This window comes from Amblyomma mixtum, chromosome 6 (assembly GCF_055824585.1).
Source record: "Amblyomma mixtum isolate Tamu chromosome 6, ASM5582458v1, whole genome shotgun sequence".
In the NCBI taxonomy this organism is placed as follows: Eukaryota; Metazoa; Arthropoda; class Arachnida; order Ixodida; family Ixodidae; genus Amblyomma; species Amblyomma mixtum.
In genome coordinates this window covers 128,865,063-128,937,151 of record NC_143017.1, presented here as the reverse complement: position 1 = coordinate 128,937,151, position 72,089 = coordinate 128,865,063, and the positions used below count along the sequence as shown (strand labels likewise).

The 72,089-nt window shown below is 46.6% G+C and overlaps 2 protein-coding genes across 2 annotated transcripts; both read left to right on the top strand.

Annotated features, from left to right (window-relative positions):
* Nucleotides 1–14,478: 14,478 nt before the first annotated feature.
* LOC149340384 (uncharacterized) lies at nt 14,479–23,379 on the top strand. Its single transcript, XM_089549147.1, has 2 exons — nt 14,479–17,098; nt 17,547–23,379. Exon 1 carries the CDS (start codon nt 14,479–14,481, stop codon nt 16,777–16,779), a length of 2,301 nt encoding a protein of 766 aa, XP_089405273.1. The 3' UTR covers nt 16,780–17,098; nt 17,547–23,379.
* A 16,828-nt stretch (nt 23,380–40,207) lies between these two features.
* Nucleotides 40,208–46,291, top strand: LOC149340383 (uncharacterized). Its single transcript, XM_089551230.1, has 2 exons — nt 40,208–40,285; nt 41,906–46,291. The coding sequence occupies exon 2, from the start codon at nt 41,912–41,914 to the stop codon at nt 44,207–44,209; it is 2,298 nt and encodes a 765-aa protein (XP_089407356.1). The 5' UTR covers nt 40,208–40,285; nt 41,906–41,911; the 3' UTR covers nt 44,210–46,291.
* Nucleotides 46,292–72,089: the final 25,798 nt, after the last annotated feature.

Sequence of the window (72,089 nt, the reverse complement as noted above, 5' to 3'; positions counted from 1 at the left end):
AATGCGAACCCAGCTCACAGCCATCCTCCCCGAGCCAAAGGCAGAGACGTTCCGGGAAGAAAAAGCAATTCCGCGCTGCGGCACGCTTAATGAGGGGCAGCGCGTCCTCGCCCGACAGTTTCTGAAAAAGCCACGCTGGGAGGAAGCTACAATTGTCAGACGCCTAGGCCTGCGCTCTTGGCTCGTCAACATACATGGCACAGTAGCACGCCGACATCTCAACCAGCTGCGTAGATTTACGACGCCGTCTGAGAGCTGTCCGCCAGCGGAAAGAACACGTGCACCATCTTCCCACATAGCCTGGCACCTCTTCCCGGAAGAAGAGACTTCGCCCAGGACAGACCTAGGAGACACAGCGAACAACAGCCAGCCTACAAGTGTTTCTCCCCCGAGCGCACAAAGCCAGCGCGCCTCCACGCGTGAGCGCCGACCCCCTGCACGATACCAGGCAACTTTCTAAGGGGGAAGGAAGTGTTGTGTCCCCTTATTGCTTTTGTGTGTGTGCGCCCCCGCATCCTCCTCCTAACGACCACTCGCATCCTCCTCCTAACGACCACTTGCCCCTCGTCGCACGCTGTCGCCAGATGCCCCCCCATGGTGCGCCCCCGCATCCTCCTCCTGTTTTGGGAAGCCACTCCCTCCCGTGGACGCTTCTCCGCTCCCTCCTTTCTTCGGGCGGCCAGTTCGGCTCCTGCCTTGGTCGACGCTGGTCGCACCCTCATCGGCTTTAAATAAACGAAGTCTTAAAGTACCGTGTGCGTCTTTCGCTGCATTCAACACAGCGACCGGACACGACATAATCAGAGTTTGATAAAGAGTTATGTTAAGTTGTAGGCAAAGCTTATCACTTCCAGCAAATTGCTATGTGGAATTTTTATGGTCTTAGAGCATATACATTCTCCTAAATTTTATTTTTTCTTGATGGAATAATACCTTTTTTATTTTTGAATCAAATGTCTGTTAGACGCATAGATAAACCCTGTGAAGACGCATCACCTAAAAACACATATACGCAGTGTTATTTTTTGCGCTGCCAAGTAATTTGTGGCCCTGAAGGAATCAGTGATGGCAATTATCACAAGGTACGGTATTATAACCCAACAGCAGTGATGATTAGAAATGAAGATGCATCAAGTACCATACATATTCCCTCACCGCTTTGTGCTCAAGCTACACTGACTCACCTTGCCTGCTCCTGTTTCCGTGGCTCGACTGCGGAGTCACCATGAGTTCAGCGCGTAGCCACAAGTTTCGTTAGGAGGGATTCGGTAACCGTGTTTTGCTACGGTGCGAAATGCGAAATGCTTGACGGGTCGCCCTCATTCAGTGGATGTTGGGGAGGAGGGATAACCGCAAACTTGACAGGACTGAAGATCGAGAAGAGGACAGGACGAGCGGTAACTAGCAACTGAAGTATATTGAAAAAAGACATGTTGCAAACTTCAGTTGCTAGTTACCGCTCGTCCTGTCCTCTTCTCGATCTTCAGTCCTGTCAAGTTTGCGGTTATCCCTCCTCCCCAACATGTCTGACCAACTGGCCCAAAGTTTCCCCTTGTTGAACATCATTCTGTGGAGTTCCAGTTAGCATTTGACAGTTAGTAAAGTGGACAGAAAGGTGTTTGTGCTACGGTTGTCCACTAACACTGGAGGCCAATTTCTGGGGATGACGACGACACAAGGTTATTTGTGAGCGGCGATAACATTCACGAATTAATTATCCGAGCCAATGAGATTCTGAAAAATCTCCAATGCTGGTGCACCTGCAACGGACTGGTTATCAACCATAGCATGACCAAAGCTGTTATTTTCCGAGCAAAAGGCCGAGAGCTCAAAGAGAATATCGCTCTCTATTTAAATGGCAATCGCATCAAAGTAGTTCGTAACTTGAAAACTTTAGACGTAATATTCAATGAACATATGGTATGTGATTGTCCCCTAACTTCGCGCACTTTTGCATCGGGTTCCCAGACATCCTTAGAGCGTGGGGGGTAGCGGTCTCGGACTCAAAGGAGATGCCTTCGACTCAGCGTGGCAAGCTCAGCGGAGACCAGCTACCAAGTGACAAGAGGTTTTTGGCCGTTTAGTGCCCAGCTTTCGCCGGCCGCAAGCCAGAGAATGGGTCGGAGGCAAACGTTCGTAAACAAAACAATTTATACAGAAATGAGAATACACAGAGGATTTCAGAACCACTAGTACAAGCCGATACAAGTGATTAACAAACCAATGCAACGCGTGCAAAGTTACACTCGAGAGAGATTAGAATACAAAAGATTTATTGCACCTACAGTACACTAGCACTAGAGAGAGGCAAACAAACAAAACACAATTTGTTCACCGGGCACTGGGACAAATCGACGACCAGAGGTCCCCGACGCGGCGCGGGGCTGCCTCGTTGGTCCGTGGCTGGGGCGAGTGGTGTTGTCCCGGGAGTCGAGCCGGCGCGCTTCGATGAAGTTTAAACGGCGGCTCGAGCTAGTCGACAGCGGTCAACTCCCTTCTCATATAGGCTTGGTCCTCGTCTGTTCTACGCGCCAAAGTAGGCGCACACACACGCACAGTATCGGCCGTGCAGTCCACTTCTCGTTCTCACGCGGCCGCGCGTCCTCATTGGTCAAAAGCCGGGAGTCGCTTCGAGGAGCTTCCAGAAAGATCTGTCGTGGCGCCGCCGCCGACGCGCGACTGAAGATGGGGGGGGAGCTACTCTTACCGCACGCAAAGCTACGCCCTTTCCGTCGACATCGCGTAGAAACGACTCCGACATTCTAGAAAAATCGACGTCATGGCTGACTCATTCCCTCCCGGCGCGCCGTGTCGGCCAGAGGTGGTGGAGGGGGCAACCACGCACACAAGGCTAGCTCTCCGGGGTTTCCTTCTCTCCCGTTTTACGACCCGTGCTGGCGAGACGCGTCTGCGCGGCGCTGTTTTGCTTCCTTGTTTCAAAATTTGCGCCGAATTTTGTGACAGTGATGCACACATAGATCTGGTACTATCCAAATTAGCACGAACGAATGGTACGCTGTATCCACATAGATAGGTTCTTGCCACCGGTTCAAGGCTTCTAACCTACCATTCACTGCTATGATCGCGTATTTAGTTCTGTTTTCTTTAACATACTGTTTTCTAATATAATAGCTAGCACGACTCCAAAATAAAATGGTACGAGTAATATCAGATGCTGCTAAAGATCATCCGGCAGCTTCTTTACCACAAATGTTTGGTTGAATTAAAATCAGCAATTTTTACATTTGTCCCCTGTGCAACGCACTGAAAACTGAAACTAAAAGTAATAATAATATTCTAGCCCGACAAGCTCACATCCGCCTCAATTCACACACATATCCGACATGACATCCAGAATATCGGAAGGCTAGCTTAAATAGAAGCAATTACGGCGGCGCCATGTTGCGTTATTTAGTTCCGAGAACTTTTTACACAATTCAAGAGAGCTCGTTGTTGGGCGAGTCGGTCGTACATACTTAAAGAAGGGAATTGCGCTAAAAAGGCACGGACGAGAAAGGAGATTTGCGCCCGTCCATGCCCTTTCCCGTCCGTGTCTTTTCAGCGCAATTCCCTTTTTTAAACTCTTTATACCTTCCATCAATTGTGCTCTTATACAGTAACTCTTTTTGCTCGTGAGTTCCATAAAGTGTTCCTGTATCTCGAAAATGGTTGGCGTAAATATTGTTATTTGATGTTCGTTGTTTTGTGTAGAGTATTTTTCTTTGCTCTGCCTGTGTATCCTTTTGTTAATGCAATTCTGGCTTGCGACTCATAAGTGTTTCGTAGTTCGCTTCAGGACGGTGGAAGTATACGTGTCATTTTATAATTCAACGAATGTTTTTGTATCTAGTTATTTCCATTGTGTACGCCGCTCCTGTTCTTGTACTCAACAAGGAATGGGAACTCGTCAAGCTGCTTAAAACAGCAGTTTTTTTCCCATTCCCCATGTTCATGTAGAGCATAAATAAAGATTTTATTTGACTTGATTAGATCTAAGGTCGTTTTCCTCTTTCAAAGTCCTGGTGGTCTGGTGGCGTGCCCTGCAACAGCTGGTCTGCTAGCTGCCAGCCCTCAAGGGAACGTCAGATCCCTTCAATATTCACTGAAGCACGCAGTGGGACATGTAACGCTGCTGAGGAGAGCATAAGCAAGAACACCGAGACGTTTAATTTTACACCCGGCCTCGGTGTGTGGCTTTCATGAGCTGTTGATACGGATGCTTTAGTGATAGGGCATTGCCAGTATGGCCACAAATGCCCGAAGAATACAATAAATTGCCGTAAATGTGGCATCCATAAACAAAAAAGTTGTCGGGGACGTTTATAGGGATCATGACACCATTTTCCAGACGCCAAGCTGTTTATTGCATGTAGCTCGATAAGGATCTTGGAGCGTTTGGACAAAATGGGAGCTCATTTGGTGCAGCGTATAATTTGTAATTGAATTTTTGTAAGTGCTCCTGAACCGTGGGGTAGTCAGACAACACTGGCGCGCTCGCGGTTTGTGATGACCTAGACTGACAGTGACGTGCTTGCTCGCGACTAAACAGCGCGAATGAGAATACTGGAGTGAGGTGTTCGTTGTTCAGGCTAGGGTTGCGGGGGATTGAAGGGGGGGGGGGGGGGGAAGTTGGAAGGAGATGAAGGCAACAAAGGTCTTTGTCCATCCCTGTTCTATCTATCTTCTGCCCGTTCTCGGTGACATCATCACAATGTGCCGCAGACGCGTTCTGCTCTGCACTGACCGTCCACGCGGCAGTTTTGCAGCCGACGAAGTCGCTGCCAGTTTATGACTTCACTCAGGCCGCTTCAATGTGGCCGTCGCTGCCAGGGGGAGAGCCTTGGGGCCGATAACTTGAAACTGAAATTTCTAGCTGAAATGCGCGTATAGAGCCTGATTTGTTTTTTAAGAACGCATAATAACGTCGTTGCTACTCGCTGGAACCTGAAAGTACGACTTGATCGTAGACCATGTGATGACTTTTTTAAGCTCCAACTTCAGTGCATGACGCAGTAGGCCATGTGCGATCCAGATTGCTCTTTCCGAGCGACCAATCATTAATCCAAGTGCCACCCGCTTAGGGTGGCCAGTTTTCTTACTATCCAGTGTACAGGTTGTGATGACGCCACAAGATCACGTGACCTAGGTGGGCCATTAGACTCCTATAGGTTACTCTCTGGGGATCATCTGGCAGAACCACGCTCGCGATTTTTCGCTCACAGTGGCGGCAGCATCGGATTTTCAAGACGACGGTGCCTTTAACGCTATCGCGTTAAAATGATGGCCTTTTCTTATTGATGCTTAATCTGGAAAAAAGATTTCATTTTTTACTTGGTCTCACCGTGTGCTTTGCAAAGCAAACTCGCACACAAAATCAAAGTGGATAAACATTTCCGTGCATAATTTTCTGTTCACGGGGTCAGAGCGAACTTTTCATTATCGGGATCGGATGCAACGGCCTTTCAAGCAGCCACAGAGTTCCCGCTTGCGCTTTTGGCACCAGGCAAAAAGATTCATGTTCCGTCTGCACATCCTGAACTGAAGATAGCACTGGCGGTGTGGCGACCTCGTCACGCCCATATCCACCCTCGCTGTCTTTTCGCAATAAGGCTGCCTGATATTCGGGGCGTTCAGAGCCACTTCCAACGCCGCTTCCTTTTCCTGCGTAGGCGCAGGCAGTGATAAACGACGCCCTTCGCTAATGGCATTCTCCTAAGTGCACAGTCTGCGCAGTGACTTTGTCGCACCGCGTTTCGTAAGCAAATCTGCTGCAGCATATGCATCAACACGCGGCGTCGTGCGGGCTGCTAGAGCAAGGTGCGTATTTTTCACGTAACGAAGATAGCTTCAATTGCCGCTTTCATGGCGCTTTAAAAGCTCGTGTACAACTGTGAAGTTGCTGCAGTTTATCATAAATGTTGGCGTTTGAGCACATGTGTAAGGGAACCAGAGCAGTGAAGTATCAGAATTATTACACGTAAAATTCTTCTAACACTGGCCACCGCTCAAAATCATAGCCATGGTTTTTCGGCAGTCAGCCATGGTAATGAAAATCATGCTTACCCCATGCCAAATATTGCAGAGCGCATGATATTGTGATTGCAGTTTAAACAGTTGCTGTTATAATAGAAGCCCGCCGCCACTAAGTTTTAAATATGGGCTTTTTGAGGTAAAAAGATTGTTTCAATGGTATTGAAATACCAACACTGGTCGACGTTAGAAAACAGGTTACTGGCTAGCTAGCAAGCTGATTGATTAATTTCGAATAGATAACTGCTTAACTGCTACTGTTAGGGGTGCGGTCGCAATAACGAATTTCCAGGAGGCCGTAAGTAATATGCGCATAATTTTTTTATAATTTCGGAAATGCGGTTACCCTTAACGCTCTGGGTTAGCAAAATTGGGCCATATCACGCCAAAAGTTGCGCGCCACCGAAACGAAAAATGCGCCTCTTCGGCGCGTGCAAAGCAAAGGCCGTGCCGCTGTCACGTCACTCTGTGTGGTATGTCCCACGCGACGTTCTCTGCCCACACAGGAGCAATAACTTGCTGATAGTTTAGATTGGTTAAACCTGCTGTGTACGCGAAGCATTCTCACACGCTGCGGAACATGTTATGAGTGAATTTCTGATAGAACTGCCCCGTTGCAGTCCCAAACTCAATTGACGAATCACGTGGTTAGTTCGTGTCTCTGACTCGATTTCCGTCGGCTGTTGTTGAGCAGATGTCGAGTCGACGGCTTCGTTCGCGGCTCGTTGTCGCCGCTCGTCCTCTTCTTCTCGTCGTCGTTTATCTAGCCGTTCTTCCTGTTCTTCGGGTGTCGCAGCCGCACGCTTGGCCTTCATCGCTTCCTTCCCGCGTTGTCGACCGGTCTCATACCATGCTGCGGCTTCGGGATTCGTCGACGTAGCTTCTCGTATCCTTTGCCGATGCCGTACTCTGTACAGCCTAGCGCGATTAGAAGGTTATCGCGCGAGCGTCGACCAGCCTAGCGTTCCATGCGCCTAGCGGCCGCTCTTGGCACAACGAAACTCATGATTTCGCATTCTTCTTTCGTCCGCTGTTCCATTCTACGGCGATCACCCCCGCGGCGAAATCACAGCCATTTCTCGTTATTCGATGCTTTCCATTCTATGGAATAAAATGTGGACTTGGTTACCTCTTATCTTTTTCTTACCTCAGTATCTTGGTCACAGCCAAAAGAGTGAGGGAAGCTGGCCTGACACCTCCCTCGCCACGGCACAGGATCCTGGGACATGGCGCTGCTCCTGTTCTCAGTCGAAGCTCGCGCGATACCCTTTAAATCACGCTAAACAGTACGTCCGCTTGTAATCCGCCTCTTCATCCTTTGCGCATCTGGCAAACCAACGCAGGCTCACGATCACGCTGACAAGCGAGCACCGCTGCGTGCGCCGCCGCGAAAAGAGCACGGCGCATGCGCAGTAAGGCGCATAGCTGAGTCGATGGAACAGCCGATGGAAACCGAGTCAGGGATACGGACTAACCACGTGATTCGTCTCAGTTGATTTGGGACTACAGCGAGGCAGTTTCACTAGAAATTCACGGAAAACTCCTGTGAGAAGCTTTCGCGTACGCAGTTGGTTTAACCAAGCGAAACTATCAGCAGTTTAGGGTAACGGAGTGGATTCCAAGAGAAAGCAAACGTAGCAGAGGACGGCAGAAAGTTAGGTGGGCGGATGAGATTAAGAAGTTTGCGGGGATACAATGGCGGCAACTGACAAAGGATAGGGTTAGTTTATTTATTTATTTATTTTTGATACCCTCAGGGCCAAAGGCATTTCAGAGGGGAGTGGTTACAAATTATAGAAAGAGAACAAAAACAAAAGTTCAACATACAAGCGTCATGTTCCTGGTTATACAATTCAGTAAAAGAAGTAAACATAATATGTAAGTGCAAGGTAAGAGAACAAACAAAGGAAACTAAAGTAAACAAAGGAAATGGAGAATGATAAGTACATTTGTTTTGAGCCTTAGTATACAATGTTAGCTAAATTGTTACGGAAGTGCAGGATGTCTTGAATGCAGGCTGTCGATCCGGGAAGGTGGTTTCAATCTGCTGATGTACGGGGAATGAACGACTGAGAACAAGCTTTTGTTTCGTGCGACGTTATGCCGACCTTGTGAACGTGATCTAGCCGTGGAGAGATGAAATACGGAGGAGATATCAATTCATCGCGTAGATTGGGACAGTTGTAAAAAATTTTATGAAATAAACATAACCGTGAAAATTTTCGACGGGAGGCTAACGGTGGGAGGTTGAGCGTATTTTCCATGCAGGGGACATTTGCAGTACGATTGAAGTTAAGTAGGATGAAACGGGCGGCGTTATTTTGTACAAGCTCGAGTGCATTAATTGAATTTGTGTAGCTGGGGTCCCAAATTGCAGATGCGTATTCTAGTTTACTACGGACAAGGGTTTTATATAACATGAGTTTTAGGGAGGTAGGGGAACTGGAGATATTCCGGCGTAGGTAGCCTAGCATGCTGTTAGCGGTGTTAATTATGACGTTAATATGGAGGGACCAATTTAGAGAGGAAGATATATGAACTCCGAGGTAGCGATATGACGTGACGGCCTCCAGTATGTTATTATTTAGACAATATGCACCTGCAGTAGATGCTGTGCGGGAGACACGTAAAACTTTGCATTTAGAAGAATTAAGTTGCATTAACCATAAGTTGCACCATGCAGATATAGAAGATAGATCATTCTGTAGAGCGCACACGTCGTTAGTGTCGTTAATTTCGCGAAAAATTACGCAGTCATCAGCGAATAAGTGTATGTTCGAGGTTACGCAAGAAGGTAGGTCATTAATATAAATAAGAAATAAAAGGGGGCCTAAGACGGATCCCTGTGGCACTCCAGGATGGACAGGGATTGATGGAGAGGTGGCATTGTTAGCAGTTACGAACCGAGTGCGGTTGCAAAGGAAATATTCGAGCCAGGAAAAAAGCCTCGGATCAAGGTTTAGTTTGCTTAGATTAAAAAGTAGTAATTTGTGGCGTACCTTTTCGAAGGCTTTTGCGAAGTCCAGGAAGACGCAGTCAGCTATTGAGCGGCGATCAAGGATGAGATTAAGTTTATGCGTAAATGATGCTAACTGAGTTTCGCAAGACAGTCACTTACGAAAGCCGTGCTGCATGTCTGTAAAAAATGAATTTGATTCCAGGAAGTTCGCGATACCTGTGGATAATATGTGCTCCAATACTTTACATGGAATACTTGTCAAAGATATGGGACGGTGGTTAAGGGGTGAATTCTTGTTACCTGATTTATGGATTGGGACCACCTTCCCGACCGTCCAGTCAGCAGGCAGAGCACCGGTGTCGAGGGACTGTTGAAATATCTTACAAAGCAGCAATGAAGAGTAAGTTTGAGAACCCTTAAGAAATTTCGCGTTGATTAAGTCAGTACCTGGACTGGAGCATGGTTTAAGGGATTCAATAATCTTCTCAATACCACAAGCTTCGATGCAAATGGGATCCATAGTTATGTAGTTGTAAGTCTGCGCTTGTGGAAAAATGGTGTTAGTACAATGAACAAAGTTATTACAGAATGTGGTGTTCAATACCGCTGGGCATTCTGCATCTGGGATGGCAAGGCAATTCTCGTCTAATAAGTTAATGGTATCGCTGTGGCTGGGGTTGACAATGCGCCAGAACTTTTTAGGATCAGCGGAAAGAATGCTAGGAAGTGTGTTGTGAAGAAATTATTTTTTGCGCTTTTAAGTGCAGTTACGTAAATGTCGTTAGCTTCGCGGTACGCCTCCCATTTTGCGCTACTACCAGACCTTTTCGCAACTCGGTAAAAACATTTTTTTCGATTGGATAATCGTTTAAGATAGGAGTTGTACCACGGGGCTCTCGAGTGGGAACAGATTGTCCGTAATGGTATGTATGTATCTGTTAGTTCTTTAACCTTGGTAACGAATAGATTCCAGTTAGTATCGACAGAGCGGTCATCAAACCCGTTGCAATAATAATCTAGAAAGTCGGCGAGTTCCCTGTTAATGGCCTGAAAATCAGCTTTTTTATAGTCGCGGATGTGTTTAGAAATCTTCTCAGCTGGGGGAGTAACGACGCAAATGTCAAATGAGAGCGATAGATGGTCGCTGAGGCCAAGTAAGTAAGTGATTTCTGAGGCCATATCGGGATGGGTAGTAAGTATTAAGTCCAGCGTGTTTGCAGTGGTATTAGTAATTCTTGTCGGTTGAGAGACTAGTTGGGAAAAGGAAAAAGTAGAACACAGGTTTAAGAAATCGGTGCTTAAGTTAGAAGAAGGGTTCTGAACTGGGGTATCAAAAGACCAAGATATGTTAGGAAGATTGAAGTCGTCAAGTAAGAAAACAGGCGCCAGGGGGTGTCGTGTGCAAACAGCATTTATGGCATCGTGCAGATCATCGAGGAAGTTAGCAGAGTGACTGGGAGGACGGTAGCATACCCCGAAAACAATTTTTGAGTGTCCAAGTTCCACGCATGCCCAGACAATCTCGAGATCTGTTCTGATGTTAATAGCGTACGACCGGAGTGTTTTACAAATGGCAAGTAATACGCCACCACCCTGACGTGACGTGCAGTCGCAGCGATAAAAAGTGTATCGGGATGAGTTGTGCAAAATTTCGGTGCTACGAATGTTAGAATGAAGCCATGTTTCAGTAAGTGCAATAATACAGGCGTTACACGTGTCAGCTACGGAATGAAATGCATCACGTTTGTTTACGATACTTCTTACGTTAGCGAAAAGAACAGATGTGCGTGGTGAAGGCGACGACTACCCACGTCCCCTCTCATGATGCTACAGGGCGTTTTCGGTGTTTTGAGCATTTGATGAAGGCGACCGCGGTGTGTCCTCTTCGGGTACTTCGGTGGGAAATTCATTTATCAGTTCGACGTTGTTTGTCACGCTGTCGTACATGTAGCACTTATTGTTAACGTAGAGTTTGTTGTGACGAAGCTGGAACTTTGGTGACTGAGGCAGGCTTTTAGCGAAATTAGTAAGTTGCTGGCGCGCGTTACGGGTTGCTGGCGAAAAATCCTCTGAAATGTTGTTAGTTTTAAGTTTAGCTCGACATGCTAGTATTCTGCCACGGTCTTTAAATGAGCCGAACCGGATAACTACAGGCCGACATTTCTCAAGTGAAAACGTACCTATCCTGTGGGCGCACTCAATGACCGGTTGATCAAAATCAATGCCTAAGGAAGTTGAAAATGCAGTGATAACTTTTTGTTCAGTCTGTTCCCAGGTTTCACGTGCGTCTGGTATACCGCGTAAGATTAAATTGTTCCGTCGTGAACGGTCTTCAAGGTCATCTATACGAGCTTGTAATTCACACTGTCGCGAAATCAGCTGCTCGACAGTATCTTGAGTTGCGGCGCGTCGAGTTCTAGGGTTTCCAGAGTTTTGCATCTGCTTTCAAATCAGTTCCAAACAGTTGAACACATCAAGCAACTTAGTTTCGAGGACTACCTGGCTTGATTTGATTGTGTTAACGTCTGCACTCAGTTTAGTTTGGCCAGTTGTGAGTTCAGACGTTTTTTTGACAATGTCTTTGAGTAATTTAATTATCTCATTCATTTGCTGAGAATCGCGTTCCGGATCAGTAGAGGCAGAGGCGCCACGTGTGTTGTGACCGGGACCAGGGTTGGACTCGACGTCGCCGCAGCATAGCAACAGATATGCAGAGTCAAAGCAATCGCGGGCAACCGCACAAATCACCCTTGGGCAAGGGAGCGAAATAAGGAATCTGTTATCGTCTTTCTTAGCGAAAAGAGAGTGCCGGTTACACACCTGGGGTGCGAAGAACAGATGCGTGTTAGCCATGCTTGCGCAATGGCTGCTCCCTTGCCCACTGAAGATGGTGACGGGCTGGAGGGCCTTTAAGTGCTCAGGCTGCTGCGGTGTCGCTGTGGTAGCGAAGAGCCTGATATCTGGTACGATGACAGGAGATTGTTCCGCGATGTAGGCGCATGCGTGGCAACAGAGATCGGTCGTATCGGCATCGGGTAGACAGCCAGCTTCATGAAGTGTGACTGGCTGCGAAGCAAGAAGGCAACACGTCGCCAGGGACAGGAACGCCTGGGGAGCGAAGAACAGATGCGTGTTAGCCATGCTGGCGCAATAGCTGCTCCCTTGCCCACTGAAGATGGTGACGGGCTGGAGGGCCTTTAAGTGCTCAGGCTGCTGCGGTGTCGCTGTGGTAGCAAAGAGCCTGATATCTGGTACGATGACAGGAGATTGTTCCGCGATGTAGGCGCATGCGTGGCAACAGAGATCGGTCGTATCGGCATCGGGTAGACAGCCAGCTTCATGAAGTGTGACTGGCTGCGAAGCAAGCAGGCAACACGTCGCCAGGGACAGGAACGCCTGGGGAGCGAAGAACAGATGCGTGTTAGCCATGCTGGCGCAATAGCTGCTCCCTTGCCCACTGAAGATGGTGACGGGCTGGAGGGCCTTTAAGTGCTCAGGCTGCTGCGGTGTCACTGTGGTAGCAAAGAGCCTGATATCTGGTACGATGACAGGAGATTGTTCCACGATGTAGGCGCATGCGTGGCAACAGAGATCGGTCATATCGGCATCGGGTAGACAGCCAGCTTCATGAAGCGTGACTGGCTGCGAAGCAAGCAGGCAACACGTCGCCAGGGACAGGAACGCCTGGGGAGCGAAGAACAGATGCGTGTTAGCCATGCTGGCACAATAGCTGCTCCCTTGCCCACTGAAGATGGTGACGGGCTGGAGGGCCTTTAAGTGCTCAGGCTGCTGCGGTGTCGCTGTGGTAGCAAAGAGCCTGATATCTGGTACGATGACAGGAGATTGTTCCACGATGTAGGCGCATGCGTGGCAACAGAGATCGGTCATATCGGCATCGGGTAGACAGCCAGCTTCATGAAGTGTCACTGGCTGCGAAGCAAGCAGGCAACACGTCGCCAGGGACGGGAACGCCTGGGGTGCGAAGAACAAATGCGTGTTAGCCATGCTGGCGCAATGGCTGCTGCCTTGCCCACTCAGGAGAGACATGGGAGAAGCCTTTGCCCTGCAGTGGGTGTAGTCAGGCTGATGATGATGATGATGATGATGATATCGCAAGGCAACCTACTTTCAGGCGTTATACGTACGCAACCATCTGTTTTGCCGGGTTGGCTCCTGGTGCCCATGGCAACACTGCGCATGCGCCGATGGGGCTTGCACACGACACGGTGAAATGCTCCGCAGCTAGCGTAGTGAAACTTTCTCTTCAAAACAGACCACGCGATAGGTTCCCAATCGAGGTAGGGGTGCAGGTGGAACAGCACTTGGGGTGCGCCAAAGGCACGCATTTTCCGAAAGCGGGAATCTTTTGGTGGGAGATCAATAAAATTAAAAAAATTGTTAAGCCATATCTCCTCAGGTAGCCACGTTTAAGAAATTGCACAAGCTGATATGGCTATTCAAAACAACCGGCTGCATGTATCCGCAGATCTGCAGGTGCTATGTTGAACAAAACCGTCAACAGGAATTCAGTGTTTAGACTACCTACTCATGTTCAGGGCACTAGTGACTGTAACCTTGACCAGCCGATGCACCGAAACTTTTTCCGTGTCAGTGGAAAACGGCTGCTCCTCTCACCATGTGGTGTATTTTTCCTGCAGCATTAAAATCTCTAAAACTCGTCACCTTTAAAATCTCTCTCTGCTAAACAGCAGGCAAGAAAGCACGCTAGATTATCTTGATCGATGCCTGAGTGGTTTCTAAGAAAATGATGTGTCTTCTATGGCATAAATTTAAAGGAAATCGTTACCAACTACATAGAAAAACGTATTCCCAAAAAAATAAAGAAAATTCGCAAAATAAATCTCTGGATTACGCGTGAAAGTCTTGCACTGGAAACTGCAACTAAAAAGAATGTAACGAGCACGTGTCTGCCGAAATGGAATGCAAGCTACCCTGCGCCAGGCTGTTGGCCTTTCAAAACGTCACTATACAGCGAGCACGCACTGATGAGCTTCATTAGGGAGTGGTCCGCAGATATTTTGAAGGCACTTCCCTCGCCTGCTTGGACATTTTCTAGGGCTGACAGTGCAATATAAATAATTCAAAGCAGGCGCCCTACTTTAATGTATAGTTACAAAGTTAAGTATCAAAAAATTTTGACCACCTTACCAATTAACCTGATACATCTGTTGTCTGCTGTCCGCCAAGATTTGTATTACTATGCCGCAGAAGTCAGCTATAGACTTCTAAAAGCCTGCTTTTAAAAATCTTTGGTGGGCTTTCTAGAAGCGCCAGCGGGGCTGCGTACGCCTAATGCTGTCCTAAAGCGCAAGATTTCCCATTGCGAGCTATAAGCGGGAACTGAGATAGTAATGCAAAGAGAATTCCGCGAGAGGTCGTTCTATTAGCAGTTAAACTGAGCCTAGGGAGAAAATGAGCTAACGTAGTGATTGGGTCATAACGCCCACATTCTTCTCTTTCAGACGGAGATGTGCCTGAAAACTGGTGCTTTACTCTTGTGGGCCGTGACAACAGCCTGTGGCCTCAGCACGTCAATGAAATGCACACACATCGCTCCTTACGCACCGCTGCTGCAGCCCCTAAAGCGCTGCAACGTGACCGTTGAAAACGGATACATCCACGCCATTTGTACCATTGTTCTTGGGTTGGGAACTGAGGGATATTACACTCTTGCCGACCCGGGGACGCTGACGATGGAACAGCTGCTCGTCTCCGACGAACCTGTGGACAACAGAGCTCCTCAGCATAGAATCGTTTGCATGTCGCTCCGATCCGTGAAGATTCAAAAATGGGATACATTTCCGCCAGGAATGGACCAGAAGCACGACCGATTCCTTAAGTTCGATAACCGCACTATTGAACTCGAAATCCTGTACGTCCTGTTGACATACATTCGCCAGATGACAGTTAAAAGCACGTTCGGCAAGCCTCCGCAAGCCGCTGTCGCCGTCTGCAACGGGACTCTAGCCGATGGAAGCTGTAACTTTGATGTCTACGGCTTCGTCGACCGTTATAGGTACAACGTTACCTCTCAAGACAAGATTGTAGATTCATTCATTAAGTTCTGGAATATTCACACCGTCACAATCGAGGCTGTGAACGTCACGATCAAAAACCTAGACAAGCAAATCCCTGCCCCTGTGTACCTGCTTCGTTGGGCTATAATCGCTAATATAAAGCGTTTCTTATTCTATAAATGCAACTTTGATAAAATACTACCTTGGGGTATACCGCAACTCGTGTTCCAAATCGAGCGCCTCGAGTTCTTCCACACGCCCATTCAGGAGATCCATCCACGTGTGTTCGTCCATGTGATCCCAGGTTTAAGGTATGCCTCGCTTATCGGTACAGAATTACCCCAAATTCCAGAGGCAATCTTTTTCTTAGAGCTTCTAGATACTCTCGACATGTCCGATACCATTGTTCCACGTGACATCGAATTCCAGTACTGCCCCGGGAATTGTCAACGGAACAGCAGCGTTCAGCGGCTAATTTTGAGTGGAACCAACCTCAGCTCGTTACCCAATCGCGCCTTCTGCGGATTTCCGCTGCTCAAGAGACTGGCGTTAGACAATTGTCATATAACTAACATATCGGGGTCTCCATTTGAATGCCTGGAAAACCTCAAGAACCTATCAATGGCTGGCAACAAGATTACGCATTTGAACGGCGAAAACGTGAAGGGACTTAGAAAACTTACTTTTTTGAACCTCAATGAAAACCAGATCGTGCATTTCGAACGCCCGCAAGTATTCTCCTCCTTGAACTCCTTGACTCGACTCATACTGTCTCAGAACGGGATTAAAGAACTACGGCTTGGTGCAATACAGTACGCGCCTATCGAAGAGCTAAATCTTGCGGATAATAGAATATCAGAGTGGAAGGGACCTTTATTTGCTCGCATGGCTAAACTGAAAACACTCCTCTTAGACCACAACGTGCTGTCCACAATAAGCGAAGACATGATGTGTGACATCGAAAACATCAGCTACGTGAACCTCAGCTGCAATCCCTGGGACTGCTCAAGCTGCCAGCAGAACAACCTTCTTTCGGTGCTGCAGAAGCACCCTGCTCAGTGTACCGACTGCTTTGTCTGTAAACAACCTGAGGAGCACGAGGGAATACACGTTCTCAAGGTGCCCTGGAATGAGGACGACTGCGTCCCGCCCGACTACTACAGAATTTATGGTGTTCCTGCGCTCTTCTCTATCATGGTCGCGTCCTTGGTTGGCTACGCCATTTACAGTAACCGCTGGTACTGCATGTACTGCCTGCTGTACCTCAAAGTAGCCATTAAAGCGTATCGAAGACAGACGCACACAGGACGCTTTCTGTGGGACGGCTTCCTCTCGTACCACGCCTCGGACACCAAGTGGGTGCGAGACGTCCTTCTTCCAAAGCTCGAAGTTTCCATGAAGTTTCGGCTCTGCGTGGCCGACAGGGACTTCATCCCGGGCCTCCCGATCACCGAGAACATCTGCCGGGCCATATCGCAGAGCCGCGTGTCGCTGTTCTTGCTGAGTCGGGAGTTCTGCCGCAGTCGCTGGTGCATGTTTGAGCTGAGCCTGGCGCAGCATCGGCTGTTGGAGAACGACCGCAACGATGGCATGGTGTTCATAAGGAAGAACGACTTGCAGGAGTCTGAATTGAGCTCCACGCTAGCGTACCTACTCAAGTCCCGCACCTACGTTCAGCTACCGCCCGAAGGTTCGAGCGAGGCCCTGAACAACTTCTTCTGGCTCCAGGTCCAGGCTGCTCTGCAACAGTAGTCATGTGAGCTACCAAAGCCGCCAGCCACCGATATGTTACGGCTGCGGGTTCAGCGGACACATCTCCCGCCTTTGCCCGCGTCGCCAATTTTCTCGACCCCCTGTGCAACGCGCACCACGCTTCAGGAATGACGCCCAGTGGGAGCAGCCACCCGCTCCCCTCTATCGGCCTACTTCTCCCCAACGCGGTGCACGCAATGACTCCCCTGTCTCCGATCGCAGCATCACTCCGCCGCCGCAGCGACAAGGCCGTTCACCATCCCCACGTCGCCGCTTCGCTTCTCCACCGCTGGGAAACTAGGCGGTGCGGCCGATGGAGGTAAGGTTGCCGGACAGTCAACATCGCGAATACTTCTGCCTATAATCATGCTCAAGAACAAAGTGTCAGTGACTGTAGACAATGTTGAAACGGATGCTTTAGTTGACACTGGTGCCGCTGTGTCCGTTATGAGCCTTTCATTCAAAAACCGCCTTCGAGAGAAAGTTGTTTGTATGGGACAGAATGGGTACGTTTTGTGGAGTTGGGGGTGAAACTTTAGTTCCGATTGGCTTGTGCTACGCTTCAGTTTTGCTTGGTGACGAGTGCTACCGCACAGAATTCGTTGTGTTGAGACGTGCCATGCATGACGAGATCTTGGGTGTTGACTTTTTGCGCGAGTGTGGTGCAACACGACTTCAGTGCCGGTGAAATTTCTCTGAAGCCAAACATTATCCCCGTATTAGTGGATAACATGTCCCAGCCTCATGAAGGAGTTCTCTCCCTGCAGGATGATGTGCTGCTGCCGGCTATGACGGCAAAATTTATGCCTGTGAAGTCATCCCAACATTTCGTAGGCCCGAACTCATTAGTCGTCGAGCCAAATGTCTCGAACGGGCGAAAAAAAAATATTTTGGTGCCAAGCTCCGTCGTCGAGGCAGTGGATGGCGGCGCACTCATCTGGACTGTGAACGTGTCAGAGGAGCCTGTTCGCCTTCCTTCTGGTTTATCGCTCGCAAGATTTGAGAACCATGTGACCCACGCCATTGAAACTATTTCTGATGTCAGCGGAGCAGCGCACCATGAATTTAGTGCTGAGCTTGAGCGCATGGTCAACAAATCACTCCCATCTAGTGAGGGATTTGTGTGGTATTGGGTACTCCTTTCTGGCTGTTCTGTATGGCGCAAGATTCACACAAATCCCTCAACAAGTTAGAAGAGAACACCCTTAGGAGACTACAAACCAACACATACCCAACACCAGCTAAATTACACCAGTGGTACCCTACACTATACTCTCCGCAGTGTCCACATTGTAGAGCGGTAGCTAACCTCTACCATATGGTGTGGGCATGCCAATATAATCCCTTAGTTGACCCCATTCCCAACTCCTCGGAGGAGCAGTGGGAGGCTATTCTGCTCAGCGATGATCCTGACCGTCAGCACTGGCTGGTGGGGAGGGCCAGCGCAGCAGCAGCAGCCAGTGGACTACCGGACTAGGCGGCCCACCCACATGTTCTAAGAACATTGAAGAAATAAAGATGTTGATAATCAATCAATCAATCCCGTCTAGTGAACGCCATACGCTGCAAGAAATCTTGGCGCGTCATGCTCAAGTGTTCGACTTTGCCTCTAAGGGATCGGGTAGTCATTTCCCATAAAATTAACACAGGAAACGCACCCCCTATTCGCCAGAAACCTTACAGAGTCTCCCCGTCAGAGCGCAAGATCATTCAAGAACAGGTGGACAAAATGCTGCAAAAAGGAGTCATCCGCGAATCTTCCAGTCCGTGGGCCGCCCCTGTGATCCTAGTGCGAAAAAAAGACAACTCTTGGCGATTCTTCGCTGACTACCGTCGTCTAAATGCGCTAACAAAGAAAGACGTATACCCGTTACCTCACATTGACGACGCAGTCGATTGTCTGTATACGGCGTCATATTTCTCCTCTGCTGATTTTCAATCGGGTTATTGGCAAATTTCCCTGCATCCTTCCGACCGTGAGTAGACAGCCTTCTTAACACTAGATGGTTTGTACGAATTTAATGTAATGCCATTTGGATTATGCAACGCCCCCGCAGCGTTCGAGCGATTTATGGACACGATCCTTCGTGGCTTAAAATGAGAAATCTGCATGTGTTACCTGGATGATGTCATCATTTTCGGCAACACATTCCAAGAGCACAATGAAAGACTCCATATTGTTCTCGAATGCATCGGATCGGCGGGACTCACTTTGAACTCAAAGAAGTGCCACTTTGGGGACCGGCAAACACTAGTTCTTGGCTTTCTCGTCAACTACGATGGTATCAGGCCGGATCCACAGAAGATCGCTGCAGTACGAGATTTCGAACCTCCACGCACCCTGAAATGCCTTCGGAGCTTCCTCGGACTCTCTTCATATTTTCGTCGCTTCATTGCTGGCTTTGCGCAGATTGCCCGCACTCTCACTTCTCTTCTGCATAAGGATTCGCAGTTTGTGTGGACCCCCGAGTGCGACTCCTCCTTTCATCAGCCGAAATCTTCTCTCACGTCAGCTCCCCTCCTGCGGCACTTCGACCCTTCTGTTCGGACGGAGATCCACACTGGCGCCAGTGGCGTCGGTCTTGGGGCGGTGCTTGTCCAGCTGCACGGTGGGGCTTAGTACGTTATTGCCTATACCAGCCGCACGTTAACAAAATGTGAGCGCAACTACACTGTCACTGAAGTGGAGTGCCTCGCCGTTGTTTTCGCTGTGCACAAGTTCCGACCTTATCTGTATGGCCGCCACTTCACCATTGTTACGGACCATCATTCTCTCGGCTGGCTCATCGCACTTCGCGATCCATCTGGTCGTCTGGCGCGCTGGGCACTGCGCCTGCAAGAATATAACTTTGCTGTTTGCAACAAAAGTGGGCGCCGTCATAGTGATGCAGACTGCTTGTCACGCCACCCGTTGCCAACCTCAGTCAATGATGAAGACGCTTTCGAAGAGTGTAGACACGTGCGAGCCGACGTTCCCCAGTATGGCGACTTTCAGCCGAGAGCAACGTAGGGACCTTTAACTGCCGCCCATTATAGAAGCGGCGGAAGGAGGATTAGATTCAACCCCATTTATTATCAAAGATGGTATTTTGTTCAAGAAGAACTACTCTGTCGATGGTGCTGCCCTGCTTTTGGTTGTTCCTAAAAGTCTCCGGTCGCAAGTCTTGCACGCTATGCACGATGACATCACATCTGGTCATCTAGGCGTCTCTCGTATCCTCCATCGAATTCGGCAGCGTTTTTATTGGCCGCAAGTTTATAACACCACCAAGTATTACGTTGCAACATGTGAACAATGCCAACGCCTTAACGCACGAACCACCACGATGGCCGGTCCTTTGCAGCCCGTCAAACCACCCACTTCCCCTTTTGAAAAAACTAGAACTGGCCTGTTTGGTCCTTTCCCAAAGTCTTTAGAGGGACGCCGTTGAGTGATTGTATGCGTGGACAATCTTACCCAATACGCCGAAACCGCTGCTCTCGCTACCGCCAAGGCTGATGATGTTTCGTCGTTTCTTCTCCACTCTGTTATTCTTCGCCACGGCGCACCCCGTGTTATAATAAGTGATCGTGGACGGCAATTTACTGCTGTTGTCGTGGAAGAAATGCTCCGGCTTTGTGGATCAGACTACCGGCCCTTTACACCGTACCACCCGCAGACTAACGGTCTTACGGAACGCATCAAGCACCCTGACAACTATGTTGTCCCTGTACGTCTCGTCTGACCATCGCAACTGGGACGCCATGTTGCCATATGTGACGTACGCTTATAACACGGCAAATCATGAGGTCACCGGGTATTCTCCCTTCTATTTGCTATATGCCCGAACTTCCCGCGTTTTCCTCGATACCATCTTCCCGTTTTCCCTCAACGACAACGCGTCCGTTGCCCAGATACTCTGCCGTGCCGAAGAAGCCCGTCGAATAGCCCGTTTACGTACCCTGGCCTCTCAACGCCGCTCAAAAGAATACTACGACCTACATCATCGTGCAGTCACTTACTCTCCTGGAGACTTTGTCTGGCTTTGGACGCCAACCCGCAAGCGAGGATTATATCAGAAATTTCTGTATAAGTACGATGGCCCCTTCGTCGTGTTGGACCGATTGAATGACGTGAATTACGTCAGCGCCAAGGTGACGACTGATAAACGTCGTTCCCGCAAGACACAAGTCGTTCATGTGGCCCGCTTAAAGCGCTGCCAGCGCCGATCTGTCTGACTTTCTCGAGGACGAGAATCATCTGCCCTCGGAGAAATCGTTACGCCGCGTAGCGGCTTACTGACGACTTGGAAGAACAAGAGGGAGGTGCGCGCGGACTGATCTGGGCTCTGAGCCGTTTGCGGCCAGCTGTGTTCCGTCCAGCCTTCACCTGTATAAAACCCATTCATCCGCTGCAATATGACCAATATTGAAAGATGCTAGAGACAGAGGACTACCGGTGCTGGAGTAGCGACATTCTCGGTAGATGTCAGACACTGTCACCATTCGTCTGTGTCCACACACCACTGACGCTAGATCACTTCGTGGAGGCTTTACCTACAGCCCTATCCTTGTAGCCGTTAATAAGGGGTTCATAAAGTTAGAGCATATATGTTAGCGTATAGTCTTTACGGGTTGCGCTGTGCCTTTCAGTTTATCGCCGGCTATGAATTATTTGCAGGTTACGCTCCACCTCTCCTGTATGTCGCGAGCAATTTAGAGGTGAAGCCAAAGCCATCATCCTGCCATAGAAAACTCACTCGTAGAAAACGCACTCTCGTAGAAAACGCATTTAGATGTTCAAAACACTTTGCTAGTTGCTTTTTCAGGTGGGTCTGTATATCCCGTCATGTTGGGCTGTCTGATCCTCCGGTTCTTTGTGGATAGACAAAGATTCTTGCAGCTCAATATGTTTCAATAGCCACTACAAAACGCTTACAATTATTCCTATAACCAGCGAAATCAATGTTGACATCAGTTGCAATGCATTCCTAAGATTTATAAAGTAATATCTGTTTAACTGTTGATTCTATCAGACAAGCAATATGCACAGGTGATGAGTCAGCATAGAGCTCAAGCAGAAAAGATTACTGCGCTTCGGAATAAATCCCTTCGTCACCGACTGAAACGCGTATTCATTTAGGGCGCCTTCAGTGTACAGTCGTGCTAATATCAATAAGGGAAATTTTGTAGTAGACACTCTTGCCTTCATTGTTCACGTGAGGCGCAATGGCTCGCTCTACAGAAACGGGGACTATATTTTAAGAGAGTCAGTTGTCAGTAGCGGCAGGAAAAACTGCTTTAATATCCCTTGATTTTCGGAGAAATGCGAAAGTTAACGTGGCTTAAAACTCTACGCAGTAGCCTAAACTTATCACAAACACCTTAGAAAGCAGTGGAAACCCGAATTAACCCTTATGGCTACTCGGGAGCGTTGCCTTTTTAGTTTTGGCAGCGGTAAGTCAGGATACCCCGATGCACGCCGCCTACAGCAATGGAATGCAAGGGAGCGTGTTGCGCTGACTCTGGAGTCAGAGCAACCAAGGTATCAAGAAGTTTTGTCTCCGGCAAACGAGAGTGGTACAAGGCTAATAAAAAGGCAACAGTATGTCCTCTTTTGACCTGTTTCAAGGTGGTCGTCTGCTATTTGAGCATCACCCGCCGTCCATTCCCCACTCCCCCCCACCAAAAAAAAAAAAAAGCGGGTTAGTCCCGAAAAAGAGAGATGCTGAGATTGCCGGCGCTTAGCTAAACGCGGAAAGGACTTGGACATTGAACCTTTGTTCGTTTGCTCATGCCTTTCCTCGAAGTGTACTCTTTGTCAGGAATACGGGTCTTGGGAATGCTTTTTGAAGCGTCAGGCGTATTACTGAGGCCGTGAGATGAAAGCTCATGTTGCCTTCGATTCAGTGGATTCTTATGATTCAATTGACATGCAAAGGCACTCTTGATAAAGTTATGTGCATCGGTGTCTGCTTCATTTGTTTATTTTTTGAGCCGATGAACGACAAGACGTCACGATGAACCTAGGGAAAGGCGGTTGTCCCACTTTTCCGACACTAGTTATGGACATTTTCCCTTCAGCGCATGTGAAAATTCTGGAAGTTTACGTTGTGTTCTGGTTATTTTTCTGTCTGTTCTACGAGCTTTCCTGTGTTCATTGTTGTCATTTTGTCACCAATCTCTAGTTATACATTTTGCACACGGAATGAAATGTATTGAAACTGTGTTTTTGGTTTGTGCTGCAACACTAGCCTGTCATCATATTCATAACGTGCTGCTTTGGTTAACCGTCTTCGATAAAATCTCCTGATTTCCAAACACGTTTTTAGATTTGGATTCGTACTTTTTATCATCTGAGCATGTTTCATGCGCACTGTGTACATAGCCCTCAGTTCTTGCCTTTGCAAAAGTACGCAATCATTGACCTTTTTTGGATGTGTGTAAGAGAAAGGGAGAGGGTCCTTTTTTCAAATGGGTGCCAGGTTACTTTTGTAAAGCTGTTCTAAAGCAGGACAGTTGACAATTTCGTGTTAAACTTTTTTCTGTACCCCGTAGAGTGGTGCTGGATTTACGCGCGTGTGTTATTCGATTTTATAATAAAGGAGTTCCTGGACTGTGGCTATGAGCGCGGCTTTTTCTTGATTCATATTTTTTGAGCAGCTTTCCTATTTTTGGTCAAATGTTTTAGGGGAATCCCCCAAGGTGGAGTAGATTTGTAATAAGGGGGTAATTACTCATTGACATCCACCCGAGCGCAGCCATACGGCTACAAATGTAAGCTATACAGCTTTCTCAGAAACTTCGTAGTTAAAGAAAAATTCGTCCTGGTCCGGGGTTCGAACCCGGGACCACTGCTTCAAAGGAGCAGTCGCTCTACCAATACAACTAACCGGGACGGCAAGCTTATGGTAGGGCGAGAGCGAATTGATCAATAACTCGAAGTGGGAACAATGTTGGTAAATGTTTTAGGGGAATCTCCCAAGGTGGAGTAGATTTGTAATAAGGGAGTAATTCATCATTGACATCCACCCGAGCGCAGCCATACGGCTACAAAGGAAAGCTATACGACTTTCTCAGAAACTTCGTAGTTAAAGAAAATTCGTCCTGGTGCAGGGTTCGAAGCCGGGACCACCCCTTCACCGTAGCAGTCGCTCTACCAATTCAGCTGCAATGGCATAACTGCGAAAAATAGCAGCAGATAATTGAGCCTCACGGCTTTCACACCAGTCGTGTGACCCCAAAACCCCTTAAGGCTTTCCAGCTGTTGTTAGGTGTTTGGAGAAACGGCCATAAAAAAAGTTCTCGAGTTTGACCCATAGAACACTGTGCGAAATATTTGTCCTGCCAGCGGAATTCTACAGTTATTACATCTTTTCTGGTTCTGATTCAATGGGGGTTAGCCTCTCAAAGCGGCTCATGCTATGAGGGAAGCCGTAGTGGAGGGCTCAGGATAATTTCAAACTACCGTGGTCCTTCAACGTGTGCTATCATCGCAAAGTGCCCGGGCATCTACATTTCGCCTGCGTCAAAAAGTGATTGCCCCCGCTCGGATTGAAACCGCGTCTTGGGGGCCAGCAGTGGAGTGCCATAACCACTTACCGGCCACGGCGGCTTCATATTCAATCCTTACATCTAGTCGGTACATGTTTGCTTCTTTTTTTGACAGTGGCTTCAACTTTTGCACCGGTTTGCAGGAGTTCATCGCGCGTTGATCTCTTGCAAAATTCTCGATTGCTCCTTTAACCTGACAATAAGGCAGCGGCTAGTTCACCCCTCTCAACTGCAACGCAGGACAATTTGAGGCTTAAACCATTCTTTCTCGGCAAAGCAGAAAACATTATTTGTTCTGTGCGTTGCAAAAACTTCCCCTCTTCTCGTAGGTAATGTGGTTAACCCACCGAAAGATTGACTTTGCTTTCTTTGTACACTGGACAAACGTGTAGGTGCTTCAACGAACGCGTGATGCAACACTCAAGATTCGGCAACAAAGCCTCGGAGGACATTATTCACACCAATGCAAGCATTGCGAGCCCACCGGATGTCTCCCACTGCGGCGCGAGTCTACTTTCTTGACCAAGAAGAGTGAGCGGTTAATAGGAGATCTACTGGAAGCTATTGCGATCGACGACAACAGGGAACCCTGAGTCAATGCCACATCCGTTGCGCTCATCGATAGAGAAAAAAAAAGATAATTTGGACAGTTTTAGACATTTTAACGCTCCACTTTGTGACAGAGCGTCGTTCTTATTGCGCCCGCTTTCTAACTGCTTTTAATGTTGTTATTTCTTCGCCGATTTTCAAGCCTCGTGTTTTATTGCTTTGGTTTTAGTTTTTTTATCACTTGTAATAATTCATCTGTATACGCGCTTTACACCTCCCGCGTTTTACATGTGTTTTTTTCTTGTTGCTTCGATTTTTTCCGGTCACTTGCCCACTTCTCTTTCATCGCAACTGCGCGATGTTTTTATTTTCTTGTCTCCTCCCCTTTACCTCCCCCTTTTTCGACTATATATGCCCCGCCGCGGCGGCCGAAATCCGATGAAGGCGAAATTCTAGAGGCCCGTGTATATACTGCGCGATGTCAGTGCACATAAAGAACCCCAGATGGTCGAAATTTCTGGGGTCTTTCATTACGCCGTCCCTCATAGCCTGAGTCGCTTTGGTACGTCAAACCCCAATAATCCAAAGAGAACCTTTTCGACTATTTATTCTTCTGTATGACAAATAAACATCAGTTGTTGCCCATATGTCGTGGCTCCTTTCCGTGCGCTGTCCCTCGTTGGTGGCTGTTTTAAGTGCAGTTTTTAGGGACATGGGGTAAAGTAATGTCAACCGAACTTATTGTTAATTTCACTGCTGGTTCAAAGGTTTGCGTTATCTACACAGATGTATATTAATACAAATTCAATGCTATAACGGACACGTGTCTGCACAAACACATGGCCAGAATCACCAGGAGTCACTCCCGCGACGGCATGCTCACCTTTATCCTCATGGGGACCTCGCGCGGTTACGTGAGGATGCAAGTGTTTGTAAGAAGGAAGAAAAGAAAAGCGCACTGGTTTATCGAGTGGCGCTCAACGGGCAACTACCACTGCCGCGAGGGTGACAGTGATTTGACACAGAGAGAGAGAGAGATAGATAGAAGACAAGCGCGCCGCAGCCATCTGGGCAGATGCGACGACAATTCCAGAGGAAAAACCCCTGTTTTCGCTTGAGGGTTGGCTAGAAAGGAAGGCCCAAACGCTCTCTCCGGAGCGAGCTGCATTGTCTCCTCGGCGCTTATTTTTCAGCTTTCTGCATAATAAATGTAATAACCTCCGGAAATGACGAAGCATTTATTTTTTTGAGCTCGAACTCCTGCAGATCGCACGGCTTCTCTTTCTGATAACGCCGTAGTGTTCTCCAGACGTTGACGCCTGGTGTTCTCTTTGTGCTTTCAACTAGTTCCGTGGTGATCGGCCCTGTTTTTCAATGCGTTCTGGCAGATGCGAACATTACTAAGTAATAACGGGAGAAAGAGACCTGAATACCTTATTTGCATCAGATAAATAGTTTTGAACTTGTCGCGCGATGCTTTTATAGTAGGAAGAAAACTTGCGCCTATCGGTGTCGCGGCGAATTCGACTATAATGATTTTTTTTATTTTTTGTTGTTTTTTATTGTTCGTGGTTTTGAATACTTCATGCTGAATTTTTGCATACACAGCCATTAGCCCAATTCGAAAGTCGTCAGAATTGCCTACGGTACGGCTCGGTGGCTCTTGTGTGGAAGTCAGTATCCGTTTGCTGCAGTGAGAGTATGAATAGAAAGCTGACGGGGACAGCGAGAGGAAGCCACATTGACAACATGCGGACCCTCTTGCAGGTGTAAGATAGATATAAAATGTTAAAGAAACCATAATGCTGAACGCAGTAAAATGCGCCAGTTGTTGATAAGAAATTCAGGGGAGAAATTGTACAGCATTTGCCAAATGTCACCAGGCTTCATGGTTTGTTTCTCATTCGTTAGAGCCTTACAGTTTCCCTTAAGATCAAACGGTTCTTTGAAGGGGACGGCAGTGGTTCTCCTTACCATACACAGATTTAGAGCTTGAATGCTGGCCTTAATAGCATTAATATACGAATCAGACGGGATACTACTTTGAGAACACACAGCGCAATGTCGATCGACCGAACTCAGAAAGCATTATTTTCAAATTTTCACAACTGATGTTCACTGAAAATCTAGCCATTAACAATAAAAGAAAACTCAATAGATATGTCCAGTTTACGAATCAAGAAAACGCGACCATCAAATTGTAACTTAGGTTTAAGGTGCAAATCCTTCCAGTCACTGCTTAAAGCTGCAATGATCTACTTAATATAGGATTTAGCCTCTTTGAGAACGTAGGAGGCGTTCATAACCCAGCCGACGATTATACCTTTGTGTTTGACAAATCTGCGCGCATCCCTAAACTTTGGTCCCCTCAAGCGTTCTAAAGATAAGAGAACCGCGGTATGAGTGCCGGCCACACTGCTGCCGTCACCGGCCTGTTCCATACAACTGTACAGGGTCAATCAAAAGTTCCAAGGCCACAGGGTTCGCTTTTGAGCAGCATAGTCGGGCTGTTGAGATACCCTCGAAGCTAAAAATATCTGTACAGAATAGAAGAAGGATCGTTCTACCGTCTGAGAACCTCGATAGCTCTATCGGAATCTTAAGTGCCAGAATATACCGATGAAAAGCGGACCATGTGGCCTGGGAACTTTTGACTGACCCTGTACATGCGGCGACGAAACCAGCCGAGGCTCGTTCACTTGCCAAAGCAGGCTGTGCACGATACCCTGAATCGGGTTGATATCTGAGCTTTCTTCCCTCCAGAATATGGCCAAGAGCATGCTTGTAGTGCGGTGCTTTATCTACACGGTTCGAAATGTCACCTGCAGTTGTAGATTTTGTGGCTTGCGCTATTGCGACTATTTTTGTTTATTATACATTTAACCTAAACTAATTTAGATCGCACTGATCACTTTGTGAGCTCATTTCAGAACTTATTTTAATTTTAAGCTTGCTGCAACAGATAATTTGTACTTATAATTAATAATCTTGTTAAGTCATTCCGTGAATGTTAAATGGTTCAAGATTAAGTCGGCAAGTTTGTTTTTTTTTTTCAGCGCATCCATAAAGCTCTGTTCTGAGCAATGAAGGTGTTGGTTCTTTTTTACAAGCCGAGCGCTCAGGCGAGTAAAAGTTAAGCTGCAGCATGCATTATAAAAGTGTAACCTTAAACCATTTCTTGCGAAAATAAAATATTTCAAGAACTATTGTTATTGTGCATAGAAAAAACAGGAGCTTTTGTGCACTCGTCAACGTCTCACTATAAATGCGGGAGGAAAAGAACACATCCATTGCCATTTATTGCAATATGCCGAAGAAATTAGTGATATAAATTCCAGAAAAACTTATGGCTGAAGAAAAAAATAACCATCAAGTTTATTCCTTCGTTGGCATTTCCTTTCGGTCAGAGAGATGCGCAATATCAACCAGCAGAAGCTCTGACCTCGCCTCCTCATGATGAAACTAACTGGTGCGTCTTTGAATTCGCCGGAATTCGCGATGCGCCGTGACCATCAGAAGCAAGACACACTGGCAATTTCCTACAACCGCTCATAAAAAAAAACGTTCTATTCTAAATTTATAATTAATTCTCCACTACAGTGCTTCGTGGCGAAATAGACGAGGACCTGTGTGTTACGACAGCACAAACAAAATGAAAAATCGAAAATTTCGACCAAATTCGCCATGTTTTTTTACGCATCTCTCCTTAAACTGACAAACACCTGTGTTTGACTACAGCGCTCATGCCGATTATTTGCTAATGAAGCTTTTTGTGAGGATGAAATCTCTAATTCAGACTTCTTTGTTCTGTTCCTCTCCTGTTACACGTTCGAGCGGCCGCACGTGTTAACTGGTCGGTTCTCAGTTCTTTGGGGTTAGAGCAGCGCGACGACATTACGAAGTTACCTCCTAGTACATACCCTTGTGAGTAAAAGTAAGCTGCTTTAATTAACACACATTTTAGAGCATTGTGCAATCAGCGACGTTAATTTACGTCCATTTATGACTGAAGAAGTTCGCCTTACTGGATGTTCGGGTAGCAGTGTCTAGCCTCCCCAGGTCTGAAGATACGAGAATAACCAGCTTAGCATTTATTTCTCTGTGACACCGTTCGATGCTGGCCAACAGTTTTTTGGTTGTGAGAAGAAGGAGCTTGTACCTTAATCGAGGGACTAAATTCGAAGTCGCACAAAATTTACGGCCGTCGGGAAGACACATGGGAAAAGAAACAGTACTGTTTACCCGTCGATTAGGTCAACAGAGATTGGCAAAAATCAGATGTGAACGTTTCTTGTGATCGAGCTGTGTGGCTCCATAAGCCGTACAATCAGAAAAACGATTTTTAAATCGCATTTAGTGGAACACATTTACGGAAAACAGCATGTGTTACCAGCAGAGATGAGGGCGAGGCCTAAGGAGATAAGCGTCCCTCCTTAGAAAGTTTGAGACGCTCTACAGGGATCTCTATGAAATAGGCCGCAGGTCTCTTTCGTGAAATTTTCAGCGTTTTATTGGAGGCCTACCGCATAAAAGGAGAAAATCTACAGCCTATAACAATTTTTTTCTTGTGGAAAAGACAGACGCAAGAATATATCTTTTCTTTTTTTCTTTCTCAATTCATTCCACCAACTAAGACAATTTTGGTTCGCTACATGTGAGGGCTAGAGTCATATTTAGGATTTTTTATTTTAATACAATGTTTGATGTTTAAAATACTGATAAAGCAAAGTGAAAAATTATTGTTTCTTGCATTGATAATTTTCCATTATTTCCATAAAACAGCGAATCCTATTGTTATTCCTTGCTGGCTGCAAGAAGTAAAATGACTTCGTCTGTAATGAAGTTTTCCCAAGCTAATTCATTGTTTTTTCCACAGCCAGTACGAAGAGTAAGGCGGCGGGCCACCCGTACTCGTAAGCAGGACCTTTACATCTGCATCAAGCGCTTGTATGGCTATTAAGAGTGGGAAACTGTACATTCTTCAGCAATGTTTTGCCAACAATCATCACCAATAACCCACGAAGATTCTGGCGCGTTATTAATCCCCGCAGCTCTGATGACATTATCCTTACTGACTCGAACAACACTCCAATTCCTGCATCCGAATGTGCTCAGATGTTTCTTTCAGCATTCTCATCCGTATTTACTTTAGAAGACATCGCTACAGCTCCCAGCCTAGATCGATTTCTTGAGGTTTCTATGCCCCAAATAGTTATTAATGACGAAGGAATTAAATCCCTCCTGAATAATGTTAAACTAACTTCCAGCTCTGATCCGCTGGGCTTTAACAACAAGATTCTGAAAAACATTTCTGAGAGCATTTATCCAGTATTGTCATCACTCTTTTCTCAGTCATTATCATCTGGATCGATTCCTAGCGATTGGCGCGTAGCTAAAGTAATACCCATATTCAAATCTGGTGACCACTCTAATCCCCTCAACTATCGTCCAATATCCTTAACTAGCTCCATATCTAAGCTAATGGAACATGTTGTTTACACTAATATTATCAGCTATCTTGAGCACCACAACATCATATTCAAATACCAGCATGGATTTCGAAGGGGTTTTTTATGTGACACTCAACTTTCCGGCTTCACTCACGACCTCTTTTCATCAGTGGATGCAGGCAAACAAGTCGATGCGCTATTCCTTGACTTCTCTAAGGCATTTGACCGGGTCCCTCATCACAGACTTTTGCTCAAACTAACCCACTTGAACATTCATTCCGATGTTATTGCCTGGGTTAAAGCTTTTCTTGCATGTCGATCTCAGTTCATTTCTATCAATAATCATCTTTCGTCCTCCTCACCCGTTTCGTCCGGGGTTCCCCAGGGAAGCGTTTTGGGACCTTTACTTTTTCTAATCTTCATAAATGACTTACCCGCCTGCGTATCATCCAAAATCAGATTATTCGCAGATGACTGTGTTATATACCGTAGCATTTCTAACGACTCTGACCGCCAATCTTTGCAAACTGATTTAGATTCCATTAGTAACTGGTGTTCTTCTTGGTTAATGACCCTTAATTCCTCTAAAACTAAACTTGTCTCTTTCACTCGCAAGTCTTGCCGCATCCCGACATCTTACACACTCCTTAATAACCCGGTTGAACTTTCTACTTCCTACAAGTATTTGGGACTACACCTTCAGTCCAATTTAACATGGAATTACCATATTAGCCATATTATTGCAGCTGCTAACCGCTCTCTGGGTCTTCTAAAACGTAACCTTAAACAAGCGCCTTTTCACCTAAAAAACTAGCATACGTTACCTTAATACGGCCTAAAATCGAATATGCGTCGGCCATCTGGGACCCGGATCAAGCATACCTTATAGATGACTTGGAATCTTTGCAAAACCGTGCCGTTAGATTCATCTTTTCTGATTATTCTCGTCATACTAGCGTCACCGCACTAAAGGCTCGCGCCGAACTTGATACGTTATCATATCGCCGCAAACTATCACGCTTGACCCTTTTCCATAAACTTTACCATCATGTTCTGCTCCATAACGATTTTTTTCAATCACCTGAATCTTTTTTTCCACGTCGCGACCACCCGCTGAAAGTTAAACGCATATCATGCCACACTTCTTCTTTTGCTAACTCTTTCGTACCACGTACTATAGTCGACTGGAATAATCTACCATCACACATCGCTTCTGAAAGGGATCTTAACAAGTTTCACGACCTTCTAACCCAAATGTCTGTTTAGCTTTACTAATTGATTGTACCACTTGCTGCATTGAGCTGTTTTATTATGTTGTTTTATTCCTGCCATTGTTATTGCCTCTAAAACGCTATCTGTTCTTTTTCCGTGTAAATTACAATGTATACTACAGGTTTTTGTTTGTTTCTTGTATTGTTTTCTACATGTGCGTTTTGTATTTATGTTTTGCACCTTGGTGCTTGCTCATTCTTATTTTGCGTTGTGTGTCATTGCTCCCCCCTATGTAATACCCTCGATTTAGGGCCTTTAGGGGTTTATTGAATAAATAAATAAATAAATAAATTTAAATTATTGGGAATTAAATATTTCTAAAGTGACAAGCTCTAAGCCAAGGAAGAATAGTTATGGTCTGAAAATGAGCTTGATAAGGTATTCTTGATCATCAAATTTAGAACAAACTACGCACTGATCATGGGAGGCTTCAAAAAACAGAAATGAACAGTATTCGAACGTTAATCGCCCGGAGATTTTTCGTAACTTAGCTCTTAAAGCGACTATAAGCTGCAATATACTTTTCATATTAACTGGCTTCTCATATTTGTTACTGTTTATTAAATCTGAAGTATTCTTATCCGGATAGTGTCGAGCCGCTTCATGGGCAAACCTGTGCTTTGCTGGATAATTTACGATCAGCGGTGTTTAGACATTGTTGGTCGGTCGGTAGCTTCTGTTCTATTGCGTCGAGTTGGAGTTAAAACCTTCCTCCCTTCCCTTACGGCACATTTCAGGAGCCCGCCGAGATACGTGAGACAGATACTGAGCCATTTCCTTTCCTCAAAAGCCAATTTACCAATTTTTACTTTTGTCACCTTAGCAAACATTACAACCAAGACTGCCGTAACAATTTTTTTTTACGGTTTCGATTGAGACTGGCATGGCTTGAGGGAGAAGACATCATACAGAGAACTTAATTCTGCTGTAGTAACAGTCCATATTACTATTTTCATTATCAAAGTCTCATTGTTGGTTTTCTTATTGGTGTTCATTCTTGAGAACGGGGTTTGGAATTTGATGTATAAATTTTCTCTTCAAAGCAAAGGATGTAAGCAAGCAGGATATAATAACTGTGGGCAACTCAGATCGTTTCATATTTACTAGCAGCCATGTGGAGCCCAAGGTATTCTGTATAGTTTCTGTCAAAAATATGCAGCCCTAGCGGTCTTCTTCTGGGTCCTGCAGATCGGTTCCTCCTGTTTACTCAGAGAACCTAGTTTCACGAAGCCGGAGGAACTTAAGTCCTCAAGCCACCGAACCTTTGGACTGTAAAATATGCTTAAGAACCCAGATCAAGGCTTTGAAGCAAATCCCCTTGGTTGTATATTTCTGGCAAAGACTGCGCATTAAGCCACTGTAGAGCACGTAGCTCGCTAGTCAAAATTTACTGCGGTATAGAAAAGGTCGGCTGAAGTAAGAAAGGCAGATATCCAGAAGATATGAGAGAAATGTGGGCGCTCTACACTGATTGCTGATGAAAGTATCATCATTCGAGCACACATAACGTTTTGGTATATAACGAGCTTCATGAAAGGGTAATTTTTCCTTGTTTCAGGGTTTGAATTTACCGCGCTCGTTCCTGCTCGTACTTCGACAGATCCCCTGGCGCCATCTGTCGCAACTCTTATCATTTGTGCTGGCGCTTTCATAGCGCACGCCTTCAATTCTTCCTAGCGCTGCTTTCCGTGTAGGCTTCTGTAAGATAAATTCGCTGGCATTTAAAAAGACGTACATGCCATGAAACAATCACAACTGAGGAAAGTTAACACGCTTGCTATATTTAATAGAATTTTTCTGGACGTTTTATTGATCTCAGAGTTCAAAGGGAAGGAGGCAAGAATTGTTGATTTCTCGTCTTTTACATATTTCGGCTGAGTCGAAGCGTAATGAGGTAGCTTATCTTAAGCAGTAGGAGTGTTAATATAGGTACTGCCAAGTTCTTGGCACAGTTTAGCCCCTTCAGCAAATTGTTTCTATATATATAGCATTGACAATTTTCGAGGTCTTACAACCTTTAAGCCTCTCTGCGTTTTATTTTTCTCGATAAAATGATACAGAGCTTCAAGCAGATAACAATTCGACAGACATATGCTCCATCTAAGGGCGCATAAATTACGCACACATACACGCAGCAGTATACAAGCACTGTTGTTTCTGACGTGGCCAAATTTGTTGCGCTGCATGCATCAATGACCTCCGATATCAGAAGGCATATGTTATAATGGCCTAATAACGAGCAATATTTTGGAAATCAAGAAGAGCTGTTTCCTATAATATTCATTCTTCTCCCTCTACTTGCGCAACTATTACGCGTCTTGCTTACATTTTTTACGCCGTGGCAGAGTCGCCTTGTGTTGAGCGCGCAGCCACAAGCTACACTGGTAGTTGTTCAGGTGGCCAAGTTTTGCTGCGGTGCACAATGCAAAATATTTCTCACATCGCTCTCTTTTAGGTTAGTACTCTTTCGCAGTGGACGTTTAGCAAAATGAACTGACAAGTGTTATTTATAATACTGCCGTCCGCGAACACTAAAAGAAAACTGCTGGCAATAATTAAATCCGAAGTCGTTTCTCTCTTTTCAAGTTCCAGATGTTCGCTCCTTGAGTCGACCACATACGATTCGGCTGACGTACCCACTACCACCAGTCTGTCAGCCATCATCGTACTACCTTGTGGGATGTGTAACGCAGCTGAGACGAGGCTAGCATAAGCAAAGCACTGAAACATTTAAATTAACATGAGATCCGTGCACATTGCTTTCATGAGTGCGGATGCTGCAGTTATGAGGTGCAGCCATTCTAACTGCGAGTACCCGGACGGTAAAATAAATTGCAAAAGTAGCAAGCATATATAATCTAAGTTACAATCTAAGTTCTCGGTGCGTACTCTCGAATTAAGTTTCCACTGTATACTTGTTCTTAAGCTGACCGGAAAGTTCTCAGTAGAACCAAAGCGTGTAAAAATTTGGCTGCAGAATTTTCAGGGACGTGGTGCGATGTTTACATCTTCAGCGTGACATTTTCATCATAAGCGGCGCCCGCAAGCTTTCACCGACGGCCTTTCAAGCAGCCACACAGTTCCCGCTTGCGTTTTCCCCACCACGCGCAAAGACGCGAGTTCCGGTTGCGCATCCTGAAGCAACGCCTTTGTATCTGTCCCGAAAAAAGCGCAGGCGGTTTTACGTCCTCGTCGTCGCTGTTACTTCCACCGTAACTGCTGCAAGCTCTGGGCGTCGTGCCGCTTCTCGACGCCGCATCCTTTTCCAGTCTGCGTGTAGGCGGCGATAAACAACGATGTTCACGGTCGACATTCGTCCCAGCGAACAGTCGCTGCAGCACCGCGTTTCGAAAGCAAACCTGCTGTCCCGTATACGCGTCACCACACCGCGTCGTAGGCGCTTCTACAGAAAGGTGCATATTTTTCACGTTATGAAAATAGTTTTAAGTGCAGCTTTATTGCAGCATTTCAGTATACTACTCTGAATCTGCTGCAATTGGTCACGACTGTGAAAGTTTGAGCACGTGTGTGAGAGAAACGGGGCAATGATCGAAGTGTAATAATTATCTTATGTAGAACTCTTATGACACTATTCCGGCGCTCAAAAGCATGGCCACGGTTTCCGCCAATCAGACATGTTAATGAAGTCGTGCTTATCCCTTGCGCAATTTTGTCAGGTGTGTGGCATTGACTATTGAGTTTAATTAGGAGTACTATTCACTGTGGTCCCTTATTTGTTCGCTGAATAAACAGAATCGCCATATAGATGTATCATATATACTGTTAATGTTGTACTTAAGCGCAATTTGTTCCTAGTGGGAACAACAAAATACTTGCTGTCTGCAGGCATAGCACTGTATACACTGTCTTCTAGAGATCAATGTATTCGCGGGGCAAAGGGATCTAGCAAGTAAATGACCTCGGATTGTGATTTACACCTGGCCGACATTGTTAACGCGACAGTGTTAAGGGCCCCGTGTTGTAGAAAAGCCTGTGTCGTCGTCGGCGGCGTTGACCGTGAGCCAAAAATCCCCTCCTCGATTGGCGCGCACGTAGCGCCATCAGACGGCGCCCAATAAAAAATTCAGGGGGCACTATGTCTCTCTGAAGTGCTGCAAGGCGAAAGCCTTTCCTGGCGCAATGTTTGGCATTGACTGCGGGACTGTTTGTGCTGTACTAGTGCTTTATTTGACTACACACTTTGACTACACGTTACAACTACACACTTTGCCGACTTTGACTGCTTCTTTAGTACGACTCGCTCTCTGCTTCGATGAGTACTGTTGTATCCATGGCTCTGTTCGCAGTAATGAGGTATGTAGTGTTGTCACCCACGGACGCCTTACGCCCCCTGTCGGAGCGGACAACTATTTTATTAGTTGTCGTCTCCTCCAGGAGAGGGCGTCAGGCATCGGTGGGTGACCTCATTCATGACTTCATTACTGCGAATCCGCGCACTCTGACGTCATAACCATTTCGACCAACCGAAAAGCGTGACACCTCTGCTGACAACCTTCTGCTGACAACGTTCTGTCGACAACTTTCGGTCGACAACGATGAGGCATTAAAGGCATTCGCCTTGAAACCTCCTCCTCGCGATGTACGCCACTGCCCAATTAGATACAGCGCGCGACGGCAGCGCCTCACGCTCGTCTCCTTCGGGCCCAGTGGGGCCTTGCGGGGACGCAGGAATCACGCGGTGAGCGGCGAACGACGCCGCGCACATGCAGGGCGCGTTCACTATGAAGGTTGCGGCTTGCTGCCCGTTCATTCGGCGCGGAAGCTATGCTTGCATTCGTGACATCGGGTTTGTTCAGAGGCCTCTTAGAGACTCCGAGCGATTTGTCCAACGGGCTAGGGGGGAGAGGAGGAGCGCAACTTTTAACCGTCTATAACTTCGTTGTTATTGATGCTCAAAAATTCTTGCTCTGGGCTGACGACAGATGGAATGCCTGTCTCCCGTCGGCTTTACGTAGTCTCAAATAATTTATTGCATAGTCCCTTTAATCAGAAATAGCTAAACAACAAAAAATGGACACCAATATTTTGGTATCAAGATTTTTGAGCGAACCGTGTTACGACAGCAGCTTTTGAGGTATCCTGGCGGCTGTAATTCTTTTCAAAAAATGCCCACACAAGAAATTCCTCTGTGAAGGACATAAACAGTGTGCTGAAATTCGTCTGTTAGGAACGAAATGTAACCGCCCCGAGGTTCATTTCTCCATTCAGCTAAAAAATCCACTATATAGCAGCATTATGTTACGCGCTCGTTTCTAGTTGGCATTCTCAAGCCTTGACTTTAATGCAATGAAACAAAGATGCATGGAATTGTGTGCGTAATCGTTACAGAGGTCTGTGTTGAAATTTTTTAAGCCATTTTCGAACTAATTGTAAAGCTTCAGAGGGAATTCGTACTGGGCTGCGAAAATTTCACTTCTTTTGAAAGCCGCCGTTTCGGCCGCAGGACCGGTGGTCGATCACTGGCAATAGATTTGATATCAATGTTCCGTGTTGCTACTGTCTGATGTTTGGTGCTGGTTCTGCTGCGCATGCCCTGTTACTCTAGCTGGGAGGGTGCCCTCTTCAAAAAGGTGAAACTGTTACACCCTGTTGTCGTTGTGTGCCTTCACCTTCTCATCCTACGTCTTTTTGGCTGGGTTTCCTCAAAGCCATGTGAAGAGCCGAGAAATCTGTACATCAAGACTATCTAAGGCATTTTAGCTCGTATATGCAAAATTGGCTGCGCTATAAATAGATCGGCTGAATTAAGAAATGCACATTTTACGGTATGTATATGTGCGCTCTGCATTATTTCTTGGTAAAAGTTTATTAACTCGCGCACACAGGACATTTCGATACTTGCACATGTCATGAAACATGTTTTCTTTGTTTTACGCTTGAAAGTTGCCGTGCGTTCTCTTTTTTCTGGTTGCTACGAAGTTCGCTGGTGCCATCTGTAGCTGATGTCATCATTTAGGTAGATGCTTTCAAAGCGCGCGCCTTTAATTCTTCCCAGCCCTGCCCTGCTGCTATGTAGTCTCTGCAATGGTAATTCTGCTGCTATTCGAAAAGACTTGAAATAAAAAAAAATGGTGACTGAGGAGTGCTTACAAGCTTGTTATCTTTAATGGAGCATTTCTTCGGGCGTTAAACTTCCGATTGCTTAGAGGGAAGGAGGTAAGAATAGTAGAAAGGTTGTGTAGTTCAGCCTGATTCAGGTCTTGTCTTTTACATAGTTGGTTTGGGAAATGTAAAGGAAGGCACCTGACGTTAAGCGTACATAATTTTATTCGAGGTTGTGTCAAGTTATCGGCACAGTTTATGCGCTTACGTCAATTTCTCGGTACAGTTATCTGTTTCAGCAAATATTTTCTAAAATGGCGCACGAAGGGTTTTGCAGAATTTACAGCGTTTCAACCTTTCTAGACTATATTAGCAGCAACATCCAATTTTAAGGCTTCATCGGCCGTTATCGGCCTGTTTTCTAATAAACTTCAAATCGCTAATCCACTTCTAATCTGAAGCTCTGGCTTCCACGTGGTCCACCACGACGTGAAGCCACTCTCCCCTGTTTCGCCTGTGTACTAGTGTCGCATTCACGAACCACTACTCCTTTGTGGTCGGTACGGCTGAGAACCCTGCATGTGCTAGCTACAGCTGCGACGAGACTACAGCACACATGCTTTGTGAATGCCCTGCTCACCATGCCTAGATACCTAGAGGTAGTCTCTATGCCGTGCACAAAACTGGAAGTAAGTTTCAGGCAGAAATCACATGCAAAGTCGTTTTTTCTCTTTTCAAGTCTCAAATATTATCTCCTTCGGTCGATAACGCACGATCTTGCTGAGGGAGAGAGATAGAAAACTTTTATTTGAATTGAGGAAGGTTGCTCGAGAAACTTGGGTGGCACCCCTAGTCCAAGGCGCCACTGGCTTTAGCTGACTGACGGACTTGCTGACGTACCCACCGCCTCTGGTCTCTCAGCTGCCAGCCCCCCGCGCAACGTCAGGTTCTTTCAATTACCGCTGCAACACCCTGTGGGAAATATAACGCTGCTGAAAAGAGCGTACGCTAAAACATTCAAACGCTATGTTCGTATGAGGCCTCTGTGAATGGCTTTCGTAGGATGCTGCAGTGAAGTGCGGCCAGTCTAACCCCGAGTGTCTGTAGGATGCAATAAATTGGTGTGAAAGTAGCAACCATAAATAAAATAAAAGGCTCTCGATGCTTACTCTCGAATAAAGGTTGCCTTGTCCATTCACTTCTCCTGCTAGAAATATTACTGCGTAAGCACTAATCCGATGGGTACCAACCTCGAGTAAAATTGTCCATTGTCTGCCCGGTGGTTTGTTCGCAGCTTGCCTAGCGCGAGCGCTCCGTCCGGCAGCACTTCCCGCTCACAGTCGTTTCATACCTAGCAGAAACCTGCGCTTTCGCACAGATTAGTATGTGGCAGACATTCTCTGCACTCTTTTTTTATAAAGCTTGATATTCTTCCAAAATTTGCGTGATATTAAGTTTAAATCTAACTTAAATCGCCCGTTAATCTCCTTATTTTGCTTGCACACCTTCAATAAAAAAACAGCTGCAGGGACACATGACACAGAGAAGTTCGGTTTACTCCAACACTAAGAGCTTACTAAATGAATAAATTCTCATGCTTTAACCTTCCAATTCTGCTAAACAAATTAAGTGCGGAAAATGCTGATGTAACATGTAAATCAAAACCACAATTCAAGATTGCTTTCAGGGAAAGTTCTGACTTTTAGAATTTTATATGATGTTTTTGGTAATTTTTTGCAGTGTTGCTTGCATTGTGTTTCCCTAGTGAGTATTTGTGACTTTTCGCTCACATCGCGCATTATTTTACTGTTATTTCATGATGTGTATATATGGCTTCTGAATTGCTCATTTATTTACATTCTTAGGTGTGACTACTGTAAACTTTTGAAACATGTATCTTCGTTTGTAATTTTATGGAATACTGTTTAACCGTCGTCCTCCTCCTTTTGTAATCATATCTAATGTTTTATAGCTGCCGTCTTCATCCTGTGCTGTCAGTAATCTAAAGGAGCCGGGACCATTGGCCAAGCTGAAGCCACAGGTTTTAGTCTCGGTTCCTCATTTGCGAAAAAGGAGAATAAACCTCAAAACTTAAGTTGGCTTTTAGCCGACGTGGCGGACGCCCAATGCTTTGCAAAGGAAAGTCGGGAACACAAGCAAAGCGGCTAAAAAATTGGCTACATAAATTTCTGGTATTTGGAGCGATGTCTACAAGTTCACCCCCCCCCCCCCCCCCCCCCCTGACCTTTCTATTATCGGCGTGGCATATCAGCTTCCAACGGCGGTCTTTCAAGTAGCATGTAAAACGCACAAAAACGTGTTCCGCGTCTGCTCATCCTGAACTGACGCCTTCATATCTGTCGCTCAATTATCATCCGTGTCCACACGTCCTCGTCGTCGGTGTCACTTCCACCGTCGTTGTGTGTTTGTAAGCGCTGCCTTATTTTCGGAGCGTTCTTGTCTTCCGACTCCGCATCCTTTTCCTTTGTACGCGTAGGCAGCGATAAACGCCGCTGTTCGCGGATGAAATTCTTCTAAGCGTGCAGTCTGTGGCGCGACTTTGCCGAACGGCGTTTCGAAAGCAACCCTGCTCCAGCATACGCCCCTCCACCCAGCATCGTAGGCACTGCTACAGAAAGGTGCGTATTTTTCGCGTTATGAAGACAGTTTCAAGTGCCGCTATCTTAGTGCTTTAAAATCTCGTGTACTACTGTGAAACTCCTGCAGTCGATCACAGATGTGGGAGTTTGAGCACATGTGTGAAAGAACCATGGCAGCCAGGTATCACAATAATCCGACAGATAATTTTTATAGAACTGTTCCGGCATTGGAGAGCGTAGCTACTGTTCTTTGCAGGTCATACGTGTTAATCAAGTCATGCTTATGCCATGCCTAATATCACCATGTGGGTGATATCGTCCACTAAGTTTAATTGAAGGGTCCTATTCATTGTGGAGAAGCAAAACTGCTTCTGTGGAATATAAATATGAGCACTGATGGACATTAGAAAACAGGAAAGCCCTGTTAGCTAGTGATCTGATTAACTAATTCTTTTAGTTAACTTTACCACAGCCGTCGCCCGGCTGCAATTAGAAATTTATAGTCGAACGTTTGTAACAGCCATTTCTATTTTCGGAATTTTTAAAACGACATTACCCTCGGCGCTGAGGCTCAACGCAGAGCAAAGCCCTCCAGCGAAGGGCACCCTGTGGCGCACGTGTCACCTGATTTCTTCTGTTACACCCGCGCTGTTTTCCTTTGCGCTGCTCGCTGTGACAGCCCACGCGCTTGCGCGGCTTCTCTGTATATGCCAACGAGCGTCTTCTGCTGGCCACGGGTAGCGAACATGGCATAACTAAACGTGGGTATTTTATATTTGTAATTTCGTGAAAACTAGAGAGTCCCGAAAGATTCTGCGCTAGCAAAGCGATTATCATGGCAGACACTTATTCCTCGCAGGTAATCTTGCTTACAAAACACTTTCTGCGCTCACATCGACTATTTCCGATAGCCATAAAAGATCAGTGGTATGTATGAAACATTCAAAATTCACGGGGTGAGTTATCCGATTTTGAGTGCTCTACACCACGCAGCCTGTGCCGGCAGCCATACAATTTGGAACCGTTTGTCAGGATTTCCTGTGCTTGGAGAAAAGAAAGGTCACTTGACACGTGAGCAGCAGAGTGAGCGGGCATCTTTTGGCGCGAAGTAGCCGAGCCTCGCTGAGCCACAACGCCGAGGGTAATGACGTTTTCCAAATTACAGTCATCGATATGGATATTACTAACCACTGGTTACGAACTTAGAATTGCAACCAGGCACCTAACTGCATTAGTTACAAAGTTAGCAATTACTAACCACGGCTATAAATCATGTAATTGCAACCAGGCGCCCAACTGTATTAGTTACAAAGTTAACTATAAAAATTAGTGAACTTACTAATTAACACAATTCACTGATTAACTACTGTCCGACAACACTGGTATTACTATACCGCAGAAGCCATCTTCCACTACAAAATGCGGGCGGGCTTCTCCGAAACACTTCATATTGCGTATAGTACTGCTGTACTGGAGTCCTTCACTGCTCAAACTCTCCTTCAGTAGTGCAAGTTTTCCCACTACGTGCTACAAAAGACTTGCGTTCCTCGGACATAACAATGGAGACAAGACTTTGCGAAAAGTGTTATTCGCAGTAAATAGGGTCTGGGAAAAAATGAGCTCACTGGTTTGTTCCAAGGTCGCATTCTTTTGTTTCAGGTCGAGATGTGCATGAAAACTGGGGCATTACTTTTGTGGGCCGTGACTGCAGCCTATGGCGTGAGCACGACATTCAACTGCGCTCAAATCACTCACCAGACAACTCTGCTGCATAAGTTTGAGCACTGCAACGTGACCTTCGAAAACGGATACGTCCACGCCATTTGTAACATCCTCGTCGGGTTGCAGCTTCGACAGGATTTCATCCCTGCCAACCCGGAGACGTTGACGATGGAACAGCTGCTCGTGTCCGACGAACCTGTGGACGCGAAAACTCCAGAGGGTGGTGTCATATGCCTGTCGCTCCGTTCTGTCAAGATTAAGAAATGGGATTATTTCCCGCGAGAAATGGCTCAGAAGTACGACCGGTTCATGACGGGTGAAGGCCAAAATTTTGGACCTTACAGCGTTTACGCTCTGCTCTTATACATTCGCCAGATGACATTCAACGTCACGTTCAGCAAGCCTCCGCAAGTGGCTGTCGCCGTCTGCAACGGAACTCGAGCTGACAGGAGCTGCATCTTTGATGTTTACGGCTTCGTCGACCGTTATAGCCACAACTTTACATCTGCGCCAGATTTCACCGTAGCCCTTAAGTTCTTCAAGCACTGGAATATTTTCTCCGCCGCGACTGAGGCTGTGAACATTACGTTCGCAGACACAGTCAAGAAGATCCCTCTGAAGCTTTTTAGGTACGCCGTATTCACTCCCATAAGGCACTTTTTGTTCTATAAATGCAACTTTGACACTATCGGACATAGAGAAATACCGCAACTCAGGGAACTCGAGAGCTTCGAATTTTTCCAGACGCCCGTACAGAAGATCCATCCACTTGCTTTTGACCTGAACCCAGATTTCAGGCATGCTTCATTCATCGGCACGAAACTGGCCGGCATTCCAGAAGCAATTTTTCCCTTAAAGCGGCTAGAAACACTGGACATGTCGGACACCGATGTTACACGTGACACCGAGTTCCAATACTGCCCCGGGAATTGTCAGCAGAACAGCAGCGTCCAGCGCCTAATTATGAGTGGAACCAATCTCAGCTCGTTACCAAATCGCGCCTTCTGTGGATTTCCGCTGCTAAAGAACCTTCAGCTACAAAACTGTCACATAACGCAACTCTCTGGGTCTCCATTTCAATGCCTGGAAAACCTCAAAAGCCTCTCTCTGGCTGGCAACAAGATAAAGTCTTTTGATGGAGAAAACGTGAAGGGACTTAAAAAACTTCTTTTTTTGAACCTCAATAAAAACCGGATCGCGCATTTCGAAGGCCAGCAAATATTCTCAACTTTGGTTTCTCTGAAGCGGCTCATACTCTCTCAGAACGAGATTAAAGAACTAGGACTTGACGCAGTGGAATATACGCCTATCGAACACCTGAATCTTGTGTATAATCGAATATCTAAGTGGAAGCCACCTATATTCGCCCGCATGAGCAAACTCGAAACCCTCCTCTTAGCGCACAACGTGCTATCCAGAATAAGCGACGACATGTTGCGTGACATCAACCACGTCAACTACGTGAACCTCAGTTGGAATCCCTGGGACTGTTCCAGCTGCCAGCTGAGGAACCTTCTTTCTGCACTGCAGAAGCACCCCACCCAGTGTAGCACCTGCTTTTTCTGCAAGGAACCTGACGAGCACGAGGGAAGGCTGGTTCTCGAAGTGCCCTGGAATGAGGATGACTGCGCCCCGTCCGACTACTACAGGGTTTACGGTGTTCCTGCACTCCTCTCTATCATGGTCGCCTCCTTGGTTGGCTACGCCGTTTACAGGAACCGCTGGTACCTCATGTACAGCCTGCTGTACCTCAAAGTAGCCATCAAAGGATATCGAAGACACACACATGCTGGACGCTTTCTGTGGGACGGCTTCCTCTCGTACCACGCCTCGGAATCCGAGTGGGTGCGAGACGTGCTGCTCCCGAAACTCGAGTTGACTCCCTTGAAGTTCCGGCTCTGCGTGGCCGACCGGGACTTCATCCCGGGCCTCCAGATCACCGAGAACATCTGCCGTGCCATAACGCAGAGCCGCGTGTCGCTGTTCTTGCTGAGCCGGGAGTTCTGCCGCAGTCGCTGGTGTATGTTTGAGCTGAGCCTGGCGCAGCATCGACTCTTTGAGAACGACCGCAACGATGGCTTGGTGTTCATAAAGAAAAACGACGTGGAGGAGTCTGAGATGACCTCCATGCTGGCGTACCTGATCAAGACCCGCACCTACATTCAGCTACCGCCCGACGGTTCGAGCGAGGCCCTGAACAACCTCTTCTGGCTCCAGGTACAAGCTGCGTTGGAACAGTAGACATGCGGCAGCGAACGTTTTCTTCCCACGTTGCACTTTCGTGAGTGCTAGGTCGTTAATGGCGGCACTAGTCTTTTATCACACTGCCGGCTCTTGCGTAGCAACACTTTAGATTAATGCTAGACGCCATCACCATTCGTCTCAGAGCCATCGCTCCCTCGATGCTATATCGCTAATTACACGTCTCAGTTGCACCGGTGGCAGTCGCACTAAGAGAGCTTGTTTTATTTCAGACAGCTTCGCGTTCATTCTTGGCGCCTAGTAGAGTGCTGCTCAGTCGAGAACGACCATGCGTCCTTTCAGAGAGCCAGCTATCAATAACGATAGAAAAAAGTAGCGACATCGAGCATTTAGTGAAAATTCGAGTGTCACAAGCACTTAATAAACAACTCTGCGGACGAAAACTCTGGCGGCAATCTTAAGTAACGACGGAAAATCGAAACAAATTCTATAGCTGCGTCTGTGCGTTGCTTTCTAGTTTTAGCTTCAGCGAGTAAGGACGCCTTGATGCACGCCGCCGACGGCAGTGTGCAGCAGTGGAGCCTGTTTCGCCCTCTATAGAGTTACAGAGCAACTAACGTATTAGGAAGTTTTGTGGCAGGCGAACGAGGGCAGCAGCATGCCACTAAACTGTAACAGTTTGTCCTCTCTTGGACTTGTTCCGTACTGGACGCACTTCAGTCGACCCCCCCTCCTCCTAAGAAAAAAAATGAGGTTACGGGATGCAGAAGAAAGCCATAAATAAGCGGCAACAATGGAAGAAAGAAACTGACGTCAGCAGCATAGCTATTAGCGCCACTGAAAAGGAGCGCCGTCAACAGCACTGTAGAAGCGTGCAGGGCGCCTCTTTCTCCACTTGGAGTTAATAGACAGTTTGGTCATAGTGGCTGCGTACTAACCTAGACGTATACCGCAGCAGGTAAGGGCCAATCCCGTATACACCCACGCTTATACGTCGGTGCTAAATTAAAGCTGTCTAATGCATATACTAGTTTCTCCGCTAGTAGCAACAAGCGTGTGTGGTCACTGAATTTTTCTTAGTGTTTAATTGCGTTCATGCCGTCTACATAGGTTCACTTGTTTTTGTTCAGGATAATAATGACGGTACGACAACTGTAGGAGAAGTACTGACAGGACTCGTAATCTACTGCCTCGTGAATTTTCGGAGCTTAAGAGGGCAGGAATCGGCAATAATAGTACCAGTGTTACTATGCTGAGAACGTGGATTTTTCTGGACTCGCTTGTTATATAAAGATGGAAAATGTAGGGAGGTTTCAAGGCGATCGTTTGCCTTATTAGATCCACTCACTCCGTTGTTGCGGCATTCATAGCTGAATACATAATGCGAGAATAACAAAACATTTCTGAAGTGGATACAGCACTGCTGCGCACCAGGCGTGAAAATTCTGTTCACATGGAACAAATGGCCTCAATTTTTACCTTTTAGAACGTCATCCACCACTAAAAACGGTATGTAGTAAGAGTAATTAGTCATTAGCATCCACTCAAGCGCAGCCAAACGGCTGCAAAAAAAAGGAATACAACTTTCACAGAAACCAAAAGCAGTTTAAGAAAAATTCATCCTGGCCCCGGGACCTAACCATGAACCCCCGCCTGCCGAGGAAAGTTGCTCTTTCGAACTAAGTTGACCAGAATGGCTAGAAGACAGTGAGGTGACAGCGTATTGATCACCAACTGTAATTTGTTGCGCTGTTTGTCCGGTTTGCCTCAACATTTTGAATACTGAACAATCTTTTGGGAACTCCTACATTTTTATGAAACATCTCTTAGCCAAAATTCACTGTATATTCTTTCTTGTGAAGACAAATCCTCAGAAGGACATTGCACACTGGCTGATATTTTTGTCGTGTTCTATAGGTCGTGCATTACTGTGCTTTCAAATGAGAACAGAGTGCCATTCACTGTTCGCGACACTCTACCAGAAACCCCGAACCAGTGTTGCATTTGTATGCGCAGTTTCAGCGACTACGATTAACTGGGTGAAGTGGACTCGTCGTTATATTTCATGCAAAGCATATCTTTGAAACAGCCTGCGGTTATCCCAAGCCCGATTCCGGAAACTCGAACATATTTTACCACCCATGTGTGTGCTTGTGAGAGGGACCGCCAGGAGTGTTCATGCAATTTTTTTTTTGTTTGCTTTAGAAGACTGTACAATTTGTTTTTCCCGTACGAGTGACACTAGTCCAGATAAAAAAATAAAAGACTGCTTTGTGGGCATGTGTTGTAAATTCTTTCATTTTCTTGTGAAAGTTCAAGAACTGCTCAAGTGATTGCAGCTTTAAAAGCCCATGCAGTGCTTTTGCAAGGATGTCATGTGTTGCTGAAAAGCGAATGAATGGTGCTCTGAATTTCAGCGCTATTCTTGGTATCGTGCTTGCAAAACAAAGCCAACCATATTTTTAGATATGCATGCGTACCTGTTATGATCTGAATGTATATAATCGTTGCTCACTGTGCACAATATTAATCTATTCACATCCCTGCATGTGGGCACATCCTTCATCTTCCCTTCTTTGTAGGTGTATAAGACTAAGGGAAAGGTTTTTTTCCTTTTTCTTTGTAAGAGATTTTTCTTCACATATAGCCCATGTTTCTTTCGTTTACGTGTGCTTAAACCATATAAGTTGACAACTTTGTGTTAATTTCGGTTGCATCTATGTACAGTTGTTTCTGTGTCTGCTTTTTCCACAGATCACTATTATTGTCCTGGCGATTTCATTGTCGATTGTTAGCATAATATTTCTCAACCATAAACTGCACAACATCTGCGGAGTTCCTCTTCACCCTCACACTGTATGCACTATCGTGATCTAAGTTCATGGAACGCATGTTCTTTGAAAAATTTCTTTGTAGCTCTGTCCTTTGAGCAGCGGATAGGGCATGTACGTGCCCATATATCGTGACACATTTAAGACGAATGGAGTACGGGACTTTTTCGAAATAAGCTATTTCCCGCTCACTAACATACCGTAAACCTTTGATCGCTGTAGTAAGTGTACTGTGTGCGTTTCTCTTGTCTTATTACTAGGACCCGGAAATTTAGGCACTAAAGAACCCCGAAATAGTCAGGCATCTAGGCTCTAAAAAATATTGAAATAGGCGCTATAAAGCAAAAATAGGCGCTTTGAATAATACTCTCTATTCATATGTACAAGATTTGCAAATCAAGCACGGAACGTACGCAGTCCTCAACTGAAGCAATAAAGCGCACTATCAGGTTTTCGAACTTGAAGCTCGTTCGGTTTTCGCTAAGCATAGCTTTGTACTTTCAAAGGCTTCTTTTGACATCACATTAAGTTAGTGGCGCGAACCTAAAACATGAGAGTTGATAAAGGCTTAGGCCTTCAGGTGATGTGGCCGTATCGTCTTCGCGTAGAAAGTCTCTGATTTGGGAAATTGTTTCTAGGCATCTATTTTTTTCTACCAATTGTTGCATCTTCGTAGAAGCAGTAGATACCTTTCCTTCCAGTCCCTGAAGTGCTGCGGGTACTTCTGCCACTACATTCAGCGATTCATCTATTGAGAGTCCAGCCTTTTCCAACTTTGTCATCTTTTCCGACAATTTTGAGAAGTTTGCACTAATGTATGTCAAGTCTCTTTCCAAACTCGCCTCTTGCTACACTTCCAGAGAAACGATTCGTTACACTGCGTTCAAGGTACAATTCGAGAAAAACTTTCGGCGAGACCCGCGCTTTTGTGCTTGCATCGGCGTGCGCCTTTCACCATACATAGACAGATGTCTCAAAAATGAAAAACGGCACCGAGGACCGAAGCGCCGGATTTAGGCATTTATAGGCAAAAAGTGCGGTTAAATAGGTAGTATTTCCTAAAAAATGGCAAAAAGGCAGGCAAGTGCAAAAATCCCCCGTTTAGTCATTTATAGGCACGTTTAGGCAAATGCCTAAATTTCCGGGCCCTACTTATTACATACCTTTGCTCTCATTCCTACACACAGTTGTAGTCCTCGCATATACTCGTGTGCTTTTTTTGCCTCTGTAATAAAGCAGTTCCTGGACCGATGCATTTTTGTTGGCTTTTTCTTATGATAATGTGTGTTGGAGTGATTCCATATTCTAAACCTGCAACGGTTAAACTACAAACAATCACCCCCAATATCTGGGTCTCGCAATTTTCAAACGAATTCTATTACGACCGCGCGCTTCTAGGTATTCTGGCGGTCGTAATGTGCTTCGAAACATGGCCATAAAAGAAATAGCTGTGCGAAGAATATAAAAAAATGTGTTCAGGTCTAGCCGCTAAGGTCAAACTGTAAACGAACTAAGCTTCATTCTTTCATTCAGCTGCAAAATGTACTATATGGCTATACACAGGGTTACGGGGCCGTTTATGGGCGTATTCTGGAGCCTTTATTGTAATGTAATGGAGAAAAGATACTTAGCAATGTGTGCGTAATGCTGAGATTTGGGTGAGTTTTCACGCACTCATGGTGGGTGAACAGCACAACAAACGATTTTGTGCGTACTCCTTACATGGGTCTCTTCTGAATTTGTTTAACCATTGTCAGTCTAACTGTAAAGCTTCAAAGGAAATTCGTAATACGCAGTAAAAATTTCACTTCTTCTTTAAAGTTTTTGTGATACTGATGCTATTTTCCATTAAATGGCTGTAATGGCCACGGAACAATAAGCAGTGTACAGTGGTGAAAATTCTTGATTATATCTAAACATGCACTGCGGTATCTTCGTGAAAAGGCGATGAAGCGTTCAGAACAGTGTTTTTGCTTACCAACACATCTAGGGATGACATAAAGCAATTTAAAAAAAGCTCTAATCTGAATTGACCACAAGCGAAGCAAACATTTTTCCTGATTTCAGTACAAACAAAGATAAGGCCTGTATCAGTCTGCATACTAACACTTACCTCCGAAGACGGTGACGTGGCAGATGAAAGTGTTGAGATATTTTTCCATGGAAGCCTGATTCGCAGACTTCTGAAAGGAGCCACTGGAAGGCAGCTTCACGAGCTAATTTCAAAGCATTTATTTAGGCTCTCACAATGACGGTGATTAAAACGTAGGGGTTGAGCGCTTGTCATTGGTCGGATTTCCGAGAAGATCAACTGTGTTCGCTTCACGAGGCCCTGGACATCATGAGAATCATTTGGTTTATGCTTACAATAAAGTAATTTTCTGTTTTTCTTCCAATCAAGGCTAACAATGATGGCGTTGCTTGCTAACAGCTCCGCCGCAGTGGGCGGACCTTCCGCAGTGGGCGGACAGACCGTCACAGACCGTCATAGAAATTGCACTGCTCAGTACGAGCAGCCAGAACTTCCAATGTGCTCTTTCTTTGTAAACAGGGGGTAGGTAGTCTAGACTATCACTATTTGTGCTCCCCTCAGGAAACGCTTCAACGTAGATTTTCGCATGAAGAATGGCTGTGCACCATTCTCGTATTTGCTGCCAGCATGCGAAGGGCATAATGTCGGGCCAGCACCTGACCCAGTCCCCGAAACCACGTTGCGCTCAACGCCAAAACTGGATGATTTAGTACGAGACTGCTGGAATCACCTTAGGGGAGACCACGCTTGGAGAGGTCGAAAACGACCAAAAGCTACTGCATCTTGTGCACAGGGGAAGGCAAGAGGATATGGGAACAGCATCAACTCAGCGTCGCGTGCGAAGGTTTGCTATGCGCCATTCTCGTGTTTTGCTTCCTTTAACCTTGTTGAGCCATGGCCCATTGCACTCTGCGGTGATCACGCTATCTTCAAAGTGCTCTGAGTCACTGTTATCGAATAACTTAGTCGAACCTGTCGGAAGTCAGCGGCTGTTGTGATTTGCCTTTTCGGTTTAACGGACCTTTCGCACGTTAAGCTGGACGGGAAAGCCCCGGTCGGCGCTGGATTTGTGGTTGTTCCCTTTACAGGCACAGGCAATTTAAGCAGTCTATATTGACTTCGAAGGCCCACAGTGGGACGTTCATTCCAATGTGGAGAGACCCATGCGAGAACTTGCCCGTCGGAAATCCCCGGCGCCAAGGAATTGGGTCGTCGCCCCCTGGGTACGGAACGTAAGGCGGGGGTTGGTTGGGGGGGTCTCTTTTGTGTGGAGTGGTGTGCTCTCGAATATTGCGCCGCACCTTTTTTGGCCGATCCGCCAGCACGTGGCGACACGCAAGAGAGGCAGCAATTTTCTCGCCCGATTATGCTTTCGGAGGCGATGATGCGAACAGTGCCAGCGCTGATGCGTATGCCACGGGTGTGCCACTTCCACGTGTATAGTAGCGACGCACGTGAGCGCAGGGATTACATAACCACAGAGGCGTTGCGGTACCGCGTCGATTTTCGCAGCGCCAAGTTTAGCGGCGTTGACCAACCCTCTGAGCGCTGCTACGTGCATGCGTGGACGAGGGGTCAATAAATGGAGTCAAATTGAGGTGAATTTCGGCGATTGATGTGTGTGTTGTGGAAAAGTCTGCTCTAGGCATGAATCGAGTTTTCAGCCATGCTCTAAGATTTTAATTTGTTTTTTATAATGCAGGTAAATGCAGGTTGACAACTCACCAATCCGGCAGTGCTTGCAAGAATTACGGCACGTAAAGAGTAATAATACCTTTCATTGTGTTCTTTTGGTTATATTAAATTAGGTGAGCTGCCTGAAGTTGTAGCGTATGCCGTGGGTAATCCGGCATGACAAAGCCGGTACACTGACGCCGGCGGCTTCTATCGCACTTATTGCTCGCCATTCAGTTCTGCATCAACACCGCTGATGACATCAAAGGTCTCTTAAGCAAAAGATGCATGATGCATATTCTACTTTCTTAAAAGTGCTCCTCGTAAGGGGTCAGTATTAACACTTACAGGGCCCCGTAGGAAGGCTTTACTTAGTGCTCTTTAAGCTAGCTTTGTGGCCCTTTATGTCATGCTTTTCTGCTCGGCATTATCTTAAGCGCTGAGCTTGGAGCTGCAGATACAAATCTGTCTGGAATCGCACAGCTTATCGAAAAGCACACGTCAGACCACTACTAAATTTAGCGATCTTCGCATGTTATAAGCTGAATAGATCCAGGGCAGACACACAAAAACAAAAGGCACCGGACAAGTATCTCGCCTAAAAAGTTAAGCGGTAGCGTTGCCTGCTGCCAAGCTCACTCTCGTAACCCTCAGTCGCTTTCGTCGTCTCTTCAATCACGTGAAGCTCCATTCCCATTCAGCCGATGTCGTTCATGATAACTGATATATTGAATAACTTGCTTATAGAGAAAAGTACCGACGGCGTGCCGCATAAAAAACTGCGTTTGCGGTGCTTAAGCGAGCCTTCCGTAGGCGTGATCTCACATCCTTGCGATTCATATTTTTCAGTTGAATCAATTTTTCCTTTAGTGATTCTTCATACTGGTCCGAGAAGTAAGCGCGTTAGAGCCGGAACGTTATAACATCCGACAAGCACTTATTCTTCACATGGTGCCTCCATTAGCTGAAATATCACGACAGCAAATTATACCAAGCAATTCTGGACAAAAGCATTTTTGAGCGGAAACCGTGGATGAGCGCTATCTTTTCATATAATATAAGATTTCGCTATAACGATTAATATATCCGCAGATCACCCGACGGCAGTCTTTATTTTCTTTTTTATTAACGTTTTTGTTATCGTCAAAAGCGTTCACCCTTGGTTTTCTACGCCAGTCTTAACTGTTCGATGCGGTCGATGGAAATGTATGGAAAGAAAAATTTTGCTATCAGAAGAATGGCTATCAGCTTCATTATTTCCATAACAGTGCCTTCCAATAATCCAATTTTCAAAATTTTTCTCCGAGAATGTTGAACATGTATCGCTCGGTTGGCGTGGCGATGAACCGATGACGTAGCAGATTACGGGAATGCAAGTGGACGAGGATACTGTCACGCAGCAGTGGTTCAGTGGGAACATGCCCGCCCATTATCTCTGGTTCATGCGTAGAAGGCGTAGGTGCTCATAAGGCTCGCGCGACGAAGTTGAGCGACCGCTCGAAGGACGACAGGCAATCACTCCCTCTGCATGCGCGCTGCGCGACTGCTGGGACGACGACTGGAGGCGTGATCTCGCGATTGCGTAACTCTCCCCCGCTGGCGGGAGACCAACCGCGAGCGCTTTTCTTTTGCGACTGACACACGCGACGTGTCGCGCGCTTTTATTATAATAGCCGCAATTATTATTATGCTTTTTTTTTTCCTTCCCTTCTTCCGTATTTTGACCGGCAGCGATGGGCGACAACCGCGTCGCCGGCCTCGCTGTCCCCGTCAGCATGTTTATAAGCGCGGCGGTTCTCTCCTCGTGCACGCTCGGGTGCGCGCGGGGGCGCATATAATTTATATACGGCCATTCGGGCACACAGACATACACACGCGAGCACAGACGCATACTTTCTCGCTGGGATGCCGCCGGCGCGGAAGTCGCGAGCGAGAAACGGTCGTGCGTTGCTGCTATACCGAACATGTGGGGCGCCACGAACAGTGCCGCGTATGTATTATACAGTATCGGCACTGGCGTCACGCCGAACGTGCACACAGGAAAGGGAGGCACGAGAGAGACGCAGGCTTACGGGAAAGATGGCTTGGCTGGCGGAGACAAGTCATAGTCAGGCTACTTCTTAGTCTATAGCGATAAAACTACGCTCCCGTAGAAACAAGAATGTATGCCCGGTAGAGCTGAGCTTTTCCAGCTTATTTCGGTGCTCCCTGAAGCTAGTCGAAGAAGAAGACGAAGAAGAATCCTTTAGTGTTCACTCGAGATATCCTGTTCAGTATCGCTATCTATTGTTTGCCCCTATGTAGGCCTACATATGTTCAAGTGTTTTCTCGTTCTCTCTCAATTTTTTTTTTTTGTCTGGAGAACGGTGTTATTCACGAAGAAACAGTTAGTATTCAGGAGGCAAAAAGAACTCATGCACAAGTGGTGCAGTTGCTCTTACCATTTTCTATTTCTTTCGATCACATCTTCGTCCAGCTGCGACGAAGTGGAAATGACAAGCAACCTATTGCCTGGTCTCCAGTCTGCAGGACACGCTATTTGCGATTGAGCCCTGTAGGTGTGACGCTTTAAAACCTGTCTTTGATTTAACTAGCAGGTGTTAGAGAAACCGAAACCGACTTTCATTTTCACAAGTATGGCAGAGAACAAAACAAAACTAGGCTCATTAATTGTTGATTGCGCGTCTAGAGACTTTAGTTCCTGGTAGTACACGGATGTATGAATTGCTCTGCGCAGCCGGTAAGCTGGTGTAACTACGCACCCCGTTTTCACGATTACCAAAATGCGCTGGAAGCAGCGCGAAGTGGTTTGAAGACGTTGGAACGCTACATGCACGATTGCCGAATGCGCATTTTAGCGCAGAAAATTTTGTCGCACACAATGCAAGAAGGTGTTGCTGGGGCCTCCGGGAAAGACTTGTCTAATCACAAATTTTCAGCACCTCAGGAGCTCAGGAATGAACGTGCCGAGCTCGATGAAATGACGCTGCGGCACGCAAGAGGGTAAAATTGACAGAGTGCGTAGCGCGCAGGGGAATACTATGTCTCTACGTTGAGTAACCCGCTCGCGCCTTCGCTATTAAAACACAGCGCATCGTATCGACACGCACGTAACGTAATAAACGCTTGAGGTTCGCTAGGGGTGATGCTAAGAGATAAAATAAATACATTCGAATGAATAGTCCCGTGCGCGAAAGCGCTGAGATCCACAAAACATAGATTATCGCCTTTCGCGTGGGTTCTCGAAGGCCGCCATTAATCAAACGAGCACGCGCAACCCTTGGGGAGGAGGGGCGGGGGATCCGCTCAGCTATTGTGACGTGGTTTACGCCGTACGGCTGCCACGCTTTGTGGCGCTAACCCGCGGCTGTAGGGCGCGCGGAGCGTGGCCTCGGAGATGATTGGCGCCGCGACCGCGGTAGTTGACCCCTGACGTAGAGGTGTCACTCCTCCCAGTCTTACGCCCGCGGAAAGAATCCCAACCGAACGCGTGTCGGTGCGAAATGTAAGGAGAAAGTGAGAGGCGAGCGAAGAAGGCTGACTTCCTCGTTACGCATGCTCTCCTGCCCATTTCGATAATTCTTCGCTTGGCCTGGAGTCTTGCCCTTTTGCCTGAGGCCCGGGAACCGCCCAGAACCAAAGGCAAGGAAAGTACTGCTGGCGCAGGTTTGCGTGCTTGCTATCGGAGTGCGCGTAATATCTCTGTCTCTGTGTCTCGATGAAAATCCGCTTCAAGATTTATGCTGTTATTAGTTAAATATCGAATGAACTCTTAGGCGCCCTTCGATTTAAAGACTAGGTAGCGATAGCTGATTTGCCCCGCACTCAACCCCCCCCCCCCCCCCCTGCTTCTAATGAGAGTGACTATTTTCCCGCCCACCTAATGCCGCCTCCACACCAGACTCACTGTGGAGAATGCTCATTGTTAAGGCCACGTAACCCTTCCGACAAAAACCTACCTACGTAGGTTTTTGTCGGAATATTACTGAATATTACATATTCAGTAATATTCTAAATTGATCAACACCACAAAGTAAATAAATAAATTAAAAATCCCCTGTGCCCCTTGGTTTCTGTGGCTTTTGGCTTTTTTCATATTTATAACGAGCCCCTCAATCCCCTTCCCTTGTTTGCTTAATTGCTTAGCGAGGGCCTCGGTTCTGGCAGCCTTGACGCCATAGGAAGTATAAGAGGGTTCTCACGCAGCTTCCACCCTCTCCGTTCGATGACGTTCTACGTCACACCTGCGGTAACTCAGGACGTTCTACGTCCACCGCTTATGAACGTGGGTGGCGCTGATGAACACTCTCAAAGTTAGGTTACTTGTAAACATAAATACCCCCGAAAGCAGAAGATTTGACAGCCGTCGCCGTAGCTCAGAGGTAGAGCACCGGACGCGTAATTCGGAGGTCGTGGGTTCGGATCCCACCGGCGGCAGTGGTTGTTTTTTCTTCTGCTTTTCTAATCAATTAGCTTTAAGCGATAACATATTCAGTAATATTCTAAATTGATCAACACCACAAAGTAAATAAATAAATTAAAAATCCCCTGTGCCCCTTGGTTTCTGTGGCTGTTGGCTTCTTTCATATTTATAACGAGCCCCTCAATCCCCTTCCCTTGTTTGCTTAATTGCTTAGCGAGGGCCTCGGTTCTGGCAGCCTTGACGCCATAGGAAGTATAAGAGGGTTCTCACGCAGCTTCCACCCTCTCCGTTCGATGACGTTCTACGTCACACCTGCGGTAACTCAGGACGTTCTACGTCCGCCGCTTATGAACGTGGGTGGCGCTGATGAACACTCTCAAAGTTAGGTTACTTGTAAACATAAATACCCCCGAAAGCAGAAGATTTGACAGCCGTCGCCGTAGCTCAGAGGTAGAGCACCGGACGCGTAATTCGGAGGTCGTGGGTTCGGATCCCACCGGCGGCAGTGGTTGTTTTTTCTTCTGCTTTTCTAATCAATTAGCTTTAAGCGATAACATATTCAGTAATATTCTAAATTGATCAACACCACAAAGTAAATAAATAAATTAAAAATCCCCTGTGCCCCTTGGTTTCTGTGGCTGTTGGCTTCTTTCCTACGTAGGTAACAGTTAGTGAACAGAAGTTTCTGTCCGGAACAGACGACGGCGATGCCAACTCACGTTTTACCTGAGGTGGTTCTACGTACAGCTCTCGATGTTGAATTCAATTCAATGAAAAGTCTCTCAATGTGCATGACGGCTTCTATACATGTCAACGTCCTTGAAATCGCAGAGCAGCCAACTGAACGAAAGGCCTGTTCTCGTGTCCATGCACACTTAGCGCTGTTCCTCAAGCCCACAAGAGGGTTGTGGTGGTGGGCGCCAACTGCTCATGCGCTAGTGGTCAGATTGCTTTAAAGAAACCAGCATCGTCGGTTATTGATCGGAGCTTCCGGAAATCCGCGAACATGCTGCTGAAATAGTATGACATTTCAGGTCCTTCCAAACTAAGGTTTTTCGGGCTCAAGAATACGACTTCCTTCACAGGCTCTCGGTATGACACTCATGGCAGCGGTTATAAACATTTCTTTGAGCGTGAAACCACATGTCCATTATTTGTCCAATGCCGGGTATGGTCACAGTGTTCAAAAGGTTGCAGGGGAACGCAGGCAGCCAGAAGATACATTTTTCGATTGCGGTTAATAAAAAAAAACGGCTGAGGCTTAACTTCGTTAAACCTGGAGAATGCGAAGCATCATCGTGTCGCGTAATTTGGAGGCGCACAACCACAGCGACGGCGCGAGGTGGGCCCCCGTTTCTCCACTGTCGTGACGTCATCGTGTCACGTGGTGTGACGTCATGTATCACGTGATTTGGAGGCGCACAACCACAGCGACGGCGCGAGGTGGGCCCCCGTTTCTCCACTGTCGTGACGTCACCGTGTCACGTGGTGTGACGTCATGTATCACGTGATTTGGAGGCGCACAACCACAGCGACGGCGCGAGGTGGGCCCCCGTTTCTCCACTGCAGTGACGTCATCGTGTCACGTGGTGTGGCATCATCGTGTCACGTGATTTGGAGGCGCATAACCACGGTGAAGGGCTGAAGTGGTAGCTAAAGTAGTATGCTTCGCATAAAACCTTTAGCATAGTGCACACAGAAACCGCTACGCGCGCCGTCAGTGCACACGTGCTGATTGGTCCAGATGTGGCAGATGTGCCCCAAATCGCGAGCACGTGGTGGCATCTGGCGGCCATGGTGCGATCTGCACCAGTGCACTAACGGCGCCCGGAAGCGGTAAGCGGTAGTGGTGGCGGTAGACGCTATGCTAAAGGTATCTGATAGCGATTGCAACGCAGCCAACGTAAGCCGCCCATCACGTGTTCTGGGGTATCGCAAGATACCGTTACAATGGGCGGTTAGCATCGATTACGATAGTTCATGGATAAGCATGATGGACGACGCGACGTAGAAGGATCCATCATGAACTCTGCTTCTTTTTGCAGCGCTTGGTGCATAAGGAACGTTGCCCAGTTTCAGGATGCAGGACGTCTACACATATGGCTTTGAGGCACCCCTAATGCTTACGTGTTCCTGGGGTATTATAGCATTTGCTATGACATCCCCAGTTGTGCTATGGCTTGTGAGTCGGTCCCACGTCGGTCCGTGAGTGTGCCGTCACACATTCGCTCGCTATTGAGAGCCAGAGAAGGCGGATGGACCAAAGCGTGACTCGCGGCATATTTGATGGTTGTCTGGAATTTTTTAAATGTATATGGCTATAAAAATTCCTTTCATTCTCATTAGATTCTTGCATATTTCTCTGGTTTTTCTAGCCCGATTTCACAACCAGATAAGCCTGTGATTCAGAATGCCTTGCTCCCTTCCAAGTTCCAAGAAGCTGCACTTCTCTCCAGTAAATTTGCCGCACTTTTACGGCATGATAGAGACCTGAAGCTGCATATCACATGCGCTCCAGGAATCAAACGCACGCACCTACCGCAACATTCAATAACGAAATTTTAACATGTAAATGGCGATCAAATTGCTTGGAGATGCAGCTATATATTTCATCCAAGAAGGATAAATCAGCCGCGTTTAATGCTCCGCAGAATAAAGAGATTTGCATGAATGTTTCCGCTACAAGACAGTGCATTGGAACGTGGGTGTATCTTTGGAAATAAAATTTCCTCGATACCTTCCGCTACGCTCCGAACCTCGCCTGAGTGAGGGTTTTGAAACCAAACATCCTACCTTACATTTTTATTTATCACGTTAAACTTTCTGAAGTTTGGGCCAAAAGCAGCTACTATACAAATTCATCATGACATTTTATTTCCTTTCTCAAAAGTAGGACCTTCAACGTTTGCTTAGCTGCTACTGAAGATTTTGAATATCTCAAACTAGCCCTGCCTTCAAGAAAAACAAAGTCGTTCTTTTCGATTTGAGGGAACATGGCCGCAATTTATGCCACGGTTGACGATTCGAGGCACACTTTCGCTTTCTCTTATGATGCAATTACAGCCAGCGGCTGGAGCGATCCACGTGCTTATTAGACCATGCCAAGCCTCCAGGTACGACAGCGGTGTCCGCTGTGAAATGGTTGCGTGCTTGTCAAGGCTCCAAGGCCGAAAACTGCTATTTTGCAAAAGGCTGCCATTTTGTCGCGCACGTTAAGATGTGGGCTCATGTGACAATCAATATTTCTGCTTGGAAAGCTCGAATAATAAAGGAAGAAGAGACTGTCATCCATTTCGTTTTGGCCTCTTGCCCTACCCTCTGATACTTTTGAGTATTTTCTACGTTACAATGCATCCCGGAACGCGAACAACTGTGCGAGTTCTATTGCTTTTCTTTATTTTTGAATCTATGCATATACTTTCATTTCACCAACCGTTCGGGAAGGATTACAGCTTGAAGACTTAAAAGGCTGAAATACTATTCAGCGCTGTTTGAGAGAAACACAAATTTCAGAGCAAGGACGCACTCTCAGTCAGTCTAAACCAAAAAGAACGTAACACCTCCCTCTTTCACTAGCATATCTAAGGATACTGCCTCCAGACGTGGGCAGTTAGCGTAAGACAAAAATGCTTAAAGTAGCAATTCACTAACTGTTAACGGTTGGCATATCTGGTGGGCTTATAACTGCTCATGTTAGACCGTTTTCTTTCATACTCCGCTTTCAACCCCACGTGTTCTTATTAACAGGAATGCTAGGACCACCTGCACATTCCTCCCCCTTCCCCTCTCCACCTTTCCAACGAAGGCGAGCAATTATTCACCGCTGGGGCGCCTGCCCGATCTGAAAGTAGGGTGCCAGCGACCATGTGTGCCAGTGCACGTGGCTCTGGTCGTTGCGCCACCCTAGTCCATTCCTTCATTGGCGCGTACCTTTTCGCCGACGCTTGTTGGTATTTACATTGTCTCGCTCTGTTCGCGAATACATTATGCATACCTTTCTCGAAATCGAGAGATCTTAGCGACCTGTCTCTTTATCACACATCTCTCTCTGCCTTTGCCTAGAAAAAAAAAAATGGAAAGAAGTGCGCACTTTCGACTAGCATGCATGTTGTCTCAGTTTCCCACTTTTGTTTTTTTCGTTCTTTACACTGGAAAGATTGCAAATATCAACTGAATTTATTAAGAACCTGGGTCATATTTCCTGCGAATCATTTGCTATATGCTGCGAATCTGGGTGCGCGTTTGCTTTCTTTTTTTCGTAATGCGTTGGAATATCTGAGAACTGAATACACAGTACAAAATCGCATGGAGCGAAAGGATACACCGTAATGATCTAAACCCACTTTTTGTAAAGACGTTACAAAATAATCCGATAGATATGGTAATCCTCTGGTAATCCTGTAATCAGAAAAACTGAAGGAAGGCCAGTTACAGCGCACAAGCTGCGTGCTTACGGGGGCACACAACGACTCACTTCGGACATCTCCGTTCAACGATTGTCACCGGAGACACGAGGTTGACCACAGCTTGCCGTAAAACAACGGAACTATTTCTGAAGATTGCCCAACTATTAGTCCTACACCGTGGGAACAGTGCTAATTTAGATTTCTTCTCATATAATCGTAGTTTGTCTCCTTTTGAATACATGGTATACTATCGTAATCAGCATGACACGGAATACGAAAGATGGGCCACGAGCTTACTTCAGGAGACAGAGCGAGCGAGTGGAATGATGTGTGCATTTAGCGGTCAATCGTGAAAGTGCACGTATATATGGCCGTTTCCTGCTCTTTGTGCCCTTGCAAATTCATTTCCCGTATGAAGCCAGCTTTATTACGATCACTGTCGGAGAGCTGGAGGCCGTCTCGAACACGACCGGGCATTTATAAGCGCGCCCATTGTTCAATGAAGCGGTGCATGATGTAAATGGCTTCAAGCGTCGGTCGTTTAAGGGGGTAGACAAGCATAATTCAGTGGTGCGTTACTGAGTTAGCAAGTTCGATGACGGGTTATACTATAGAGCGTAAAGCTTCATAGCGCCGCCTTTAGTAGGGTTACTGAGCGCGGGAAGAAACAGCGAAAAAGAAATGAGAAAATGAATCAAGCAACACGGACGGCAGCCGCAAGGAAGGCTACACAACAGCACACTCAGGCGGCAGTGCGAAAGCAAAGGAACCGGGCGTTGACCGCGACGAGAGGCGGCACGCAGGCTGGTTCGCGAGCGGCACGGCCGTCCACGCCAGATAACGCGGCCTCCAAGGCGCAAGCTTTAATGTGTACCGCTGCCGCATTCCAGTTGAGATCGCGTCGCCCCGGGGACAACTTGCGCTTCGCGTACGGTGTGTGGAAACCAGGGTGTCGAACCGGAATTTTTTCGGGTTCGGTTCGGGTTCGGGTTCACGCCTTTCGGGTTCAGTTCCGGGTTCGGCTCCAGAGGGCCATTCCGTTCCGGTTCGAACCGGTTCGGACCGTCTCGAACCGGTTCAAACGGGTTCGGGTTCAGGACAAAAAAAATTAGAACGCAGATGGGTTTCAGTCAACCTTGCTATGCGTTTTCTTTGTTCTTCCTCACGGCTATACAAAATAAAAAATGCAAAGATTTGTTTACGAGAACATAAAACTGGGCTAGTTGGTAAGGGTTAATGCTTAAGCAGCGCAGTAAACAGGACAAAAGGAAGTCTGGAGACGACACAGACGCTGACTAACAACTTGGTATTACATTCTCGGAAAAGTATATGAAGGCGCAGGGCACAGTGAACAATCCAAAAAACAGAAGAGCAAAGATTAAACCTAAAAAACCATACTGCTCATGCACATCACAGTAGAGTCATGACAACTTTTTCAACGAAATTCGAAGACTATATTCCACAGTGGACGGCACTCCCCTATCTCCTGGACCTCACGCAGTTGCCAAGAAAGCCTAACTCCTTATCTACCAAATTGGTGGATGGTGAATCAACACGCTCATGTGCTTCCTTCCTGATCATAAAGGCCTCCACCATCTCCCTACAAATTCGATCAGGGTGATTAAACAGGAGACTTGTCTTTCTAAATGGGGAAGCAATGAGCATTTGTTCGAACATCACAGATGGGTAAAAAAAATTGGCGGGGGCTTAGCTTTAGTTAAGCCTGGTAGGTTGCGAAAGCAAAAGCGCAGCGCCTCCAACTGAAGGAACGCAGTGCGCCGCGTCTACAGGTCACTCGTGGCTACCGGCCGCCGCTGCGCGACGACTCAAAGCGTCTTCGGTAATTTTTTTTATTGCAAAAGCAATACTGCTCGAGGTTTCCGCTCTTGGCCGTCGTCCCGGAGAATCCACCATTGAACATTAGCGTGACTACGTGTGACGTCATACCAGCTGTGGAAAAGCGGGGCCCCAACTCGACCCGTGGCGATCGTCCCAGCGAATCCTCCACGCGCCGCTGCCGTGAGGGAGGCGCTCGCTCTACGTGACCAGCCAAACCAGGCGCAGCCAGGGCTATTGCTTTCGCAACTTACCGGGCTTAACCAAGCTAAGGCTCTGCCAATTTTTTATAATTTGTTTTTGATGTTGTTGCGACGAAAGATAACGATCTACAGCTGGTATGACGTCACAGCGGCAGTAGCGCCACAGGTGCGCACCGCGGCAAACACACACCATAACTGCAGCCGGGCTCTCTGAAAGAGCGAGTTGGTCGCCCATATTCACTGCGCTAAAGGTCAAATGTAACTGCGGCCGGGTCACGTGAAAGCTTGAAAGTGCGAGTAGTATTGCTTTCGCAATAAAAGTAGCGGTGTCGTACAACTTGGTTTTGCATTGCAGCAAGTGCAACGATTGCTTCCCCCAGTAGATAAGACAAGTGTCCTGTTTAATAACCCTGTTTGCATTTGTAGGGAGTTGGTCGAGGCCAATGGGATCAGGAAGGAAGCAGATGAATGTGTTGCTTCACCATCTATCGATTTGGTAGATAAGGAGTCAGGTTTTGTTGGCATTGAGCGAGGTCCAGGAGATAGAGGAGTGCCGTCTACTATGGAAGGTACTCTTCGAATTTCGTTGAAAAAAAACGTCACGACTCGACTGTGATGTACATGCGCAGTATGGTTTTTAAGTTTTAACCTTTGTTTTGGGGTTGTTTCCTGTGTCCTTCGCCTTTATATACTTTTCCCAGAATAAAATAACCAGTTGTTAGTCAGCGCTCGTGTCGTCTCCCGTCTTCCTTTTGTCGTGTTTACTGCGTTACTTGAGCATGAAAAAATTGTTTAATGCGTGGTGTTCTCACTTTGCCCATTTTATTTATTGCCCGCAGCAAAAAGACGAATTTACGGGACAAGCCGCAGAATGAAAGGAACTCAAAATTAATGAAAATCGGCTATGTACATACGTCCCAACGAGAGCCTCGTGTTAGCACTGGCTCTCCCTAACATTCAGAACTTACCAAACATATTTTATTTAAATCACCTATTTGACATCGTCTTTGTGACTCACATTATATATCCCGAGCCCCTATAGCTCAGTATCTTCAAAATCTCAGCTTATCGTGGCTTCTCACTATAGTAAAGTAAGAAATTTGTTTGTGATAGAATGTTTGGTTTTTTTCCTGGGGTGCTATCAAAGGCAACCTTTGCGTCAGCAGAATTTTTTGCGCCCTTGATAAAATGATAAAGAGTAGGTAATATAGCGTGCACCATTTGTCCACCAACTTGTTTCAAGCATTTATTTTCAAAACTACAAACAACCCCTTTCTGGCAGCTGTGCTTAATAGGTGACTAAGTACTCGCCTGTCTTTTCTGGACATGCTCACGAATTCTGATTCATTGGGTTTTCTCACTCTTCGCTTTTATTTATCTGTGCGGCCTCTCCACAAGGCAGATGACCAATGTTGTGATCGGTCATTACTTCCTATAGCCATTAATCTACAGCCTTACCTAGACTTTCTTGATACTAGTGTATTAAAGCGAAGTCAGCGGATGTACAGTGGAGCCCACTTTAATGGCCGCAGATATAACGAACGCTCGCTTATTATAAGCGGGTGTGGTGCTACCGCGAAAATATGCATAAGGGCAATGGAAATTCATTGCAAATACAGCGAACAACTCTAGCCACACCACTCGGTTATAGCGAACGCGGTGGCGTGGTGAACTACCCCGAGGTTGTAGAGGTCGTTCTTCCGCTAAGCACGCAGATGAAATAGCTCCTCTCAACCTTAGCCGCCGCGGTGGCTCAGTGGTTATGGTGCTCGACTGCTGACCCGAAACACGCGGGTGCGATCCCGGCCACGGCGGCTGAATTTATATGGGGGCGAAATTCTAGAGACCCCTGTACTGTGCGATATCAGTGCACGTTAAAGAACCCCAGGTGGTGTAAATTTCCGGAGCCCTCCACTACGGCGTCTCTCATAGCCTCAGTCGCTTGGGGCGTTAAACCCCATAAACCAAACCAAGCCTCGCAACCTTCACAACACCGCTCCGGAAAAAATATGTCAACAATTAAAAGGCGGCGCTGCTGTGCGCAACGCTAACCGGAAAGTCCGGCGTCCGGTAACACTGTAAACGCTAAAGTAAACACGGTAATAATATGCTATAATTCTCTGTTGAAATAGTAAGTAACCGCCGGCCAAACCCGCGTCGATGGCCAACGAGGGCAATCATTGCCTATACGCGTTCGCCGGCTCGGCAAAGCATCCCGAGTAGAAGAAGCGCGGTGCGCGTGAGAAAGAGGCATCGTCAAAAGCAAAGCTACTGGCCATGGTCGCGGATCAACTAACAGCAGCGATTAGATAATTCTTAAATCCTTGCTGGTAATGCCAGTTACGTGGTATGCATAGCCTGCCCAGTCGTCTCCATCTTTTGCGCCGCTACCATGTGCAGGTATTGTCATATAGCGGACAGTGCAACGGATGCATTCTGCGCCACAAGCGCTGCGCTACTTCGTCGCTGCATCAGCCCAGGAACGACAGAAGCAGCTCGAAAACACACGTGACCATATGCTTGCAGATTTCTGGCAAAGCTTCGTTGATCCATAGCCGACCGGATGTTTCCTCGGATAGCTACGTTCCTGCGGACCACAAAATCGCAGAAGCGCCTGCTCTGACGAAGACGTTGAATACCAAGTGCGAGCTCTCCCTACTGTCAGGAATCTCATTTATTTGGCCGACCTGCCACCAGTTGCCATGCACTCTTCATCCATAATTAGTTATACCCGTCCCTAAATTTGATAGTTGGCAGCAAGGTCTCGACGCGGATTAAATGACCACCCTAGATAGCCTGGAAAGAGCCGCGACAGGCTCTGCTTTGCACAAGTAAACACGCATAATGCAGCTTTATAAGAAATAATTGCCACTTTTAGCGGCCTTAGTATTTTTGGCTGTTATACGAAGAATCCACTTGCTACGAACATCAAATATAACGAATGAAACCCGCGTGACCGTCAGGTTCGTTGTAAGTGGACTCGACTATAGTTTCAATCGGCCACAAAAACCTCTTTCACCCTTCAGACATGGACCTTACATGTTAGGACGCACCTTCGCGCCAAAGGGGCGTTTGTGCTGTAGTCAGTGCATTTCTACCTGTGCGAGCAACGAGAAACAATTTCAGCAATAAAATTATATTTTTGTCTTGATGCTGTATTATTTTGGGACATACTTAAGCAGTCTCTTGGCATCATACATTTAACTATAACATTTATGTCTGCAATGAAAACCTCCGGAATTCCGTGTGAACACTCCGTGTTCATAGGACGCAGAACCACCGTGTTCCACGAAGTCACTGTTCAGACAACAGTGCACTTCAACGCAGGAGGAATATGCTGCGCAAGTTCAACCTCCTGACTGGTTCCCCTTTTATGACGTGTGCACCATCTGAAATTTTCATGTGTGGGCGGAGGCAGGGAGTTATGGTGGCATGAGGCCTTATGCCGAGATCGCTGAATTCGAAGCGGTCAAGTAATGCATGAGGAGGGTCAGAGAGGTTCCAAATATTCGATGCAACAACCATAAAAAGAAGCCCACAAGATAGCCGAATAGCCTAAAGCATCTGTAAACAGAGTTTTCTGTTGCGCCGCCATTAGTACGAATCCCGCTCAGAGTCAGAAGTTAGACTATGCGTACTCTTTTAGTTGTTCTTTTTACTGCGTTAGCAGCATAGCCTGCTTTCCCAAAAATAACCGCGCTGCGTGCGTGCAGCCTCCATCCTTGATGCACACTCCGGTGGGCGCACATCAGGGCATTCACTGGTAAAAATGCACCTTCAAAACTTTCACCCATCTCCCCACACCCCATCACCCTCCTGTACCCGATATAGCCGAGGCAGATTGTTGTGAAGGCTCAACGTACTCAGTCGCCCAAGCGTTCTACGAAAAAAACGCTAACAATCATAAGCCTGTTGTGTCAGACACTAAGAACGGGAAGTATGACTGCGAGAAGTAGATATAAGTCGCCAGACAGAGAATTAAAGATCGAGCAGTGCGAAAACAGCGGATGGAGCCGCGCGCTGGCGACTGGCAGCAGTTTTTTCTTGGAAGCAGAACGATTTCAGCAAATCGGCATAACGAAATCACTTCATCGCAGTTACATTTCATCGCAGTAGCATCTTTCTGGACGTAGCACCTTTCTATCGCATGCCAGCGAGCGCATGTATTTCCGTATTGCCCTTTTGTGTAATCGGTATTTAATTTTTTTCTTATTAGTACATCTCCACCGTTTCCAAGAACCCGCCTTTCGTTGCTTATTTCAGTCGCGCGCAAACAAGAATATGCGGATTCTAAAAAAAAAAAAGAAGCTGCACCAATTTATACATTCTTCTTTTGGTAATACTAGTAGATATATATTTCGGCTTCAACGTGTCGAGTAGACATTACGGCTATATGACAGTCGGTGTAGTGGAGGGCTCCAGATTAACGGAGACCAGCTGGGGATTTTCGACGTCACGCTGGTTTTTGTATTTTTGGAATCAGCAGCCGTGCTCCACAGCCATTGAGCCATTTTTTTTCTTTATTGCCCTACAGGCCCATCGTGAGGGGTTTTGTTTAGAATGTGCTGTCTTAGACAATGAGCGCCTACAAAAATAAATCTTGCACTACCCACTGCGGTTGCTCAGTGGTTAGGGCGCTCGGTTACTTATTTGGTGTACCCGGGTTCGAACTCGGCCCCGGCAGCCACGTTTCGATGGAGGCGAAACGCAAAAGGCACCGTGTGCTGCGCGATGCCAGTGCACGTTAAAGGGCAACTGCGCCACTTTTTGAGAATTTCGCGATACTCAAGGATTCAAATCTATAGGCTGAAGGTAAAGCATGCTAAGTTTTTTGCACTACCATTTAAAATAGTGACGTAATCGACGATTAAATTTTGCACTTCTCCTCAAAGCCACAGAGGAGTGCGGGGAAGTTCAGTGTGACGTCACGGAAGGTATGATTTCAAATTACTGCTACCGTCAGCCACACCCTGCCGTGCATCGTTGGACGCTGCAAACAATGTTCGGCGGGCTTTGACTTCGGTGGCGTTGCTTTTTTCCTTCAAAGCAGGCGTTTATGCGTTGGAAATGTACGGATACTTTCGATGACGTCATTATGCGTCCCCCACTTAGCGTTGTGCGTTGCGGAGAAGCTTGAAGGCCGTCGAAATTTTAATTGGTTATTACATCACCGTTTCAAACGCTAGGCCAAAAGGACTTCGCATACTTTACTTTACCTGGAATTTTCACACATTCGACCCTTTTAAGCTTGTCGATTTCTATAACCTATGCAGTTGCCGCTTAAGGATCCCCAGCTGGTAGAAATTATTCCGGAGCCCACCCCTACTGCACCTGTTTCTCTTTTTTCTTTCACTCCCATCTTTCTCCCTCTTTTAAGGTGCGGTTCAGGCGTCCATCAAGAAGTGAGACAGACTGCGCCATTTCCTTTCCTCAAAAACCACCATCAAAACATTGTTGGGTCCTCGCGCTAATATTTCGTTTATTTGTGGGAAATGACGCAAAGAAAAGGAAGGCGTTCTCAATCGGTACTAAAATGACTATAAACGCGCAGTTTTATTGCGTGTTTTCTCCTTTCAAATGACGCCATAGATATTTCAATACGTGTATCACCGTGTGGTATTCGCCTACTGCCACTAAATAATTTAGAAAATAATTTTTTCTGCCATGCTGTTTTGGTTTCATTAAGCGAATGATCGCTTTGACGTGAGTTCAACACTAGGTCACGTGAGGCACGGGAAAACTAATACAAACGTTGATACGTTGTTTTGACTCACTGTAGCACTTAAATCAGCCGACTTCAAGACCTATAATTACAACGAACGACATATCAGCAGTTATAGTGCCGTTTTATAGCACCTCACGCGACCTAATTTCCACTACACGTCACAGCCATCGTTATGTTGATGAAACCGAAGCAACGTCAAGAAGAAATTCAAATATAAATTATTTATTGCGTGTTGGTGAACACAACGCGGTGCTCCATGTACACCAACGTCTTACGCATCGTTTGAAAGAAGAAAGCACGCAAGCAAAAGTTTGGTGTCTATAGTACTTTATTGAGTTAGAGCAGTCCTAACATTTTGATTAAAGATTTCCGCAAATATGTAAAAGGGAGTAGTAATAACTCAAGATTTCGCATAAACCTAACGTACAAGTGTTTAGAATTGGCAGTAGTACATTACAGAAGCGTCAATTAGGCTTCATCCCAGGCACCAGACCTCCTGTAAATTTGCTGTCGCATATACTGGGTATGATTTTCGTACTTCCCAGCGCAGACAGCTACAGGTGGGTAAATCTATGCGATAGATCATCTCATTTTGTCGGAAAACAAGACGTATGCCTGGCTGCAAAAAAAGTGGGGCTGAACCGGTCCCGAACCGGTTCGGAGCGGTTCCTTTGAATCGTTCCGGTTCGGGTTCAGTTCCAAGATGGCGAAAAAAATATGGGTTCGGTTCGGTTCCGGTTCCGGGCGAAAATTCGGGTTCGGTTCCGGTTTCGGGTTCGGGTTCAGTTCCGGTTCGACACCCTGGTGGAAACAGAGCAACACTGCTCGCCGTGTAGCGAGAGTTCGGTTCAGCGCTAAACGAGGCCCATGGCACCCAAAGGCGCGAGTATTGGCGGCAGCTGTGCAGAGGACCTTTCCGTTTTTTTCTCTTTTTTTTTTTGTAGCGAAAGCTGCACTAGGCTAGTCAGCGGCGCATTTCGGGCGATTGTCGCAGGTCAGTACTGCTCATGCACCGTAACCATGGCAACCAGCTGCCAGGGTTGTTAGGCGCCAAGCATGTTATGCTCGGCGCCTAACGTACCTTTCGCCACGTACATCCTGGCCTAGCTGAGCTAAGCCACAGCAAATATTTTTTCTTTAACCCTTTCAGATACGAAGTATATTCTGAAGGGTCTGAAAATGTATGTGCCTATATTTGGAACACCCTGTTTAAGAAAAATAACATTAATGCCTCAAAGACCACGGAATCACGCAGGCGCACGGTTCTAGGTTCACAAAATTGCATCTCTGTCTTTTAAAAATACGTATTTATACCGAATTAATCATTTACTTTACATCCGAAGCGGTTTCCGCCACTTAAATGCATTTATAGTATTATTTAGTAAAACATTCCACCGACTGAGAGACGCAAACAAAGCACCAGGCAGCAACTAGTGGGCCCTGCTAGAACTGCGTGACGTCATCTTTATTTCTTGTTTTTGAAAATCGATCCTATTTTTTAGGCAAGATTTGGCCCTACCGTTATGTCGCACAGGGGTTTCAAATGTAGCCGCATCTCTGACTTCGTGAGTGCAGCTCTAGACACTTTGAAAAGAGTTAAAGTCGCGTCCACAAACGTGGACGCGGTTCCGCAAGGAGTTAATGAAGTGGTGCTATACTCGAGGCATAAAAGAGAATGATTATATGAAGAGTGATAAGGTTTGTAGGCCTAGCGGCACCCAGGAGAGGTCGATGATGGGGTTCTTGTGTCCATGCAGCTAAGGGTGCTGCATAAACTTTCTCCGGCGTTAATGATGCGGTGATCACCATCGTAACATATCACAGCGAGAAGCTCGGGCGTTCATCTACCAGCCTGTGAGAAAGTTGCAGGCGGGTCGCATAGTAGGGGCGGCTGATAACGCGCTCTGTGAATGCGCGTTACTACATCCTACATTCTGAACATTCTATAAAGGCCTAAGTGAGGCACAGGGGTTAGTCCTTTCGAGACGAGTTTCCGCAATCAACTGTCTCTAACAGAGCAACTCCTAGTCCCTCAGATAGAAACTGCAAAGTGATCGAGCCACAAGGTGTCTCCTCATTGACGAACCACTCGTGCCGAGTAGTTAATTGTTGTGTTTAGTCTCATTTTAACACATTTTTTGGCTTAGATATCGTTGGCCTCTCAGGCTAGGAGATTGAAAAGTTTTTAGCATTTTTCTCTTTGCTGACGTCTTCTTCAATTACAAGAAATTACTTATGCACTACATAGACGGTGTTCAGAATTTATTGATATTGTTGGAAGTGTTCTTTTAACACTTCTTCCTTAACCTTAAGTTTCGTCCTTGGCAGGAACCTTCCTGTCACACAGATTAACTTATTTTTTTTACGTTCGCGAATGGGCTGGCAGAAGCTATACTTTAGCAGAGCTGCAAGAAAAAAAGAAGAAAAAGATAGGGAGCAGTGGATACAGGACCAGTCCGCAGTAAGAGTGGAACCCTCGCCCGTGTTGCTCCGGGCGCCGGCTGCACGGCTGTCTTCGCCTGGTCGCAGATCGCGATTGAACACCGGCCTCCTGCGGGGAACCGGTTTCAGATTACGGCGATAACGGCGAGCGGCTGATGAATGTCGCCGAGATTTTTTGGAAGAGGTTGGTGCGTGGCGCTCGCTCTGGACGGACACATAACGTTTTTTTTTTTTATATACTTCACGCCTAAGGCACTAACGATGCCTACTGACCCGTGTTGATCGGACCTCGTCTGAAAAGAATAAGGAAATAAAACAGATACAGCATGAGCTTTCTCCACACATTGCGATCTTTTCGCTTAGTAGCCAAGTTATCAACTACTTAAGGGCGAAGTACGTGGGGACTGCACTATACTTGCGGCTTTTAGGTGTTTTTTTTTTCTGGTTCGATATGTATCAGATAAGGTTTTCAAAGTTTACGGCGAACTTCTTGCGGTGTGTCTGTTGTAAGCAAGAACTGAATGACCTCACCGCTCAGCTATGAACGTGATTACAGGGCGTGGTCGGTCCAATGAGAATGTTGCAAGTGTGGTCATGTGATCAGCGTGGTTCTTCACGATGGGGCACGCATACCGGGTGCCCCCTGTACTCGAAGGACGTGGATGGAGAGGATGAAGTGCACAACTACTACTTTTGCCTCTATAATGTTGAAGACGAGAAGTATGTGACTTTTTAACATTATCATAAGTTTTAGTGACGTCAAGAAAAATGGCTGGTGCCCAAAGGTCAAATTCTCTCTGATGCTCAGTGTGGCTTACCAGGTCCCAGACTCTGTGATTGGTTGCTGCCGACTCTGACATCGGTCGTGCAGAACATGATGTGCACTCTTCCCCTGCATGAGGTGCGCTGCACGTCACGGAGGTTCTCGAAAAAAAAGGCAGCGAAAAAGGTAACGGCCGCAGAATCCCGGAAGTTGACAGATTGCTTTTGGCTAATAACGATATCTTTGAACGCACGCTTTTGTGAACTGCGCACTGCTTCGGTCGTACGAACCTGGCGAAGTTAAGGGAGCAGTACCTTTCCTAGCGGGGATTGGGATGCAGTGAACATTGCGCTCTCACACCTTCTGCACCATGTGAGGGCGTGAATTCTTGGCATTCTTTCAAGTTCCGGCCATGTGCGCTTAATTGGAGCATGACACTATAGACGCTAGTCCACGTTGTCACCCTTTTGTAATCAAAGATAATACACAAGAAATGATACTGTGAGCCAAAGAATAGGTTCGTCTAAAACGGCTTATGTACTCAAGTTTGCTTACCTACTCTCACGGCCATTCGAACCCTCCAGAGAAAAGTTGACGAATGAGGACGGTAGGATGTACGGGCAAGGACAGGATAAGTCATGGCCGGATACAACAAACTTGCTGACTGCGCGATCAGGGAAGAAAATTGGTTGAAACTCTGGCCAGTTAACGTAGCATAAAACCACTCGGCTCGGTGCGCCTTCCGCTGTTCGAAGTGAACTTTAACAAGACTTGCGAAAGCAATCAGTTCACATTGCATCACAGAGGCACCCAAGCGAGCAGTCGTAGCTGCTTAGCAGAAACAGTCTGACTGAGGTCTACCGACAAGGACCGTGTAACGCGTTCAGCGATTTCGCCATCTGTGACCAAAGTTACGCAATGAACGTAGTTTTTATTTTTTTATTTATTTTAACCTCATCGAACTAGCACCCAAACTAGTACGGTGTCTACAGGGAGTGTACTCGGAAGTTTTTCCTATAGTTGCCGGAAGCGTTGTTGCGGCCTCGCCCCGAGTCAGCGGCTTGTGTTCGCTCCGCCAGCACGTTAGCCTAGTTCTGTACGGTTACGACCATAATCAGCCCGCTGACGCTTGTCATCTTGTAACGTCGAAGTCGCGACAAACATTGAGGAGGTTGCTTGTTCGCGAACTTGAAAGACGAGGGAAACTGCGAATTTGCGAACACGCTGGCAAAAGGTTCTTGTTTTCTTTTTTCAATGTGGGACAGATGAAAAGCAGTGGGAATAGAGCGAAAGCATATGTTTTGGGCAGTATAATTTTGAGTCACGACTTACGTGCACTTCACTCACCAGCGTCTAGTTCAGCCATAGCTCATGTGCTTTTTTCGAAAGTGCTTGTGAACAAGCATGCACCTACAATCGACAGGTGAGTAGCAAGGTTGCTCTGTACTTTCGCTCCTGCAACGACACAGAACGGCAGGGCAAAAAAATTCACCGGAGTGCACGTAGAGTGCCCGGATGGACCTGGGGAAGTGCCAGTTACACGGGCGCAAAGTGCTCGAATAATAAGACAGGAATGCTAGACGT

Excerpts from the sequence above, each read along its gene's own strand:
- LOC149340384 (XM_089549147.1), top strand. The coding sequence starts at position 14,479 with ATGTGCCTGAAAACTGGTGCTTTACTCTTGTGGGCCGTGACAACAGCC.
- LOC149340383 (XM_089551230.1), top strand. The coding sequence starts at position 41,912 with ATGTGCATGAAAACTGGGGCATTACTTTTGTGGGCCGTGACTGCAGCC.